Here is a 72,089-nt window from a genome sequence, read left to right as displayed (position 1 = left end):
CTTGGCGTCAAAAAAGAATCTCATCTCCAAAAAACAAGGAACACTCAATTGTAAACTTTTACCGATTTGAGTTGTAAAAAAAAGTTTCCAGAAAAATGATACAAAACGAAAATAAAGGTACCAGAATAAAGTAACTACCAAACATCCAAACTGCCGTATTTGACAAGCACCCGATATTTTACTTAAGTCAATAATAATAAATGAAACTTACTTTCAGTCCTCTCCTTTTGCTGAATATATTGCTGTGATCTCACTGAGAAATATGTGCATCAACTGGCACGCGTCGGATTTCTTCTGTTTCCTTCTCCACATGTACTCAGCCAGATAGGAATCAAACTGTCCTTTTGCCTGACGAGAACCGCGGAAACTTCTTTTGATTGCTGCCCAACTTCTCTCAACACTGTTGGTATGCGCACAAGTCTCCGGATCTTTAAAACACAAGCTATGATTGACTATGATTAACTTTCAGGTGCGCATTTCCTTCGGACTCGAGACAGTCGTAGGCTTTCCAGCAATCCGATATAACAGTCGATCCTGCAGAACATTCTGTTTAATGATTTCCAACAATGATTCGGCGCCTCTGCTTCCAACCACTCTAAACACGCATTTATCCGTCCCTCTCTCACGCAAACCAAAATCCCATCTCCCTTCGACTCTTTTCCTTCTATAATATTTTTGCTTGCCAAACTTACTTTCGTCAATTTCTACAATCACGCCTTCCCCACCCAACATCATATTCTCCTTCAAGCATGACTCCATGAACACTTCCCTACAAAAACGTTTCCAAGTTTTCCGTATTTTTAGCAATACGTAATTCCATTCGTATAAAATCATTCCCGCATTTACCCAACCACATATAGGTAACTCGCAAAACACCACGCATGCTCAATTTGCTCTTCGCAAACTATGAGTGCTTTGGAACAGACCTTGATATTCGATGCTTACATTCGCTTCCATATCTCTACATATCCACTCAAAACTATCTATACGGTTCTTTCGCTCTACTAGTTTCATATCACAAATTGAGCATACAATCTTGGAATCATGGAATGGAAATACGATCTTGCAATCAAACTTTTCTTCATACGCCACTCAATCACGCTTTTTTGACCTTTTTCCTCCAACTGAAAAAAAAAAAAAAAAAAAAAAAAAAAATTCAGATTCAGATACTCATCCATTCTGCAGTAGTCGAATCAGACACACTCATCAGTAACCAAAACATTCTTTAAGCAAAAGAATTAGTTTCTGTATTTTGAGAAGTTACGGTTATAATTTTTAAATCATGCATTCAATGTTTTCAATCATTGGGTAATGACCATTTTCAATCCTTTGGAATCTTAATAATACATTTGTGAGAGATAACTCATTGCGTTAAATGCTAACACTACCACACAACACCAAAAGTAGACTTATAATTAAAAAAAATATCGCGCATAACATTATAAGCCTAACATTTCAAATCAGTTAAAATATAATTTAAGTTTTGTTTAAATATGAAGCTATAGCATACTTATAACTTGTTTTTAAGAAGAGGCGTAACCAATATTACGTCATAAAAAGGCGTGTCCAATCCTAAGATAAGTAAAGTAGTTGAACTGCGGTGCTTAACCACCAGGGTGCCTGGGCGCCATAGCCCTACCCCTCATCGAATAACATGATAAAAGTTTCGAATTATGAGAAATATAACTGAATGTGCTAAATAATTAAATGAGCAAGAGTTTAAATTCATAATTGCTAATAGTTAAATACAAATTTTTTTCCTTAAGTACCTAATTACTAATCCATGCATAATTAACTATTTTTTTAACAACTATTTCACAGAAGAATACATGTACACACAAGAGAAACAAAATACGAAGTGCGACGCCTTAGTGCCACTAGTAAAAACAAAAAGCAATCAGGAGGAAAAAAGAACAATATACAATAAAGAATCTGAGCAACAATTTGCATAACACATATACAAAATTACACATTACTAACATTTAGGATCGCCCTTGGGCGTTTCCTGAAATTGGGGTCCCTAGTATCATAACAATAGTTAACAACCACAGGATTGTCCAGAAGTTCCTGTTTATCATAAAATGCCCTAGATAGGCGGCAATAAAAATTACAAAGATCCTCTATTCTTAACTCTTTGCGAATTTGGCTATTCCGAATGTATCAGGGGGCATTACATATCATACGCAATACCCCGTTTTGGGCAGCTTGTAACTGCCTTCTCAAACTTTTGCACGAGTATGCCCAGACGGGGCATGCATAACTAAGAATTGGACGCAACATGGTTTTGTAAATGAGCAACTTATTATCAATAGATAGAACACTGTTTCGAGCAATTAAGGGGAAGAGTGAAGCTTTACTAGCTCGAAACTTCCTGAGAATATGTGTAACGTGTGGGTTCCATGTAAGAGATTTACTGAGGATCACCCCAAGATAAGGGACCTGCTTGACCCAGGGAATGTCCACACCATACATTTGCAGGTGAGTCGGGAAATTCTTCTTAGTAGTAAACAGTATGGCATGTGTCTTGTCGACATTCACTTTGACTTTCCATTTGGTCAGCCAAGTCTCTAGCGAATGGATGTGGTGTTGTAGCTGTTGTATTGCTGAGCTAACAAATGCACTTTGAGTTAGGATCGCTGTGTCGTCTGCATACATGACAAGTGTTGTGTTGTGTGTAGTGGGGATGTCGTTCACGTAAATATTGAATAGGGTAGGGCCCAGAAGGGATCCCTGTGGAACACCAGCCCGTATAGGCCGGTTTGTGGATAATGAACCAGAAACATGAACGACAAAGTGTCTACCGGTTAGGTAGGATTTAATTATGTTTGTGATGTAGCCTGGGAGTCCCAGGTTGTGTAATTTGTATATGAGGGCATCCAGCCATACTCTATCGAAGGCTTTGGCGACATCTAAGAAAAGTCCACCAGTGACACGATGTTGTTGCATCCCACTGCTTATTAATTCAACAACTCTAACTGATGCAGCCTGTTCTAAGATTGAGCCATTAATTGCTTTAAATAAATTATAAGTAGATAAATTATGAATTAAATAAGCAATAAATTTATTGCAAAATTAAATGTCGTAATGTGATATGAGAAAATTAATAATACGGTAGGTTACAAAGAATAGAAGATTAGTAAATTTAATTTTTTCGTAATTGTCATATATACTTTTAATTCAGTTAATCAATAATGATCTTCATATCTAAATTACAATATTTATCCTAAATAATTTTTCTACAGAAACGCAAAAAGTTGTACTTGCATTTTTAAACAAAATTTTTAATTTTAGTTCTTCACTTCAGCGCCGCCCAGTCGGTATAGTGGTCAGGGAAGCTGATTGCGCTGTCGAAGCTGTATCTTTCAGATTTTACATTACGCCTAAAGTGGCGTTTTTTTAATGTTTTGTGTGTTACTTTTATTTACTAACTATCATGTTCCTCGCACTTAAACCATAAAATTCAGTTCAACAGCAATATCGCAAAATAATTTTAAAATGAGCCTATCTTTAAAATTTCCGATACACAGTCTCGAAGTTTTTTTTTTTTTTTTTTTTTTTTTTTTTTCCCGTACTGTGCTTGTACTGCTCGCTTTGAAATCGTTGAGACTGTTAATCAAAAATTAGTTAAGAGTTAGTTAGTTAGGGCTTTCAGATGCCCATATTCGGGTGGAAACATACGTTATTAAAAATTTGATGGCTTTAGGTACCGTTGTTTTATCACAATGCGAGAAACATGTATACATTTATGTAGGTTCTTCATTATTTAATTTCTTTAAATATAATACAGGGCTCTGATATTTGGTGGCAACAATTTAAAAAAATGATTCGCCGTTTATAGTGAATCAATGCAAAATGCCAAAAAGAAATTAATAGCCCTTCCGGGCAAATTGCCCCTTTAGGCTAAAGAAAACTATCCAAATAAGCTTAGATTTTTAGTAATGACCATTAAATTCTTATATAATTATTCTCGAACCTTACACTTCAAATTACGAGAAAACGAAATACAGCAGATTAATATGTGTTTCTGAAATTTAAGCTTTTTATTAAGAATCGTTGCTAAAAGATAAAATAATGTTTAAGTATTCCATTATCTTATTTCTGCACGAAATTCTCTTGAAAGTTCCTTAAATAATTATATTTCGATGACATTTAAACTGATATATTTAGCATAAAATCTTAGCATAAATATGTAATAAGCAGATTTTTAATTTAAGGAAAAGATATTGTCCGAGGCTGATTTCTTGCATACTTTAATGAGATCGTGTAACATGCATAAAGATTCATATGTTTTATCACTAGTATTAGCAAAAGTATATCTCGGGCAATTTAGAGTTAAGTTTTTATCGACTTCAGTTTTATGATTAGTGACTTGGTTCGTAATGCTACTCATGGTCAGGGTTTAATTTCTAATGTCAGAAGTGTCGGAGCCTTCCGGAAGGCCATCAGAAAAGAAAAAGAAAATAATAATAATAAAAGAATTCACTTAAAAAAAATCTGAAATGTTTCAGATTTTAAACTACGTCCAAAGGGGCGTTTTTTTTAACATTTTGTGTGTTATCTTTATTTATTAAATATAATGTTCTTCGCACATATACCATAAAATTCATTTCAAGAGCAATGTCGAAAAATAATTTTAAAATGAATTAGAATTTATACAGTCTCGCTCGCTGGAGATAATTGTTTTTTTTTTTTTTTTTTTTTTTTTTTTTTTCTGTACAGCATTTCCATTGCTCGCTTCAAAATTGTTGAATTTCTTGATCAAAAACTTCACAGTGATCATAAATACTTGACAGATATGTAATAGATAATAAAAGAAATTCCGAATTCCAAATTTGGGCTTCCAGATGCCCATATTTGCTTGGAGACGTACTTTATTCAAAATTTAATGGCTCTAGGTACCGTTGTTTTATCACAATGCGAGAAACATACACACATTTATGCAGATTCTTCATTTTTTAATTTCTTTAAATATAATATAGGGCGATAATATTTGGGGCAACAATTTGAAAAGTAATTGACTTTTAAAGTTTTTGACGCAAAATGATAAAACGAAATTAATAGCTCTTCTAAGCTAACACTCTTTTGACTAATAAATGGTAGTGACAAAAATAAAAATAATAAATTATTAAAATTAAAATTCAGTAAAATATAACGAGATAAAATTTTTAAAATAAATTATTAAATTTATGATGAAACGTTAAATAACACTACTGTACAGTACACTACTGTACGTACAGTACCGGATCTCACGTTATTGGGGCTGGGGATAGAATTATAATTTTATAAGAAAAACTAGGAAATAACTTAGCCGGTCTGGGGCTGGGGAGAAAAAAAAAAAAAAAAAAAAAAAAAAAAAAAAAAAACATTCATTTTCCAGCACCGCAATGAGAAAAGGTAAAGTGGTTAAAGCGCTACTATAAGAATAGAAAGAATGCTAGAAACAGTAAAAAATGACAAAAAGACATTATTATATTATGGTAAGAAATATGGCTGCTTCCTCCTTTCATCCAGAAACGGCGTATCGCCTAATCTTCTTTTCTCCTGGTCACATGCGGAGAATTGTCTTTTCACCATTTTCCCCATAATAGCAGAATCACGTGCTAGATGAAGCAAGATGAGTTTAGTTTATTTAATTATGGGAAAACACGCTAATTATGGGAAAACACGCTTTCTAAGGAAAACTGACTGCTAACCCCATTACCTATGGGAAAAAACGATGAAAATGCCCGTGCAGCCAGGCCATTTGCTTGAAATCGAACCCAGGTCGAACTACCAGGGCTCAGCTAAATTTCCGCTCGGTCGCTGATGCTGTGTCGGAAGCATAGAAAACGGAGTTTTTCTCTATCTGTGTTTGCCATTTCATTCCTTATCTCTTTAATTTCTTACCTTCCACCAGGGGCGTAGCTAGAGGGGGGCAAGGGGGGCATCTGTACCCGGGCGCAGAATCCAAGGGGCGCCAAACTGATGTTACGACATTTTAGAATTAAATGTTTTCCATCCTTGGCAAGCAGTAGGGGGCGCGAAACCTTCAGTTGTCCCTGGGCGCGAAACCTTCAGTTGTCCCTGGGCGCGAAAAACCCTAGCTACGACTCTGCCTTTCACTTCTATTTATACAGTTCAGTCGTAAACATATGAATGCACAATAATGTGATATATAATACTGTTATTTACGATGTATTGTTATGCAAATATTTTATGCAAAGAAGTTGTGAAAACAAGGGAAGCGCTACTATGGGAGAGAGGCGAAGTTAGAAGTGATTTGGGCGAAGGAGTGCTGGAAGGAGAAAATCACGAGAAATAGGTTGATGAGGAATCTGCAGTGGGTTAGGCTACGGAGCGCAATGGCCCAGGAGAATTTTGTTGCATATGTACAGATGTGAAAACAATGGCGTAGCAAGCATAACTGGCGCCCGGGGCAAAATACCTTTGTGGCGCCCCCCCACAAAAAAAAAACTTTCAGTAATATAATATATAGAATATATTCGTAATAAGAAAATAATGCAAATAATAATAAAATGCTGAATCTGCTATAACATACCAAAAATATATTAAGAATAGTCACTACCTAACTACACTAGGCTTGGATTCGGAAATGCGTCTGTGTCGGCGGAAAAATCAGACATACGTTGGTTTAGAATTAGTTAAAAAGGTTTTACTTATTTTACATATTTATATATGTGTTTTTAAAAAGTACAGTTTTTAAACAATTAAAAGTTTAATATACATTATAGATAAATAGATATGTGGCAACGCCTACTACAACTCAACTCTGCCGGTCTGGTAACCCATAGCAACCAAAAACAAAATAATATTTATTCTATTCAATTGTTATAATTATTTAACGATCTGTCTAAAAAAATTTTACTTCCATAATTGGTGACCCGTATTTATTACGAATAGCAACCTTCAATGTTGCACGAATATGAGTTTATATGTCAAAATTCTGAGTAGCACTAAGTTATCCATTGTGATGAGATGCAAGTGAGACATTTCAAGCGTGGTGCCGCATTCCGGTGAGTCAACATATTTCTGTCATAATTTCAGCGGATATATATGTATCGTCTGCTGCATTTGAGCCTCCAATTTCTCTGATTTCAAGTACCAAGAAACTGTGTCACTATATACATATTGATTATTTTTCTATACATATTATTTTTGTGCATATTTGATTGATCTAAAGTGGTTGACAACGATGCTGCTTCACAATTGACAGAAGTGGTAGTTAAGCCACTGCCCTTTTGTCACCGAGACCCATCGTTATGGTTCATTCAATTGCATGCGCGTTGAGTCACATTACTGCCGACGAAACTCAATTTTATACAGCAATCGCCGCGTTAAGAGGTTATCACATATGGCTACAGTCCCTGCTAGACGGGACATTTCTGAGAAACGAAATTCTGGTAGCACTGGTTTAAATGGGAGGATTCCTAGAAAAAAGAGCCCCGCTGGAAGCGAAGTTCCGCCTAGCTACGGAAAAATGTTGCGGCTACGCAGGATTTTTTTCAAACCTCACCGAACATGTATCGGCTGGACCTCAGTCCCGGGTACAGACAACCAATCAGACGAAAGTTCTGCTTCTGAAGGATCACGTGATCCCAATTTGAGCGATAATCGATTACTGTTTGGCGTTCAAGGTCTTTGTAGTAAGTGAGAATGGTAATCTAGCTACGTGTGTTTCCTGTGCGGTTTTGAGAATCGTGCGGGTTTTGAGAATTGTTCCTTTCGACGTCAAGTCTCGCGTAGCCGAAACATAATATGATTGGGACCTTAGAATCAGAGGTACTGCAATCAGCTCGTGGAATAATTTTGAATCCACCGGCGACGGACAAATACAAATCTTAAAAAAAATTAATTTCTGTTTATGAAGAATCCGAGACAGTTAAAATCAAGCAGTTGTTGCACGATTTACGGTTGGGTGATATGAGGCCTTCTCAATTGCTGTCTAAAATGTCAGACTTAGCTCCCGGTAACCTAACGGATAATATTCTTAAAACATTATGGATGAATAGACTCCCATCTAACATGCAAACCGTTTTAGCGACCAGTAAAACCACTTAAAAATCTTCCCGAAATCGCTAATAAAATTCACGAGCTGGCCATTCCAGCGCAAATACACGCAGTGCAGGCTCCTGATCCAGGTATTGTGGCGTTACAGGGTCAAATTGGGGATTTGCCCAAACAGGTTGCTCAGTTAGTAACCATCCAAGCTGAATCCTTTCAGCGCAACCGCTCCACATCACCTGGTTGAAATACACATCGTAGCCCACTGAGGAAACGTTATGAAAGTCCTCCTACGGGTATTTGTTTTTACCACCAAAACTTTGGAAACAAGGCAAACAGATGCCGCTCAACGTGTCGTTAAAACGACCAGGGAAACGAGAAAGGCCGTTGCTCGAAGTTGTGAATGACAGCGGCCGGAATTTTGCACGCCTTTGCGTCATCGAAATGAATTCGGGCTTAAGGTTTCTTGTAGGCACCAGGGCTGATGTTTCTGTCGTTCCACCACATTTTCGAGAACAAAAGCGCCTTACCAAGTAACAACTTTATGTAGCAAATGGAACTCCTATTAAAACTTTTGGTGAACGCCTGATATCTCTTGATTTAGGATTGCGCCGCAACTTCCAATGGCCATTCATTATTGCTACTGTTTCAAGTCCTATTATTGGCGCTGACGTTTTTCAAAAATTTTCTTTGCTCGTCGATCTTAAGAATCGCCGTTTGATAAATTACACAACCAGCTTAACACATCCGGGAGTAATTCGCAATTGTCAAGATTTGAGCATTAAACTGATTTCGGGTAACACCCCATGGCATCAACTTCTCAGAGAATTCCCTACAAACACGCCCCCAGTTATGGGTATTTCCGAACCCAAGCACAATGTACTACATTATATTGAAACTACCGGACCTCCAATTGCCGCTAAACCAAGACGCTTACTTCCGGACAAGCATAAAGCCGCCAAAGAGGAATTTCAATACATGATGAAACAGGGAATTTGGGGTCCTTCAAAAAGTTCATGGGCCAGTCCGCTCCATCTAGTTCGGAAACGAAATGGTAAGTGGCGATTATTGCTGGTTAAATGCAGCTACAATTCCTGATCGTTACCCAGTCCCGCACATTCAAGACTGTATGCAAGTTTTAGAGGGAAACGCTATATTTACAACCCTTGATCTTGAGCGGGCGTATCATTAAGTTCCCCTTTAACCCAGTTGATATTCCAAAAAGTGCGGTTATTACGCCTTTCGGACTATTTGAGTTTCCGATCATGACTTTCGGCTTATGCAATGCTGCTCAAACGTTCCAACGTTTATGAATCAGGTGTGAAACGGCCTCGAATTTTGGGTATCTTATTTTGATGACGTCTTAATCGCCTTCTCTTCAGAGCAAGAAGACCTATCACATTTGAGAACAGTTTTTGAACGTTTTCAAAAGTACGGTGTCGGTCTTAATCCTTCCAAATGCGTTTTTGGCCAACCAAGAGTATCCTTTCTTGGTCATGAAATTTCCACTGACGGCGTTCGACCCCTTTCAGATAAAGTCCCCGCTATCCGCGATATGCCCGAACCATCTACAGTGAAAGACTTAAGGAGATTTCTTGCTATGCTCAACTTTTATCGACGTTTCTTACCTCATGCAGGAACCATACAAGCACCTCTAAATTCATTTTTGGTTGGAAGCAAGAAAAACGATAAACGTGTTATAACCTGGACCACAGAATCTCGCGAAGCGTTCCAAAAATGCAAAAATGATTTAATTTCGGCAACAAATTTGCAGTATCCTTCCGCATCGAAACCATTATCACTCTACGTTTATAAGGTATTTCTCCCGCTTTCCTAGCGTGCCTTCGTGGTGTAGTGGTTCTGCACGCTGGGCCGGCACTCCAAAGGTCCGCGGTTCGATTCCCGGCTAAGGCGGTCGCTAATTTTTCAATCTCTCTCTTGCTTCCAAATATCCTAATGTCTCTACAGTGGCGCCCGAACTAAAAGGGGTGTTGGATGAGGATTCTCCACACCCAGGATTTGGCGATTGGGTCCCCTAAAAACCACAATCGCCCTTTAAAAAGGGGAGTATATAAGGTATTTCTCCCGCTTCCCTAGCGTGCCTTCGTGGTGGAATGGTTCTGCACGCTGGGCCGGTACTCCAGACGTCCGCTGTTCGATTCCCGGCGAAGGCGTTGCATATTTTTCATCTCTTCTGCTTCCAAAAAAAATAACCTAATGTTTCTACACGTTGACGCATCAAAACTCTCACCAGCGCAAACCAGATACAGCACTTACGATCGCAAATTATTAGGAATTTATGAAGCTGTTAAATATTTTCGACATATGCTATAGGGACGCGTTTTCATGATATTCACAGACCTCAAACCCTTAATCTACGCTTTTCAACAGCGTTCGGATAAAGGTTCTCCTCGTCAAATGAGACACATAGACTTCATAGCGCAATTTTCAACAGATATCCGTTATATTGAGGGTTCGCAGAATATTGTTGTAGACACCTTGTCTCGTATTGAAGAACTAGCCGTTCCTTCGCCAATAAACTTTGCTGCCCTTGCGGACGAACAACATCGGGATTCAGAACTACAAACCCTCTTGAAAAGCAAATCTTCCACCAATCTCAACTTGCAGCCTATGCAGCTGTCATCCGGAAATTCACTTTATTGTGATGTTCAGGATTTAAGATTTCGACCTTATGTTCCCTCCGGGTTTCGCCATGCCATTTTTAGTCAGTCACATCCTGGCATCAAGGCTTCGAGGAAACTGATACAACAACGTTTCGTATGGCCTAGTATGCAAAAGGACATAGCCAACTGGATACGTTCGTGCTTGGAGTGCCAAAAATCGAAAATTGTCAGACACACCACCACCCAACTTAAAAAATTTAATTTGCCCTTATCTCCCTTCAATCACGTGCACCTGGACTTGGTCGGGCACTTATATTTATTAATAATAATATAATACATGAAACACAATTAATTACTATGTATACATTTTTCTTACCTTGGATGAAGCAAATTTATCATTTACTTCATCAAAGTCGAGCCTTTCAAATTTTTCTCTTTCCACACATAAAATGCTAGATGACTTAGGGGATCTTTTCCCATCGTTGATTGTAAATATGTGAAAATTTATTTTAATTTGCTGAACGAAAATTCATAGCTAGCATTTGATAATGAAATAGTAAGTAGTATTTGAAGTGCGACTCTTAGGTTTGGAAAAACATTTTCTCTATAGCTCTGTAGTGGAGTTTTAGGTTCCGTTTCTTTTCTACTACGGAGTAACGTCATGCAGTCACATTCACTGCTCAAAACAATTAGGGGATATTGTGGGTTCGGTATGAAATAACCATATAATCGATAACCTTTTTGAACAAAAGGAAATAGAAGAGATTATAAAGGAAAATTATAACGTTTACAAAGTTGGGAATATGCAAATTTAGTCTGTGACGTCAAAAACTATGCGTTTTAGATAAGGAGTAAGGAGCGACCTGCAGTATTCCTTTTGTAATAGGAGAGTAAAAACAATTGACATGCGTTGAATGCTTCGTAGCAGTGAATATACGATGTCTCAGCAAGATTACTTAGTTGAATCGGTAGCCAGGAAGGCAATCAGTCGTTTACAGGAGAGTCGAACGCAATCCATTGCAGCAGAAGCGTTAGGATTTTCTCAAAATGTCATTTCCAGATTATTGAATCGGATTTTGGAAACTGGATATGTTTGAGAAATTCGGGACAAGGCCGTGTTATCGTTTTAAAATAAAAAGCGGAAGTTATACGTGCATTTCGTTTAAAAAAATACAAATATCTCTACTTTGGAGAAATAAAGTGGTCAGAAAGAACGTTTTGGTTGATGTACTGCAAACATTTTATTACACATTTTATCAGGCAAATCAAGAAAATAAATAATTAATTATATTACAATAGTTATTAATTTTAAATATATTTTCCAGAAGCCGACCAAAATAAAAACTAAAAGTTTCCGGATAATCTTGTTTGGAGACCATCTGGCGCCTCTCTACGAGAGGCCCCCGGGGCATCATGCACCCCCTTGCCCCTCCCTCGCTACGCCACTGTGTGAAAACAAAGAAAAAAAGAGTGCAACATTTTCTGAACATGACCCCTGCCAATGTAATTCTAAAAGTCATGCAAAATGTGACAGGGATAAAAATTATTCTCCGAAGTTCGGGTTGTGAACTGAGAACAAAATTTAGGTTCTGCACATGCGAAATTTTTTCCAATGTATTTAATTACATTCTTCCAAAAGTTTCACTTCTAGTATCTTCGGGAATTAAACCCCATTCGCATAAGTTTATTACCTTCCAGGAGAAAAAGGCCTTTGACATTTGGGTGGAGGCTTTTCTATTCTCTCAACTTGATAATCAAAGAGCTTGTTTCCCATAAAGAAAGCCTTATAATCTTTACTAAATGTCGGTTTATTATTTTTAAAAAATTTAATGTCCAAAGAATTTTCTGCTGAAATTGTACTTCAGAAAAAAAGTCCGCAGTCCTCTTATTTAAGGGTTTCAGGTAGAATTAAGATATATTAAAAAAAAAAAAAAAATTGAGTACCACAGCCTGGATCCCGCGCAATTTTATTTTCTGATTAAAAACGTCACGAGCACAAGGAGACTATTGACCGTGTTTGGGATGTAAACAACAACAAACAAAACTACAGGAAATGTGAATTCTACTTTCGGTATAATGTTTCTCTATAGAGTTTTGCAGTTTTTCGAGCTGTATTTTTTTAACTTTAATTTTATATTTCTGCCCCATATTTTTTCTTTAACTTTTTATTTATAATTAAATCTCTGTTTTTTTAGTAGCGACGACTATTGGTATATTTAGAACAATTTTAACGCAAAATTTGCCAAATCACATAATTAAATCATTAATTGCTTTTCTCTTCGCTTTGATATTTAACTCTGTATTAGGCCTAAAAAGTTCTAAAAAAATGCAAATATGATTCAAAATTCATAAAAATAGAAAAGAATGCCACTTAAAAATGTACTTTCTCCTCCTTATGCTCTCTCAAGCAATGTGGCTCTCTCTAGTCAATGCCAATGATTTGAAAATTACGGAGCTCCTATGGTTCAAAACCATTTACCTCCTCATCAGAATTACTAAAAGCGAGCAGAAATGAGAAAAAATTTTGCATAAGTGAATTACCTGATGCACACTAGAGGGAGCCACTGGCTCAAGAAAGTTTAGGGATAGAGATGAGATAATAAAAACTTAAGAATCATAATATTTTTTAAAAGTTTTTAGGTTTTATAATTTTTTTGTATTTTATGTTTTATACTTTTTTAGGTTTTTATAAATTTTTATACACAATACAACACTAAAGCAGAAAGCGGAGAGGAAAGATTTTAAGATTAATAGGCTCATTGGCATGTGGCTTGTGTAGGATAGTGCAAATAATAAATATGAACGCGTTGAAAATATTCATAGGCAGATTTTAAAAAATCTGCGGGAGATGTGACTCTATGCGAACAGATTGATAACTTTGCTTGAAGATCTTGGTTGCAGGTAGAGATGGTAATAAGCAATTATATGGCAGCTAGCTCGCTGAAGAGACTCTCTCTAGTTTCTAATTTCTGATACTAACATCAAATGTTTGTCCTAAAGGCAAAAAGACTTATCGGAGACAGTAAAGCTTTATCTGCCGTGTCTGCAGTTTGTTGGTTGGAGTTTTGTATGCAACTGTTTAAGATTTACTGAAGTTTTTTTCCAGTGCTATTCTGTGATTGCTGTAAAATTTAAATCGTGCTAATTAATTACTGGGTTGATCTTTACAATATGGTAACTGGTAGTTTGGCGACATTTTGGAGGCGATAAAGGTTACTACCTGGGACTTTGGTAATAATGTGAGCAGTACTCAGTTCTGATTACGCATTATTTTGCGTGAGGGAAATGAGAGATCATCGGATATGTCATGTGATATTAATGGACGAATTACGGTTCTTTAATCGGAAAAGGGGGGGAAATCGGGAAAAAATGTGGAAATTTTGTATTTAGCTTTATTCTGTGTTGTGTAATTTTTGGATCTCATGGCCCTAAGTAAAGTGAATTCGAAATGGGTATTTAGGCATTGTGATAAAGAGAAGTTTGCTTTTTATTTAGCGGAGGAAGTATGGAGGAAAAATTCGCAGAAAACATCTTTCAATAATTTTATTGAATGAATTAGAAAAGTGTATCCGCCACGTAATCAAGATTCTGAAGAAGATTAGGTAAGTTAGTATTTTTAATTATTTGAGGATATTATTTTTATGCATTGTTCTAAATGTAAGGTGGAAAGGAATTTGGTATTATTGGGAAAATTGTTATTAGCAATGATTTAGTTTAAAGTAATTAGGATTATAAGGTAATTTTTATTAATTTAATGTATGTGCTCATTTATATTGTAAGTAGTGTTTTTGAATTTAATTATATTTTAATGAAATGATAGTTATTTTGTGAATTTTATGTTTGTAGGAATTTGGTATACGTTTAAGTTGAAATAAACGTGCATGGAAATAATTTAAATATTTGATACTAAGTACTTGTAATACTTGCGGTATGAATTCGTTGGTGACGTGTATAATGTAATAGATGATTTAGAGGTAAAAGTTTTTGGATATTTTATTTATTTTATATGTGGAAATGTTCATATTTGTAAAGAGTAAATACTTTTTCGCGATCAGGTAATTTCATATATGTTCTTTTTACCGGGTTTAAAGATTGAGAAAATTCTCATGTATTTTCGTGAAATTTTTCTAATTTATGAGAAAAAAGCAGTGTACATGGATATAGTGAAGAGTGTGCGCAATGCCATTTTTGTGCAATTCTGGGATGTTTTTTTAAGTAAAAATAAGTCGGCGTGTACATGGTTTATGTGTATGTGTTATTTTGAAAAACGCGTAAGGAGTATGGTATTTTGCACTTTTTCCCAATTTTGCGGTGAATATTTGTCATGATTAAGCAGTTTTGTTTGATAAAATTTCTAGCATAAGTGTAATTCGGCTAGTAGATTGTTGGAAGAAGTGTTCAGTAGATAAGAAGAAAAGAAACATGTCTTTACTTCGTGAAGACAAAATGGCGGCGGGGAAAAAAAATAGAGGGTTGCTGTAGGAAAGTTGGTTGCCAAATTTTCGCCAAAAAATCGCCAAGTTACCATAATGTAAAGATCAACCAATTACTGACTTGATTAAATTATTACTGATTTAAAAGGTGATGTTTATGTGAACACGTCGTCTTCCTTCTTTCAAGTTCGGAAAAATTAAATCAGTATTAATATTATTGTAATAAATTTTAATATGTATATAATTATATAAATGTATGCAAATTTACATTTAGCCAATCTCTGTGTAGGCAAGAGTATTGATTTAATTTAATGATAGTTTAGGCATTGTTGATTAGCGTTTGTACTTAAACAATAAAACGAATCCAGATTTTTGCATGATTAAAACAAAACAATGCAGTTTTTGAATACTGTTGAATAACAAAATCTTGAAATCAAGGAAAGAATATATTTTAGTATAGTATAATTTCTTTATTCTAAAGCAATGCTCTTTCCCTCTTCCATTAATATTTAGATTTTTTAATGTCCACTTCTTTTATCAGTACGGTAGTTTGTTTATTACATTTATGTATACATCCCTACATCATGCATATGCTTTTGTGTGTAGGGCATATGCTTTTGAGTTATATTCATGCATATGCTACATACAAGTGTATGCTTTTGTAATATTGCTAAGCATATGTCCATATGCTAAATTAATCAAACACTGGTAATTCACCTTTTATACTATTTTAAATATCACTGATTATACTTTTTTAGTATTATTAACATTATTCTTTCAGAATTAAATAATTGAAAATTAGCAGGAAAATAAACCTGAAAATCTCTGGAATACAGCACTCATAAAATTTAATGGCATCCTGGATATGCACTTTACTGTAACCTATTTTCCAATGCTAAGCTCTAAGCACAGCAATAATTATTTCCTGATACAATATTGTAAAATGTTCTTATCATACATTAATGAGGGTTTTTAAAACGGAAGAGGCCCACCAACCAGTGGTAAGTTTGCTGAACACCAGTAATTCAACCATAGTTCAAATCCCAGCAAATGGACTAGCTGGAAGGGAGTTTTCATTGGTTTCCCTAATGTGTAACATAAACATGAACTACTTTCCCTTAAAAAGACTCCAGGAAAGCATTCCTTCCCATAGAACAGATTGCCCTCAAGTCGGCCTTAATTAGTTAACATTTAAATAAAGAATGTGAAAATCTATAACTTAGCTTATATTACCATATTAGTGAACCCACAGTCTTAACAATCTGACAAACACAGTTATGATGTAGCATAGAAATTTTATTTATCTGCTAACTAGATATCTGGATAAATGAATATTTCTAGTATGCATTATAGCATAAATTTTTCCTTCATTTAGAAATATTTTTACACAGAAAATTTGCATGTAAAAATTAAAGTAAAATGTGTATAATGTTAAGAAATATATTATTTTACAAATATGAAAATTCAATTTAAATACACATACAATATGAAATCTTGTTCCCACGTAGGGTTATTACCCTTCACTGAAACCATTAGATTTCAGATTCATTTCCTGGAGTTTCTAATGTAACATAAACATCAAGTTGATCTACAAAGAAAAGAAAATGAACGATTAGGTCACACAGAACGGAATTAAAACAGAAATCTTTTTAGAAGATATATAAATTATTAAAAGTTATCCATAAAAAAGTAAATTTAATTCATCAGATTCATAAACATTAATTTGAATTCCTTTTTATGCTTGTTTGTTAAAAATCAAAAGCACTCCATTAATTGTTCCATAGTATTGCAGTGGCCAAACAAGATATATAAAGTATGTATTTTTTTAATACATCTAGTAGAAAACCATGAAGCAATTCCAATTTTAGACAATGATAAATGACTATTGTCTGAAATACAGCAATCTATATTATTTTTTATAACACTGCATTTATTGTCTGATTTATTGAAGTTACAGAGTTGTGACTTGTATTGCATGTGCACTGCACAAAGTTAAATTTGAATTTTTTTTACATCAGTAATTATTGTAATCACTAAGATGTTTAATGTACATATTCAAAAACACATACATTAGTTTCCAAAGGTAGCAGAGGTTGTTTTGTAGCATGGAATGCCAAGATTGCTACATCTGAGCAATTAAACTGAATCCAGGCATTGTTGGCTGCAGATGAGTATGTAGCTGATATCCAATAATTTCTCAAACATGCTTGATAAGTAAAAAATTAGATGATCTCATTAGCCATATAGCAGGTTAATACATTCAAATACTGTATGGGAATGGACAGTGTCTTATTAAAATAAACCAGTACTTCTTTGTTATAGCGGCCCCAAGATTGAATCTTCTATAAACAGAGATATCTGGCCACATGTTCTTATACCTCACCATGTGATTGTATAATTAGCACAGGCTGCACATTCTTTTACCTTACCATATAATCATATACTAGCATCATGCTACATTTTTCCTCTCACCGCATGTTCTTATATTATTTATTTTTTATGAGGTTTTTGAATTTGCATTCTTTATTTAAAAATGTATTAATTTCTTTTTGTTGTGAATATGGTGTAAACAATCTTAAATTTATGAAATAATGAGGTGGATGCCATATTATTTTCCAACAAAGAGATTTTTTACCTGACGAACGAGTATGCAAAAATGGCCGCAACGTGAAACTTTATATTAATGATGAAACCATTTCGAGGTGCAATGTTAAAAATTTCAAAAAGACGAAAGACCTCCATGTTGGAAATTGGTTTCAGTGGTTCCAGAATATTATTTGTCACTGCTATTAGATTTATGTATTCTTGGGCAGAGGATTTGACATCCGTGAAATGGTGTAACAAAAAGCTTAATATGTGTGAAAGTGTTGCTCTTGACTGGAACAATTACATGAACTAAAATAGTATGAATAAGGATAAGGTTCCTTAAGAATATTCTTAGGAAATGACATCTGAGTACTATTGTTACAATTATGTATTTTGTTGTTTATTTTTACATCTGTGCTTCGTGAGCTTGGCAAAATTATAGCTGAGATCTTGGTGCAAATCTAAAATCACAAAAAATGGTTGGTTGCTGCTGCTGTTCTAACAAAGAAGTATTGAAAAATTATATAACCCTAATTTCTCCACATAGCAAAAGTATTGGATCCTTCTCAGTCTGAAATTAAGTGCATAGATTTTCTTATTAAATCTTGCTATTCAACTGTATTTAATCTGAAGTGGATATTTTTTATTTTTAAAGTAATTAATTTCTTGAGTATATGCTGTGAATTATTGTATTTCATATTCATTCAGTAATTTGTTTATTATTCTGAAAGATCAATTTTATTGCAGGTCATTCATATCTTGAACTATTTGAGAGGTCGATTCATTTCTCTTTTCTTACCAGAGGCAATATTTCCATTATGCAAGCAAATAGTGTATGTATAAAATAATTTTGTTTCAAAAGAATAAATTGAATAAATACAAATTTAATTAATTCTTTGCGCCATTGCTGCAAGGAATGAAATTTAAATTTTAACAAACATGTATATACGTAAAAAAGCAAATTTAAAGTTAAAATAATGTGCAAACATATAAAAGATTTAATTTTCAAACTAATCTACAATATCATTTAAATTCAGATAGCATAAGTAAATCAAGTGCAAAACCAAACCATGAAAATAAATTCACCAATTTAGCTAATTAAAAATTAATCTAATTTTTTTTTTTTTTTAAATGCATAAGTGAATGACTGTTGAGCAGGCAGGAGACAGACTTATCAAAGGGAAGTTGCCTCCAAACCTAACTCTTCAATCATTCAATTCGTGTTTCGTCATTCATGCAAGCAAGGGTAAAAGTCAAAACCAAAAGTAAATACATAGTAAAGAATGTCAAAAAAAAAAAAACTGAGTGGTACCTTGAGTAATTAGCAAGTAAAAATTAAAGGTCTAAAGGAAAATACCAATAATGAAGTATTTTGAGAAATAAACAATGTAAAGTTTAGTATTAAATTAAATTTTTTAAAAAATTAAATTTTCCAGAAAAATTAATTTAGAAACCAATGCATTTTAGAAACCCTTGTCTACAGAAACCTCCCCGACATGAATATGCATATTAATCAAAAAGAAACTAAAAAGGAACTAGACAAAATTAATATAAACCAATAAGAAACTAAAAAGAACTAATTCGTAATTTAAAAAAAAGAAATATATACTTAAAAATATAATTACATATCTAGAAAATACTTAAATACTACTTAAAAAATACTTAAAAGCAAGTAAATAGTAATTTTTAATTCTAACTTACCTACCATATAAGCGTTGGGGTCTGCAAAAGTATTTCCTAAGTGATGGAAGTGTGTTCTGCAAATTATATAGATGGCGCTAATGTAAGTAAAGTTGAGCCAATATGTTTGCACATTATTTTAACTTTAAATTTGCTTTTTTACGTATATACATGTTTGTTAAAATATAAAATAATCTTTATATACTCTTAAGAATAGTCATCATTGAAGCATAATAAATAAAAAAGAGAAAAGACAAATCTGTGCTGAAGCTGCAAGATTATAATAAATTGATAGTAAATTAAAAAGAAATCAGAATGTAAATTAAATATACATTTAGTTCCTAAAATTTTAAAGTTCTACATATTTCTCTCTCCGGAAAAAGGTTACAAAACCCAAGTGAACACGAATGAAGGTAACAATTAAAAGCATTAAACAGAGAAGATGAATTTTTTTGCAACTTTTATTATAATGTCTCGAGTTCTGTAGTTTTTAAAATTTTCTTTTAATGATTTCTTTTAACAATTCTGGAATCCAATGCCAGAATCTTTTAGTAATCAATACTCGGTGCATCATTGAAAATTCTTAAACTCTCTCTTGAATCATCCAAATAATTTTAGACATAGATAATGAAGTTCAGGCACATCGTTGAAAATTCTTGAAAATATATCTCAAATTGTTCAGATAATTTTGGGCATAGATAACGAATTTCATGAGCATCATTGAAAATTCTCAAAACTGTCTCTTGAATAGTTCTGATAATTTTGATCCTGATAATTTTAGACATAGATAACGAAGTTCTTGCATATCATTGAAAATTCTTGAAACTATCTCTTGAATAGTTCTGATAATTTTGGACATAGATAACGAAGTTCATACACAACATTGAAAATTCTCGAAACCACCTTTTGAATTGTTACTATAATTCTAGACATACATAACCTATTGCTAATAAATCTAGTAGTTAATTCCGATGTGTATATATGCTTTAATGAGCATATATTCCATCTGTCTACCAGCCAAACTTATCAACCTAGCTGTATAATTTTGAGCTGTTTTCAAATACATGTCAAATAAAACTAGTGTTAAGAAAGAAAACATACCTGTCACTACTGTAATGAATTTAGTTCACAACATGAATACGTAATTCTTCATATTTCTATGGACATGCACAGATCTTCTGTATGAAGACCTTTTGTAACACATCAGATGTCTGCACAATAGTTTAGTTCCTAAGCTCTTGCCAAATAGGTGTTCGGATCCACCATATTCTAACTGTTGGACCCATAAAGGCGGTCAAATGACTTACCATCTCATTTTGAATTTCTAAGTAAAATAACTCAGAAGAAAGTTTAAAATTATTGTCAGTCTAATGGTTACATAGTACAACTTTCCATTGGGTTATGTAACCTGCGTACAGAAAATAAATCTCAAATGGAGTCTATAGGCAGAGGATACTTTACAAAATAAAAGATCAGACTAAAAATAAATGTTTACAGGAGCAAAATTTCACATTATTGCCTGAAATTTGTGGTGATCAGACAGTGGATCATAGCACAACTTTTTGTTTGGCTACGAAACTCTCATGAAGGACATGTCAGACATACATGTTGATCAAAAACTAGAAAAACAATAAATATCAGCAGATTAAAAGAAGTGTAATGCTGGCATCAGAGCCAGGGGCAGCTGGTGAAGTTGCAGAGCAGCATTGCTAAGGGGTGAAAAATTTTAGATATGCCAGGCACCAAAATGCCTCTAACGTAGTGCAATATTTACTGGCGACTCTAACCTAGTGCAGCAAAATGCCTCGAGCCTAGTGTGAGATAGAAAGAAAGAAGGTCATCAAACCAAAAATAAAAAAGTACGAGAAAATATCGCAAGCTAAAAACATTTTGCCAATATCAGTATGCTGATTTTGACAGAAACTTTGTAGAAGAGAGTCGTTTGTGTTCTGTTGATCCCTCATTGCTTGATCCAACATTACTGATATGAAAATTTAATGATTAAGGTGAAAGATCTGTATCTGGAACAACAGTATTTAATAAAATAGGAATTTAAATTTTGATTAAAATTTAAATTGTTGCCAAGCAAGTGATTCTTCCCACCACTTCATATATTTCAGAATGCGCAACCATTGGTGAAATAAATTATGGTCTCTGTCTACAATTACCAAATATTATTATGAAAGATAAAAGTTTCACATGGAAAAAGCTTTCATTAAGCATATTATCATAATTGGCAGAAAACTGAGACAAGTTTTTGAACCAAGTAAGAGGCTGAAGATGAAGTACATCGAGATGAAATACTACATTTAGTAAGGAATTATAAGCTTCCAGTTCATTGTGCGCGGCGATGCCCCCCCCTCCCGCAGAGCAGCGTGAAATTAATAAACAGATTTCGGAATGGTTAGAGGAACAAAGGATATGTTATCCATTTTTTGCAGCAATTCCACTTTTTGTTTGATGGACATTTAAACATGCTTTCACTTTGTAGATCCTTTGGGCAGCTCCAGAATCATAAATTCTTTTTGACATAATCGAAAGTTCAAGCTTACTTTTATAAAATTGCTCTAACAGTCTGCAAAAAATAATAAGCCGGATCCAATTCGAAGATTAAGGAACAACACAATCTGCAACATTAACTTAAATAGATAATTAGATAGCTTTAGCTTAGCTTTTACTGTCCGTTATGCATTAAACGTGCATGCGTAAAGGTATTATGCACATATGTAAATGCATATGCGCGTGTGTAAAAGTATTATGCGCATACATAAATGCATATGTGCATGCCTAAAGGTATCATGCGCATGCATAAACGCAAATGCATAATGCATTTACGCATGTGCAGAAAGTTTGTAGCTTTGAGGTCCGGATTATGGACGTTCGGATTAAAGACTTTTGACTGTACTGGTTTCGATAGTTTTTTAACTACTTTCTTCAGCTGCTAAGTGCAAATGAACCAAATAAAGTGTGCAGAAAGATAAGATAAGGATAGCGATAAGATTGTAGAGACATTAAGTTAATTGGAGAAGCCAGAGAGATGAAAAATATACAATGCCTTCGCCAGGAATTGAACCGCGAACTTCTGGATACCGGCCAGTGTACTGACCATTACACCATGGAGGCATGCTAGGAAGACAGAAGAAATGCCTTATATACTCTCCCTTTTGAAGGCCTACTGGGGTTTTTAGGGGACACAATCGCCAAATTCTGGGTGGGGAGAAATCATCATCCACCACCCTTTTAGTTTGGGTGCCACTGTAGAGACATTATGTCGATTGGAGAAGCCGGAGAGATGAAAAATATGCAATGCCTTCGCTGGGAATTGAACTGCAGACTTCTGGATACCGGCCAATGTGCTGACCATTACACCATGGAGGCATGCTAGGAAGGTCGGAGAAATACCTTATAAGATAAGAAAAGTTGGACAAAAGCTACTGGTGACATCTATTGATGAAACAAGAAAACTAAAACAGAATTTCTTTAAAGACTGAAGGTAAAGATGGAATGCAATTGGGGTCATTAACTAGAACAGAAATGTTTTTTGGATGTGAAACACGTCTAAAAAATCTAATTCACCATTGGAGGATGTTTTCTGAATGATTTTGGCTGCAGAAAAATGGGAAGTGTGATTTTCATTCCAACAATGCAGAGACACAGCGGATTTCTGTGTTTCCTTTTTCCTAACATTTGCCTCACGTTCTTTAACATGAAATTTTAAGGCTCTTTTTTTTTTGACCAATGCAAATTAAACCACATTGGCGAGGAATCCTGTAAATACCCTAGGAGTTCATATACGGAATAGAGTCCTTAAACATGGAACTAGGAATTTTATTGATAGAAGAGAAAACAATTCAAAAGTTAAATTTCTGCAAAATACCTGCAATTTTATAGCTAATTGACGGAAAGAAAGGAATAACAACAGAATTCTCATAATCGCCTAAACAGGATTGTACCTTTGATGTGTCCTGATGAGAATTTTTTAACTGCTCGGTTAATAATGTTGGGTGAAAAGCCCCTGTCAATAGCGACTGCTTTTAAATAATTTAGTTCTTGATCAAGAGCTAATTTGGAGGAACAAACTTGAAGTGCACAGAAAACAATAAAATAAAATGAAGCTAACTTCTGTTTCATCAGATGACATGATTTGAAGTGTGGTGGAAGGCAAACCGATGAAAGTTTACAGTAAACAGTAGTACTGAAGTCAGATATGTTACGTGTGACTAAAATGTCGAGAAACGGAAGAGAATTGGATGTCTCGAGTTCAAAGGTGGTGAACTGAATAGCAGGAACAGTGGAGTTCATTATTGAAAGAACATTATTTAAATCATTTTCATTACCATCAAGCAGGGTAAATATATTGTCTATGTAGTGGAACCAAACTGGGAATTTTAAAGTTTTAAATAATTTTGATTCAAAATAATGCATGTAGATATCAGCAAGGATTGGATTAAGAGGGCTTCCCATGACTAATCCTTCAGTTTGCTTATAATACAGTACAGTACAAAGTGACCAGACTCGTCGGGACTTCGGCGATTCCAGATTAGGGTTTTTTCCGGATTATAGATCATCAATTTAAATCTGGTAAGATGGCATGCAGAAATTATAAAATTAAAAATATGAAACCATAATTTATGAAATAAAAAGCAATTATGATCTAAAGGGTATCAAAATTTACAAAAAAAAAAAAAAAGCTTAATATTTATTTGCTTACTTTATTAAGCATTTCTTTCAATGTAAGTTGTTTAAGTTGCTTCGTTTTATGTGCTAATACTTTCTCTTTAATTCTATAAACAGACATAATTTCTTGTTCAGTTACAAAGTTCTGCTGTTCAAGTCCTGTAATTGCTGTGCCGAGAATACCGACTAACTTGTCAATCGAAATTTTTTTCATTTTCACTAACCTCTCTGTCACTTTCTTCATGCCTTTATCCATTTTATTTGCAGCAATTCCACTTTTTGTTTGATGGACATCGAAACGTGCTTTCGCTTTCATGAAACTCTTTTTGACATAATCGAAAGTTCAAGCTTACTTTTTATAAAATTGCTCTAATAGTCTGCAAAAAATAATAAGCCGGATCCAATTAGAAGATTAAGGAACAACACAATCTGCAACATTAACTGAAATAGATAATTATATCATTTTAGCCTAGCTTATATCATCCGCTATACATTAAATGCGCTTGCGTAAATGTTACATTTATAGCTTTGAGGTCGTTTATAGCTTTTACGTTTATAGCAGAAAGTTTATAGCTTTGAGGTCTGGATTACAGATCATTCCAGATTATGGACATCCGGATTAAAGACTCTGTACTGTACTTATTTTGGAAAACAAAATGTGTTTCTTTCGTACAGAGTTGAGTAAGTGAAATTAGTTTAGCAATTTCGATGCAGGAGAAATGAAATTCACAAAGTCTAGTTTTTAGACATCTTAATGCACCTTCCACTGTAACATAAGAAAATAACGATTTAACATCAAAAGAAACCATGAGGAAATTTTGGGGAGAAATGCTTTTAACTTTTTTTACAAACTCTATTGAATTGTCTGTGGTGTAAATGTTATTATCCAATAAAGTTGAAAATCTAGAAACTAAATATTTAGCTAACAGGTACAAAGCAGTGCCTAAATTTGATACCATAGGGCGAAAGGAATACCACTTTTATGACTTTTGCGAAGAGTGTATAATCTGGCACAATTCGCAACAGATGGGATAAGCGATCGTTTTAAGTGAGTTGGGACGATTTGTGAAGATTTGATAGCAGTTTTTATTTTTGAGAGGTCCAAAGGTGAAGGGTCTTTTGGGATCGGAATATATGGTCCTTTTTTTAAGAGTTTAGTGACACCATCAATGTGAGTGTTCTAAGCTAAGAATGTAGTTAAAAAACTATCGAAACTAGTACTGCAAAAAGAATTCTAAAATTTTACACTGATTCTTAATGTTAGACTTTATTTTTGGAACGTTTTGGGTGCTTACTTTATTTATTGAATATCACATTTTTGGCGGTTATGTCATATAAAATTTGATTCAACAACAAAATCAGAAAATATTTAAAAATGACTTATGTTTAAAATTTATGATAGACAGTCTCGTGCACTGGAGATAATTTTTTTTCCATACACTGTTTCCATGGCTTGCTCTGAAATTGTCAAGTTTGTTAATAAAAAAATCCACTGAGGTCCAAACTTCAGGCTTCCAGGTGCCCATGTTCGAGTAGAGGATTACGTTATTCAAAATTTGATGGCTCTAGATATGGTTGTTTTTTCACAAAGAAAGAATTGTGCATATATTCATGCAGATTCTTCATGATTTTATTTCTTTAAATGTAATGCAGGGCAATAATATTTGTTAACAATAATTTGAAAAGTGATACGCCGCTTATAGTAATTCATCGCAAAATGCCATTTCAAGTCTAATATCTCATTCAGGACTAATACCTGTTTTGGGCTTTAAAAAAAAGTTGTAGTTAAACTACTATTAAACAGCCGGATAAATACTATAATTCAGAGAAATGGCACTTGTATCTGCAATCTACATAGCTCCTTCAAAATTGTTTATTGCATTATATATGCATTACTTCTATTTGTATTCAATGCTCTAAAGAAAGAGACACATTTTGGTGTATTTTCAATCCCCAACAGATTTTTTTAAATTTAATGTGTACAAGTTCAAAATTAGTAAATATTCTTTCAGTTTAAGCTGATGAAGCTCTTGCTATACTTAACATGTGAATATCCAGTTCTTTTTAACCTATGCATTCTTTCAGAGCTGTTGATTTTCACAATTGAAGTGTAGTAATTGACTAAACTGTTTTACTTTCAGAGAGAATTTTCCAGAAAGGTTGAGCATGAATTATAAATTTTAGTGTAATACTGAATAAAGTGTTGTCTGTATATTTTGCTTCTACTAATTCTGGTGCTTATTTTTTTTTTTTTCACTTCTTTAGTGGATTCAGCTTTATGTTTTAGTGATAAAATATATGCTAGAAAAGTGTGCTGATGTTATTGCTTGTTCATATTGTGTTTTGAGCCATTCTATCCATACTTTATCAAGATTTTTTTTAAGCTGTTTTCAAGATGTTTCTTAACAGCTTCAGCAATGCAGTAAATGCTGTAAATATCCTTTTGAGTGTTATCCAAATCAACTAACAGGCTTCAAACAAGTGAGAGATTTCTACATTTTGTGTGACTGCCATATTAAGAACTTTTGATTGAATATTCTTGTCTGCTGCATCTCAATTCTCTTCTACCAATCTTCCACAGTAATGAGTTTCTGTGTATTTCAGATTCTATATTTAAACCACTTCCAATCTGTTCTTTAAATTTGTCTGAGGAAGACTGGTGATTTTGAAAATATTTTATGATTTGCTCAGTAACATTTGAGAACATGCTCAGTGTCATTTGATAAATTTTAATCTTTAGCTAATTAATTAAGTACATATATTGAATAACTATAAAGCTGAAAATTAATTTTCAGTCTTTTCACATTTCGCTAAATTATTGGTTTGACACTCATGTCAAAGGGAAAAAAAAAAAAAAAAAACATGGATAATTATTAACAATATTTATTAATTCAAAGTAGCATCATAGTTAGATATATAGCCTGACAAAAGTAATAATAATGAGTCTTCAGTGTGGGAATCAGTTAGGATAGAACATTGTTTAGTCTTCGTTAGTTTCAAGTTTGGAAATACCGATTCGCATGGGTATGTAGATCCAAAACAAGAATAGATCGCTACATTTGGTGATACTGGGATATTTTTCTCTGTTGACATAGTTTCAAAAATCTTCTTCAAATTTTTGGGCTTGTAAGTTTAAGTCAGTTTGTAAAAATTATAATATTGTTTTCTAATGCCTTTTGATCCATATAAAACATGTCTAAAATGTTTTGGATACTGCATTCCACACTTAAGTCTTTTTTAAAAGGAAAAATACAAATTCCACAATTGCTTTTATTTCTTCAAAATCTTCAATTACTTTTTGGATTTCTGCGACATATTTGTTGATCTTATAATTAATATTTTTATGTTTTTGTAGGTTATTTGCCATATTTGGAAAATGATTCAGATTACTTTGTGGCAGATCTTCTATTAGCAAAATAAATTTTGTTTTACATGCATCTATGCAGCTGATTACTGTTTTATTTTATTCTGAATTTAAATGACCTAATATTGAAGTAAAATCAGTAAGAAATGCGAAGTCACTAAGCTAAGTTTTATCATTTAAATTTTCACAGTTTCCGTCTTGTTTGTGAAGAAAATTTATAATTTCAGGCAATAAATCATGAAATCGTTGCAAAAATTTACCTCTGCTTAGCCATCTGACATCGTTATGTAGTAAATAATTCAGGGCCTTCATCGAGCTGCAGTTGGAAGAGACGCTGTTTGAAGGAATTTCCTCGAATTGAATTAACAATTTTAAATGCTATGTCCATTACCTCTTTTGTGTTTAGTCTCTTGCTAGCTAACACTTGCTGGTTAATTATGCAGTGATAGCCCAAAAAGGCATGAAATTCATCTTCCTTTTGACATAGGATTATAAATCCATTTATGCTACCTATCATTGAAGTTGCACCATCTGTTGTTATTGAGACTAATTTAAAAAGTGGTACTTTCAAATCATTGAGGAAGTTTTTAAAGGCTTTGAATATGTCTACACCTCTAGTCCTTTCCTTGAAAGAAATCATACCCAGCAATTCTTCTTTAGATGTAAAATCCTTAAAAACCGTATGAACGAAAACAAGTAATTGTGCCATATCACTTATATCTGTCGATTCATCACACTGACAGGAAAAACAAGAGCATCTATTAATAACATTATATAATTGCTCTTATACATTTCCACTCATCCTTTCACTTTGTCGCAAGACTGCGTTTCGAGACAATTGTAGACCTTGAATTGCAGTAACAATTTCACTCTTGTTCTTAAAATTGTTAAAAAGTGAACCTGACATTTCTAAAAAAAATTTTGTTTACAAATTCACCGTCAGAAAATGGCTTACATATTTTTGCTAAGAGATGGCTTACTTTGAATGATGCAGCAGTTACTGCTTCTGACTTCAACCTTGGCTTTTTAAAAATGCTTTGTTGATTTGTTAATTAAGTTTTAAGATCCCTAACTTTATGTTTTCTCAGTTCAGAATTTGGTAGATAATCTGTTTGATACTTGTTATGTAAAGCTAAAAAATGTCTCTCCATAATACCCTTTTTAGCAATGGCTACTGAGGTAAAGGCATATTAAACAACAAAGTAATCAAGTTCCCATTCTTCACTGAAGTCATAAGTTTTCAATTTCTTCGGTTTACTACTCGTGTTCATGGGTATACTAGAATGCAAAGAAATATGAGAATTTAAAGAATAAATATTGAATTAAATATTTTTCTAGAAAATTAAAAAGTCATGAACTGCGGCTATTATCTCCGTTACATTGAGAGAAATGATAACAATACTGCATACTACGATTGTAGCAATACAAGTGTATTAAAATCAAATAAAGGTATATTCAAATTTACAAGAAGTATGTTAAAGTTACAATATATTTATTACGGTTTAAATACTGAAATCTTAATTTAAATATATTTATTGTTATTCCTAATATATTTGTAATACTGTTCCTTATTTTTCTCTCAGTGTAATATTCACTGCAGTTTAAAGATCTCTTGCTGAGAATGCTCACTTATCAAGTAAATAGATATGTAAGAAAAGCAATTTGATTTAAAACAAAGAAAGGGTACTTACATTTTAAACAGAAGAAAATTGAAACCCAAAGTGGTCACTGAGGATAAATAATATTGATTAATAGTAATACTGTTAATACAAAAGAAAAGAAGCTACCGTATGACACTACCAAATATTCAAGCTAACTGACTGCGTTCTTTGATGTGTCGAGCCCTAAAGCTGCATTCCCACTGAGGTTTATCTGAGCTAACGAACACAATTGACATAGCCGACCCATCTCCAAAACCAGTTTTTTTCCCATAGGGTGGCAAGTTGAAAAATCTGAACTGCAGGCACAGTGGAGCTAGTCAACACATAGAACTGACTCCGTTAGCTCAGATAAACCCCAGTGAGAACGGGCCTTAACAGTTGCGTTCATGCATTGCCTCTGCTGACAAGTGTAAAACAGAAGTTAAAATGGTGGATGGGAGGAGATTATAATGTCAGGCTATCAGAATTCTAGGAATTTATGACCTTGGCAAATTCCCAGAATGCATTAAACTATTGCTAAAAGGTTCTGTCTTCTACAATCGCTTCAAAGTGCACAGAATTCCACTCCAGTTATTGCAAGCGATCGACCTAAATTAGCCTGGTCGATCGTGATCAACTTGTGGCCACCCCTGCTCTAGAGGATTGTGAGCATTGTGACACAATGCTCTAGTGGCGCAGTGGTCGCGCCCTGAAACCACAAAGCAAATGCCATAAATATAAATAGGTTTTTTTATATATATGCCGTTTAATTATTGCAATTTTTTATTGTTCACAATAGAAATCATGATGTGCGATGAATAACTTTTGAAGTTGTTTATATTAATAAAAGGAAGTTATTTTGTCTCATTAAAAGGCAGCCGATTTGAAGTGCTAAGACTTAAAACATGTATGATTCTGCTGTTATTTTGTGTTAGTTAGAGGTAAAAGATCAGTAATCAACTGATTTTCACTCTAAAATTTCGGAAAGAAGAGAAAAAAATTCTAAAATTGGTGGTTTCAGGGCGCGACCACCACACGTCAAAGGGTTAACTAGAAAGCAATTTTTTTTGGAGGGGGAAATTTGAATGTTAAATTATTTCCGATGTATTGCTATATTTTGTAATATGCATTTAGTTATTATGTGATTATTATTTTTTTCATATTTTTCTTGCAGGAATCAGAACGAGAATTCTTTAAACGTATTGTGTCATATATAAAACTTGTTAAATCATTTGAAAACTCAGATTTATGGAATGAAGCTCAAGAATTAATTCCGATTGAAGAGTTAAATATTAAAGCTGCAATAAATTCATCTGTATTAGAAAGTAAAGGAATTGATGTTGACTTAGCTGATCTTTTACTTAAAGAATTACTTCATTGGTTCAAATCTGAATTTTTTACCTGGGTAGATAAACCAAAATGCGAGAATTGTGGTAAATTACCAGAAGATAGAGGCTATGTACCACCTGATGATTCTGAAGAAATATGGGGTGCTGATAGAGTAGAACAGTATTTTTGTTCATCTTGCAATATATTTGTTCGATTTCCTAGGTATAAACATCCTAAGAAGTTAATGGAGACCCGCCGTGGTCGATGTGGTGAATGGGCTATATGTTTCACATTCATATGTCGGGTAATGGGATATGATGCTCGATTTGTATGTGATTGGAATGATCATGTGTGGACAGAAATTTTCTCTGCTACTCAGAATCGGTGGCTACATTGTGATTCTTGTGAAAACATTTGTGATCAACCCCTTATTTATGAAAAGGGTTGGAAGAAACAAAATAATTATATAATTGCTTTTTCAAGGGATGAAATTCAAGATGTTACATGGCGATACACTTGTGATTTTAATGAAGTTTTAAAACGACGTACTTTATGCAGAGAAGTATGGCTGTGTAATATTATTGTGTTACTAAATGATAAACTACAGAAGAATGCTCCAGCAGAATACAAGAAAATGCTATATCACAGGAGAGCACTGGAGTTAGCAGAATTTTTAACTCCACCAAAATATGATGGAGAACATTACAGTGGTAGAAATTCTGGTTCGTTGGAATGGAGGTTAACAAGAAAAGAGACTGAAGTTCCTGAAGAAAATGCATATGAGTTTAAACTATGCTGTCAAGAAATTGACCATCAACATTTTCACATTAAATATGACTGTGCCTCTGATAAATATGTTCGAATTTCAGATAATTTAGCTGAGACTGGAAATTGGGCAACGTATGTTTTTAGTTATAATAATGTTTTTCGTAAAGTAGAACATGATTGGAATACGGCATATTTGTGTCGCACTGAAGGTTCATCAAAAGGCTTAATAACATGGAAATTTAACTTCAAAGACAGTGGTCTCATTATTAGGACGTTAAGAGCAACTCTTAACAGTACAACATTTGAAAATGGAAAAGTTAAATGGTTTATAAGTACAGATTCTGAGTTGAAGTTTTCAAAAATTTATGAAGCAAAAGGTGAGTTTCTTAAGATAAGCATGCTTTTTATTATTACACTGCTGGCTACCGTAAATGCAACACCCTGAAGGAAGCATGCAACTAACATGAAATTTACTACATGCATTAGCGGAGGTGAGATATGCAAATGATTAGGATTTCAGTGCAGACGCACTTCAAAGCGTTATTTAAGGCTTGGAGTTTTTGATGATTTCAAGTTTGGCAATTGTGTTTTTCTTGTTAAAAAAAAAAAAAAGAAAGAAAGAAAGAAAACGATTAATTATGCTTTGTAGTAAACAGCTATCATTGTTTGATCAAGTATCCGAGTTCGACAGAGGAAGGATAGTGGCCTACCAAGAGTGTGGATTATCTTTCTGGGAAATCGGTAGTCGTGTTGGACGAAGCCAAACAACTGTAATGCGGATATGTGACCGTTGGATGCAGGTAGGTACGATGGACTGATGTGTTCGATCGCATTCACCTCAATGCACCACTTCACGTGATGACAGGAACATTGTGCGCATAACAGTGACAGATCGCTCAGTCACATCACGAACCATAGCACAGCATATTCAGTCTGTAATGCATCATCCAGTGTCTGCACGTACCATTCGATGCCGTTTACAGCAGAGTGGTCTGTCTGCAAGACGTCCATTGCTTCGTCTACCCTTGACACAGAACCACAGATGTCTCCGCCAATGGTGCAATGAAAGAAGGATGTGGATGGCAGAATGGAATGTAATTGTCTTTACTGACGAGTCACGCTTCTGTCTGCAACACCACGATGGTTGGATTCGAGTCTGGAGACACCATGGAGAGAGGATAATTTAGCTGAGACTGGAAATTGGGCAACGTAATACATGGAGAGAGGATGCTGAACGCCGCCAGACTGGTCCTGCACCAAGTATTATGGTATGGGGCAGTATTTGATATCACTCTCGCACTCCCCAGTACGCATTGCCGGTACTTTAAACAGCCAGCGCTACATATCCGAGGCGTTGGAGCCAGATGTCCTTCCTTACCTTTAGGGCTTGCCCACAGCCATATTTCTACAGGATAATGTGCGACCACACGTGGCACACATTGTCCAGAGGTTCTTCGTCAATTGCCAGATTGAATTGCTTCCCTGGCTGGCTTGCTCTCCGGTTCTTTCACTGATAGTAAACATGTGGTGCATGGTTACTGAACGATCAACCCAGATTACATCCCAAGCTGCCACACCAGATCAACTTTGGCAACGTGTGGAAGCTGCTTGGTCTGCTGTACCCCAAAAACACATCCAAAGTCTCTTTGAATCAATGCCGAGGCGTGTAACAGCGGTGATCTCCAACAATGGGTGGCTACTCTGGCTACTGATTTTGGAAGCACACGTCACAGAAGTATATAAATTTAATCATTTGATACTTGGTCAACATGTTATCTACTAAATAAATTTTGTTGTGATATCTCTTGTCTTTCTTGGTGTTGCAATTTGGGTGGCCAGCAATGTATTATTATTATTATTATTATCTAAATTTAAAGAGGCATGATGAAGTACAGTTTAGTAAAGAAAAAGAGTGAAGAGAAAGACATTAGGTAGCTAAAACTCTTAAACATGAGAGCAAGTGTGTCAGAGCATTAAGCTACATAATAATGTTTCTGACAAGTTATCAAAATAAAGATAGTCAATTTTGGTGAGGAATATGTTAACAAGTCATTTCTAGACCTTATGAGATGTATAAAGATTAAGAGCTGCAACCTTACTGTGAATTACTTCTTTCCTTGTTTGTATGATCAATAATTTGTCATTCCATTAAGTCCGAGATGTTACGTGAGGATGTATAGTTAATTTATATGCTTTGTTTAACAGAGGAATACTCTTAAGAGTCAGAAATACTCTTAAAAGGGTACAGAGTTTTTGGAATGACTGGTTCACTCTATATAAAGTAGCATGCAATAAAACAGAGAGATTAACAATCACACTGCTTTATTATATGTTATTTTGTAACTAGAGAGCTAGTTGCTAGTAATGTACACTCTGTCACCAAAAATATATAAAGTACAAAGTCCGAAATCCGGATGTCCATTATCTGGAATGATCTAAAAATCCGGACCTCAAAACCACCACCAGTGGTTTTTATTGTAGGCTTTACGCTTGTGCATTTGATCCCCCCCCCTCCACGCATAATAAAATATCTGGAGAGTCCAGATTCTTAATTTCATTTCGATACTAAATAAAATACCTTGTTATTGAAGAAATAATCATTTTAGCATAAATTACAATCTAGGTTTTGGTTTTTGGTTCTAGATCCAAAAAATACTGCTACCGATAGTGAAGAAAGTGACAGAGAAGTTACTGAAAATGAGAAAATTTCGATTGACAAGTTAGTCTGAATTCTCGAAACAGCAGTTACAAGACTTCAAGATTATGTCTGTCTACAGAATTAAAGAGAAAGTATTAGCACAAAAAATGAAGCAACTGAAACAACTTACATTGAAAGAAATGCTTAATAAGGTAAACAAATAAATATTAAGCTTTTTTTTTTTTGTAAATTTTGATACCCTTTAGATCATAAATACTTCATTATTTCATAAATCACGATGTCATATTTTTAGTTTTATAATTTCTACATGCCATCTTACTAGATTTAAGCTGATGATCTAATATCTGGAAAAATCCCAAATCTGGAATTGCCGAAGTCCCAATGAGTCCGGATTTCAGACTTAGTATTGTATGCACCCAGAAAGAAACGAACTACTATTACAAAACTTAACATGCATGTAGTGTTAATATGCATGAGGAGATAAACGAATAATTACAAATTCATACCAAAAAGTCATTTTATTAAGAAGTTATGGCATGAAAAATGTTACAAATTAGTAAGTAGTATAGCCACCTATGGCAGCTATACAAGTTGAAAGACGGCATAGCATCGAATGAAGTAAGTCATCTATGACCCCCAATGGAAGATTATGCCATAATATTTACAATTGGACAGTTAATTCGCCAACATTCTGGGATGGCTTCATTTGCCTTCCAAGCATGTTCCAAATGTGCTCGATTAGTGAGAAGTCTGGTGATCTGAAAGGCCAGGGGAGTATGTTATATCCTTGAAGACATTGTTGGGAGAGTCATGCAATATGTGGATGAGCATTGTCTTGCTGATAAATGGCACACACGCAATTTGAAAACATAGACAGTACAATCAGCATTAAAATGTTGTTCATCATAATGCCTTGAAGGATGACTAGAGGTGATTGTGTGCCCCAACAAATTGCTCCCCCACATTGTCACACCTTGTGTAATCACCGTATACAACTAACACAACAAATGCCAGATCACACCGCTGGCCTGGCTGCTTCCACATGCGTGTGCATTGGTCATTGACATTCACTGCTGAAGATATCACACCTCCAGTCGTCACACTCCAGCTTGCCCGCATTTGGTAAAAATCTAGTTGACACTGCCTATGATGTGGGGTCAGTGGTAAGCATCTTAATGAACATTTACAGCATAACCCAGCGTCGGCCAGTTGTCTCCAAATGATTTCTATTGATACCACTGGATGCATTGAATGTGGTTAATGGCATCAAATCGATGTTAGCCACGTTGTTGGTGTGGAAATGGTCACTCTTATGATTGTGAGATATTCATGCTCATTTGTGTTCCCAGGATGTCCTGACCCTTCACAAGGGTAGATTATACCTTCTGTGATCCATTGTCGACTACTATCACATTGAGCAACTACTATCAGTAGCGTAGCTACAGTTTTCAGCACCCGGGGAAAACTGAAGATTTTGCGCCCCTTTCTCTGTGCCAAGAACGGAAAACATTTCATTCTAAAATTTCATAACATCAATTTGGCACCCCCTGAATGCTGCGCCCGGGGACAGATGTCCCCCCTTGCCCCACCCTAGCTACGCCACTGACTACTATATCGCTTCCACCGAGGCAGCGTCCGATAGGCCTGTTCGACCAACTTGCTTCTCTGAGGCCTACTATACATCCCTTCTCAGTCTCACAATTGTTCATACTGCCCTTATTACAATTTAGAGGCCTCTCTAGTCACAGTACTGTCTATCCACTAACTAACAGATTCAATTCATGTCAAAATACTGCAGACAATTGTAGCTTATCTGGCTCGATGGAGATGGGAAAATACATCACAGGAAGCTGTCGAAACATGGAACTCCAAGGAGGGTCAGAGGAAGGCAGAGAGAACTGCCGCCAACATCACAGGCAAAGTACAAGTCCTAAAGAAGAATCGATAACATGTAGAAAGTCCATAACTTGGCGCCATCTTCTGGGGCCCAGATCAACTAAAAGGGAAAAATTTTAGTTAGTCATAAAACAAAGTCCTAGCAGAATTACCATTCCATCTTAATCCTTTCTTCCGCAATTTCCAGGAATTCCAATTAGTAGAATTTTTTCCTGGGGGGAGGAATTCAGCTTCTTACGTTTTTCCATAAATTTGATGAATTTGTAGAGCATCATTTTCATATTTTTACCCAAGTTAAAATCTGGTGCTTCTTCTTTAACGCGGCAGAGTTGCATTTCACTGGCGGTCTTCTGATATGGGAGGCTGGCTTCTCTGTTAAAGGCTTGCTGGTTGGCATATCGGAACTTTAAGGCCAATTGCTTGCTTCTTCGGAGCATTTCTATTGCGAATTTGGGAATGAGATTCCAAATCTTAGCTGAGGCTACATGATCTGACTTACAATGTATGCAAGTTGGCTTGTCTTCTCTCTAATATACAAGTATAGGTCAGATGATTCTACCCACACTTGATACATCGTGGCTGGTTATTGCAGAAATCTGCCCATGTCCAAAGCGCTGGCATCGGAAACACATCGTCTTATCTTTTTGTTGATTTATCTGTGTGCTGAAGCGAAACAAAAAATACAGGTGGCTTAACTTCAGTACCATCTGATTCCATAGTGAACTGTGATACTTTTGTCACTGGGATTACTTCCTTGCTCAATTCATCTTTGATCTCATCAGCCGACGATTCGTCCGTAAGTCCACGCACCACTACTTCTAGTGGAGACTCCTTTTTTGTGTGGAAAGTACTAAACTGTACTTCAAGTACTCAGTCTCTGCAGTCCTTGGAATTGAAAAGAATCATGATTCTTTCTCTGCTCAATATTCCAGTGTAATTCTGAACTCCAATATCCATCCAAGTTGACAGATTCGTTTAAATATCCCTACATCATGAGCAATCATGCTTTTAAACTCTCCCAGCTGTGCATCTCGTATGCACACAGCTCACTTACCCTTGTTTCATTAGCGTCCAAATTTAAATCATTTTGCATGGCTCTTACCAGATTATATTTCTGCTGGGATTCGTGATTCCGGCTCGATTTCATCTGGGTGCATATATATATATAATTTGTGACAGTGTGTTATTATATGCTATCTTCCAAAAGGTAAACTCATGACAGTGCAATCAATAAAAATAGAAAAGTAACATTTTGATTAAAAACAGATTGTGCATGTAGTTAGCAGATGTATTAATGCTTGAAAGAAAACAAGCATTATGTACAAGCAGGGCTCTCACACATGAGTTTTTCACACATGAGTGAGAGCTACAGTTGTTAATAACATAACTACTGTAGCTAGCTAAAATAAAGTTATTTGATTTCAAGAGTCGATGTAGAACTGTGTAGTGATTTTTTGCTGAGTTCTGTCGAATTTAAAACTCAGAGGAAGGTTTAAAATACCCTATTATTTTAACTCAAGTATATCCGCAGATGGCCCTGCTTGGGCGTATAAAATACCAGCACTTATGGCTTTAACTTAAAAATAGAAAATGTAAAACTAAAGCTAATCTTTAGGTCAGTAATTAACCAAAGCTGCACATAGATAATGTTTAGTTGTCTCTTGGCTAGTACTATCGGCCTAGACTAACAAGCAAGCAATATGCATGGTCATAAAATAGCAAGCTTTAACTAGCAACGACTATCGGCCTAGACTAACAAGCAAGCAATATGCATGGTCATAAAATAGCAAGCTTTAACTAGCAACGAACAATATTGCCTAAAGGCAGAACATGCTTTCTGAAGTAGCTGACACCTCAGCTTAATTAGTAGTTTCTACCCTCATTTGCATGAAGCATGAAACTGAATACTCATTCTGGCAGAAAAATGTAGGTAGGAAATTAAAGGAGTGAAAGAAAGCTGTTTTCAACTAAAAATTAACTGAAACCTGTCAGTTTTCCCCACCAGGAATTAAATGATCAAATACTAAGGTCTTCAAATAGCCTTGTTGAGATTTTAACTTCTGAGTTTGCTATTCTCAGTTTAAGATTTGAACTTTAAGATTCGAAGTTTAAGAGCCAACTTCTACAATAACAAGCAAAATCTAAATTATTATTTAAGGTGTTTTACAATTACAGTCTTCTTTACTGGGATAATACATAAAGTGTTAAATATCTTTATCTCCTTCCAAAAAATCTGGAAGGAAAATACATTAATTTTTCCATTCAACAGTGCTTCTTTAGTCATATTTTTTGAAAAATATTAATTTAACTTTTCATAACATATACTTTATTTTCATACAATTTTTATTTACTCATCATTAAATTTAACTTCCCCCCCCCCAATGCTCTCTAAAAGCTTGTTCTGTAAAAATATTTAAATGTGTTTCTGGAATGTAGTATATTGCACAAACTACCTCCTGAATTTTAAGCATCTGAACTCACTATATCTCATTAACTAACCTTACATTCAAATCTACACCTAATGTGCTAAAAGTCATTTAAACTTTATGTGTAGTCTGGAAAGCCTAACTTGTACTTTTCACCTGCTTGCAAGTAAATCATTTAAGATAGTTTACTATACTTCTAAATATCTCTCATTCATTCATTTACAGCTAACTTTAAACTTTTTACTTTTAATATGTAAAACATTCATTTTTGAGACATAGTAACATTGCAATATTTAATGCATATTTACACTACTAAGAAACTACTATTGATGTAAAGTGTAACTACTTCAAAGTTCAGTTACACTTTACATCAATAGAACATAGTTTCTTTAAGCTTTTCACAAAATTTTGCCAACACTTAAGTTTCATTCTTCCAAAATCTGAGCCTTTTCGCCTAAAATCAGAAATACTTAAACTACCATGAACTTGCAAAAACAAGCTCAAAGCTTCTTGCTCATCATAATTTAGCAAAAATGTCCTTGCTTGAGGTAAAACTAAAATTACATAGCAGCTTTTTCACATGATATAAAATCAACCTGAGTGTTCAAATAGAAAGAGGAAAAAAGCAATTCGCTTATCATTTTCTCATTTGAAGTCTGACATCCAATTTGTTATGAATTTGTCCCAAATTTGGTATGTGATGAGTAGTTGAATTCTGATCCTCCTTAGTGGCCGACTTTCAGGGTGCAGTGGAGGATCGTTTCTATTGGTGCCTCTTTCGGTGAAATGTTTACACTTCCTCTTGCGTCTGTGAAAATTGGAATTTTGGCCTCCTCTTCTTAGCCTGAGGACTCCTTCCCAAATGTCTAAATGATCCTAAAAAATTTGTTTTAGCATCATTTAGAAAATGTGTGACTTAACACAGTATTTCAGGCTAACTGTTTGAAAATAATTAATATTAATTTCTAGTGACTTTCATCTTCAAGAAATATAAGTTTGATTTATCAAAAGGTTTTTTTTTTTTTTTTTTTAAGTAAAAGTTGAACAGAGTGGGCCTAAAAACCATTCCCATTGTAATTCCCTGAGATTATTCTTTGGTTTAATTTGTTTCAGAAATACAGTGTGACATCAGAAAGGATCTCTTTCTCTGTTTTTAATACCAGTGTCTAGTGAAATCAAATGTTGCTTGTAAATAGTAATGGCTGTTAATTTAGTACATGTTTTTGTGCTTTTATATATAATGTCACTGAATATATGTCATCACTTCAGAAATAAGAAATGAAATGTGTACAAATATGTACTGAGATGGCATAAAGCCGCTACAATGCAAAATTGACACATTTATAATTTGTTTACTAGACTAAGTCATATTTTATCTTTGATAGCTATCTGTCTCTGGAAAATTAAATACATTATGTTCAGAAAAAGTTTTTTATATCTATTATTTTGAGTCTGAATAAAGCAAAATAATAGATATGAAAAACTTTTCTGAATAATGAATTTTCTTATTCTGAATAAATCATCAAAATTTAAAAATTTTTCCAAGTGTAAATGGTGTGTTATATATGTTTCTTTGCTACATAAGCAATAACTCATTGACAGATATATAAATATTTCCATTTTCTATAAAGATGATGATGTCATAAAAACTGGCTGTTTATAATTAGGCATGATTGTATTGTTAAATTCTTGAGTCCTGTCAACAGTTGGTTGGTTTATCATTTATTCATGATTGAGACTAGTTCACGTTTGAGGTATTCATTATAATGCGAACAAATTAACTCATTTCACTGGAAGTCTTTCTGCTTTGACTAGGTGCGAAAACATACTACTTGCAAACCAGTTGTTAACCCCAGTGCACACAAGTATGGTGACCCCTATTCTTGAAAATAATCTGGTTATTTTTTAGTAACATTTTGAGAATGGAGTTTAGTTAGCATAGATACTGCATAATTAAGGAGAATATTAGTTTGTGTAGGACAGGAGAAATTAAAAGTAGGTATCTGTAGCTTTAGACAATTCATAACATCACAAAAATTTCTTTACATAGTGCTTATAAATAGAATTTCTTGCAGATTTCCAGCATGCTGTCAAAGAATTTTTACTTAGTCAGAATTGTTCTTCTATGTGGGAACTCGGAGAGCAACAATGGCAATGTCATCGCTGCAGCTTCCTGTCGAATGATCCTGTTTAACAGATACGTAGTCATCAACACCAAGATGGTTTAGTAACAGTAATTGACCAGAGGTAGGGACCCATGGCATTGAAGGATCATATAGAAACCAAAAGCGCTGAAGAATTGACCAGAGTAGGGACCAAAGGCATTGAAGTATCATATAGAAATCAAAAGCGCTGAAGAAGCACCTGCCCCCCCCGAAAAAAACGCTTTTCTTATGGTCAGTCCAGTTTAAACAGTAATTTCATGACATTTTCAACACTGCGGCAAGTAGGAAGTACAGTTTTCCAACAGTTTGCATCTAGCCTTTAAGTTTGTCCTAACTAATGACTGCTATTCTGGAAAAGAGGATTTTTAGCAATTGATTCTGAATGATTAAATTTTAGAAACAATTCAGAAGAAAGAATGAGTTAAAATTGTTTTAGCAGCAATTTGAGGTAACTCCAACTATCTAGCATTCAACTAACCGAAAAGCTAAAATAACCAAAATATTTTAGAAAAAAATCTCCCGCACCCTAATTTAATAAAAGCGATTCGAGATATAGAGCTCATAATACTATTAACATGTATATCTTTATGGCCAAACAATGTGATTTAGAGCGTATAGTAGCTAAGCATTTTTATTGCGTGCTTGTTTAGTATTTATTTATTATTTTAATATGAGCACACAATTTGTGAATGGCAACGATGTTTAATTTCAGTTTATTGTTGTTCTAAAAAGAATATTCTTTAAATTTATGTATTATTATGCGGGATTCTCTCAATTTGCTTGGTAGAATTTTAAATAAATAAATAAAAACATCCATACACGAGAATCTTTGATAGGCAGTATTTCTTTATTTAAGCCTTTGTGGAGCCTGGGGCTCAAAGGTAAATAGTTTAACAGCAGAAAATTCGGTAAAGTTTCGGACTTCATTCTTACACTTGGCATCTATGACAGGACTTTGTAAAATTAACCAACATTTATTAATCGAGCTTTAAATGATGTTTTTATGAGTGAAATATGTCAAGATAAAAGATTTAAAACTTCTGGTAGATGGAATTGGCAAAGTAGTGCCACTATCAGCAAAAGTCTTCGATTTAAAGAATATTGTTCTAAATCTCAGTTCTTATAAAAGTGTCTGAGTTTGGTAAAGGAATTTTTGAGAATGTTGTTGATGATAGAATCAGGAATTTAAGTCGGAGAAGATTGATAGAAAGAATGATACACTAAGCAATGAAGCAGAATTGGTGAGAATTCAATCTCAATCTCAAAACCAAGTACAATTTCTCTGCCAATTTTAGGAACTAGTCGTTCCAAGGAAAAATTTGCCTAAATTACAGTTTAGACTATTTGACCATGATTTAAAAGAATGGCTGCCCTTTTGTAGCTAGTTTGAACATATTGATAAAGATGATACTAGCTGTCGAAATGAAATTCCAATATTTAGTGCAAGCAGCTATTTGTCTCTCTCTTTCGTTGGTTCCAGAACAAAAGAGGTAGTTTCCTCCCAACGGGAGTGAAGTATACAAAGGATCGTTTAAAGGCTTCTTTGGGTAGACAAGACAGTTTAGTGGAAGTATATGTCAGGAATTTGTTAAAATTGATAATATCTATACAATCCAACCAATTTTGAAATTCTTGAATCAAGATATTATAAGTGTACTGCCAGTAAGTAAAGGCCCTTGTTGGGAGGAACTGAAAGACTTGAGTGTTGTTTTAACTGATACTAATTGCTGTTATAAACTTATTTAAATCTTCATTGGAGCAGCTATTTTCAGTTGGCTTTTGACGGGCGGGAAAAAAAATATTAGCCCAGGTTTAGTTGCAATCGAAACCCATCTCGGATGGACATTAATGAGTAAAGTCCTACAAGTGGATACTACTTGTAGAATAGAAAACTTTGCAATAACTGAAACACCACTGTTTGTGAAGGAAATAAAAATTGCTGATCTCTGGAGATTAAATGTAATTGGAATCAAGGATCTCATGGAGAAAACGTCAAAGCTGGAGATACTTAAAACTTAAGAACACTTCCAGATAGTGAAATTTAATCGAGGTAATCGTTACAAGGTTTGTTTGCCATAGGTTGATGATAGCTCTCCTTTTCATGACAACTTTAGACTCGCCCAGAAAAAACTTGAAGTGACAGCTTCAAAACTCTTGTCTAGCAACGTGTATGGCAAATATCAAAATGTTTTTCTGGAATAGCTTGATGAAGGAATCACTAAAGAGGTCGCACCAAACGAAGTATCCAAACTGTACAGTATGGAACCTACTTCCGTCTTTGACCTGCCATAAGGAACCAGCATTCAACTCCCATTTGACCAGTATTTTGATGCATCAGGAAAATTTGAAAATCAGCCTTCCTTAAACCACTGTTTGCAATGTGGGCCACATTTCATTGAACTAGTTCCAGATATTTTGCTGCAATGTAGAGAAAAGAAGTTTGACATTACAGCAAATATTAGAAAAGACTTCTTGCGCTCCAGTTTAAAAGAGAAGAAACTTAAAATGTTTCGACATACAAGAGTTATTTTTGGAGTAGTCCTTTCCTTCTTGTCTCTGTTAAAAAATATCATATAGAAAATAGTCAAGATTGTGACTCTTAAGATAATCCTACAATAAAGTTTTATGTTGACAGCGTTGTAGCTAGTATTGACAATTACACTGATTTAAAAGATTTTATTTACAAATCTAGTTTGCTAATATTAACAGGGTTGCCAGGCTACCTAGAAAACCAGGTAAAGTCAGGGAATTTCATACTGCGATCCCCCCAAAAGTGATTTTCGTGCCAATGTCGGAAGCGATCACCTGTCTTGGCAAATCATATCGCTTGAGCATCATTTGGACAGCTGGCGTACAGCTAATTTTCGCAGCGCCAAGCAGATTGTCTTTTGGAAAGGCAAAGGAAGTTTCCAGTAACCTCGAGAATCCAGAGATTCCCATGCGCATGTGCAGTGCATGTTGAAACGAAATTAAATTTCCCACCCCCATTCTCGTATAAAACAAAATCTTTGAAACTTCTTTCTTAAATGCCTTATTTTTCATTTTGCAATAAAAAAAATAATAATCAGGCATCTAGGCTAACCATGTAATATATCTATATTCCGCCAGAATACCGTCGATTTTTGTAGTTCAGTTTTTAATCAAGTAATTACTTTAATGTTATTCGTATCATTTAATGTCTTCTTCCTTCTAAATTTGTTTATTATTAGTTAATACTTAAAAATTTTAGGCAGTTTTCTCTGGCATACTTGTGAAACTAATTCTAGCAGTAATACGACATACCATCACGAAATTTAGTGCACATACTTTTTACTTATGTATGCTGCTAAATAAATACAAAATACTTGAATTTATTTAAAAATATCATTAAATAGAAAAGACATTTTTAATTCACGATTGGCCGATTCTAATCTCAATCCTCAGTAGAGAAAACAACTCCTATTATAGTTATGAAAGGAATTCTTTGTAGATTTTGTGTATATATAAAGTCATTTGTAATTGGAAACTTTTTGTGTTTTCAAATGGTACCATAATTAATTTACCCTGAACACAGCCAACGCGCACTATGTGGATAGCCTGGAATTTTCTTCAAAAGGCGGGTTTGATCTCAGACATTGGAAATATACAAGACACAAAGCTGAAAAAGATTGAAAAACACCTCAGTCCTCATCTGGAATCGTCAGTTGACTTAATAATATGAGCTGGGTGAAAGAATTAAATTTTGAGACGATAACTAAGCGAATTATGTTATCAGTAGCTCATAATGTTATTTTTGGAGCTGAATATACAACTCCAGCTATGCTTTGCCCCGAGATAATGTTACAAAATACTTGGAACATAGCTCTGAAATGGAACACAGAAATCATTGGTAATTGCAGTGGTTTCAAGAATTAAAAATTCTGGAAGAAATTTATATTTGCCGATGAATTCATGTTACTGCAGAAAATTTGAAGCGCTTCACAATCGACACTTTCTGTAATGCTAACAAAAATGCTGTGTGGTATTACTGAGATCAAAAGAGGAAAGTTCGGTCAAACTATCACTGCTAAAGCTGTGAATTGGAAGGATATCAAATGTTACCCCTGGAGCAATTCAATTACTGTACTGGCACGGATAGTTAGAGAGGTACTACTTTGGTAGACGGTTGCACGGATTTTTGGCGATTTACGTTGGCGCAATTGTTGGCGCCATTTTTATAATCGTCAGCCATCTTGAAAACCGCTGTTTTTACGCATAGTAGAGTATTCGAAACTTAAAAAAATAAATAAATAAATAAATATCGTTAAAAGTAATGGCGAAGTAGTGCCACTATCAGCAAAAGTCTTCGATTTAAAGAATATTGTTCTAAATATGAGTTCTTATAAAAGTGTCTCAGAGTTTGTTAAAGGAATTTTGGAGAGTGTTGTTGACGATAGAATCAGCAATTTAAGTCGGAGAAGATTGATAGAAAGAATGATACACTAAACAATGAAGCAGAATTGGTGAGAATTCAAGCTTAATCTCAAAACCAAATACAATTTCTCTGCCAATTTTAGGAACTAGTCATTCCAAGAAAAAATTTGCCTAAATTACAGTTTAGACTATTTGACCATGATTTAAAAGAGATTTTTTAAGATGGCAGGCAAGTGTAAATAAATACATTTACTATGAGTATAAAATACTAAAGTACGATTATTATTACTCTCATATAGCAAAGAAGAGAATAAAAACATTGTGCCAACGTTTAATTAGTTTAAAATATTACTGAAATTGAATATCGAATTAAAAACCATCATACCAACATTTAAAAGAACTAGAATATTATTAAATTCAAATACTTTAAAATACGCTGTATAGAATATAAATATAGAATATAATTAACATTAAAACATATGTGACTATAATTATCTCAGCAGTTTTTGAAAATAGTGCATTAATTTTTTTAACAAAAATTGAAGTATACAATTATAAAATAACAGAAAAATATGTACTTACATTTTTTTGAGTCATTTAACCTGTCATTTATTGATAAGTACCACAAAAAAAAACCGGAATCATAATTTAGATATCAATGAAAAAATTTGAAAAATGTAATATCAAGGGCAAGAATAAAAAAAAAAAAATAAAAAAATTATAAATCGATAAAGCAATTTAGAGCCAAATTAATGGATCATAAAAATTAAAAATAACAAAAAAAAAAAAAACAATAATGGGTATTGTTTTTAAGATTTCGAAGATCCTTTAATCGCCCCTCCCTGAAGTGCAAAGGACAATTTTTTGATTCCGATACCAATAATTCTTGGTACTTACCAATAACAACATTTATCTTTGAAGGAATTCCAAGATATGAATTAAATTTTAAAATGGCGCGGTAATGCACAAATTTTCAGTTACCAATCAGGGAGCTGATTACAGCTCGTAAATGCACAAATATTCTATAACCAATCAGAGAGCTGATTACATCACGCCTAGAATTAAAATTATTTAAATAATCATACATAATAAAATCATTTAAAAAAAATGCAAAATTAAATTGTATTTTAATATTTAACAGCCATAAATAATGTTTAAACATTAAATTTATAGATATTAAAACTAATTACTTTTAAAGTTAGGTGACGTCATTGATTACATCATCCACAACATAAAATATCATAAACAATAAAATTTTTATTCCAAATAAAAATGCAAAATTAAATTGATTTTTAATAGTTAGAAGCCATAAATAACATTTAAAACACGGAATTTATGCATAATAAAACGCACTATTTTTTAAATAAAATGACAACAAAGTATCGGGTACCATAAATAACTTATCCAGCAATGGGTTTACCATAAGTCGTATTACTCGCCAAAATCCGTGCAACCGTCTACCAAAGTAGCACAGTTAGAGAGGAGGACTGGTCAGTGTTTGTGCGAAATTAAGTAAAAAAACTTAACTTCTCTTTTCACATAAAATCATGTAGGTGGTGAACTGAATCCCACTAACTTACTACCTTTGGACTGTACAACAAACATAGCTTTTGCCACTCAGATGGTGGGATGGTCCACATTGGTTGAATGAACCTACTAGATTTTGCAAACATCTTCAATGAAGATGTTGTTCAGAGGCCCATATTTAGAGTAAAGAAATATGACGGATGTGTCGAGAGAAGAGACAACTGCGCCACCATAATTAATACGCATGCGCATAAGGAAAAAAAATTGGCTGGCCTCTACCCAACAGAAGACATTAATGAAAAAGAGGTAGAAAAATATAAGTTAAAATTTACAACATCTTTGACTAACATTGAAAATATTGACTAGTATCTATTCATACACTATCTACCAATAAGTATTTGGACACTCATTCAAAATGCCGACATCTGCGGTCCTGACATACAATGAATATCGTGCAGGAAAAAAAAAGCTTTGGCGTTAGTGGCATGCAAGATGCCACCAAGTGCAGAGTTATTTGATTTCAATAAAGCTGTAATACCGAGTATCACAAAAATGGCCGATTTTAAAGGGCATATCGAGTGAGTGGAATTACCCAAACTCGACAGTGGCCTATGTGATTCAGAAGTGGAAGGTGAGGGGTGATTATCGGAATGTGCTTCAAGTCGGCAGACGAGTGAAACTGGGAGTTAGGGACCAACGGGTGCTGTCCAGAGAAATTCGGAAGAACCGATGGTCCACATATTCGAAGAGTTTCAACAGGCAACCGGGAGTATTATTTCGATGAATACCATCTGTAAGAAAGCAAATCTGCTTGGTTTTCATGGTCGAGCTGTTGCCCGTAAAGCCTTTGATCACGCTGCTCGGTTAATGTGGTGCAAAGCACGCCGGCAGTGGACCATTGATCAATGAAAACGAGTTCTCTGGAGCAATAAGTCAAGGTTCACCTTCTAATATTCAGATGGCAGGTCTGGCTCTGGCATCTGCCTGGAGAACGCCTCCTGCCAGAATGCATTGTACCCATGGTAAAGTTCGGTGGAGGAGGAGGTGGAATTATAATCTAGGGTTGTTTCACCTGGTATGGACTGAACCCTTGGTCCATATTCATGGTAAACTCAACACCGATGCCTAATACACTAATTTGGATGACAGTGTGCTTCTTTCATTACGACAGTTTTACGGGTTGGATCCATGTTACTTTCAGGATGACATCACCAGCTGTCACGTTGCGAGGTCCACCATGGATTGATGTAATGACAATGAGGTTAACCGAATGGACTGAGCTGTCCAAAGCTATTGAGAACATTTAGAACAAATTGAATCACCTAATTAGGGTGCAAAAACCGTCCAGCATCGATGAAAAGAACTTTGGCTTGGAGATGTCTGCTCCAAACCGAGTGGAAAAAAATTCCAATATGCTGACAAGGACTTCTGGAAAGCATACCCCGGGGGGGTGTTGAGGCTGTAATTGCCGCTCGTGGAGGTTCTACCAGCTACTACATGTAAATAAATATCGTTTTTCTTTTCTATCACACATATTTAAATACTTATTGGCAAATAGTGTATTTCTGTAAATATTCACAAATAGTTCATTTCGTGGGTTGAATTTCAAGACTTAGAAATAATTGTCTCTGCAAAAAAGAACGAAAAATCGCAGAACTCACTTCATCCGAATTTCAAAAAGCAGAGCTGAAATTAGTATAGATAATTAAGAGTCATTCAAAGAAGAAGATGAAAGTTTGGCTCCTTACCTAGATGAAAACTGTACGCATCAAGCGGCCGGGCAGTGTCGTCGAGTAGGGTCCAGTTGCTTTGCTTGAGGTGCTGGGGATGTAGTCGCTTGATCCGTTGCAGCAGATATTTCAGGGTAGGAATTCTAAATGTATGAGACCTTCAGAGTCGAAGAACACCACTAGCATTGCCTTGATGCGGGATCTCTCATTTCTCACCTTGCTTTTCGATCACCCTGGACCTCCGTCACTCCATACTCTGAATCTGATACTTCAGGGTCGTGCCTCAGGTATCAGGTCTCGTCACCCGTGACGATGGCTTTCAGGAAGTCTGGGTTCCGATCCGCCATGTCGATGAGGTCTCCATAGACATCAAGCCGAAGTTGCATTTGTTCTCTCGTCAAAGTATGAGGCACGAGTCGGGAGCTAAGCTTGCATTTACCCAAATGTGGATCAGTATGAGTTGGGCCGTCTCACGACCAATTCCCACTTTTTCCATTGACACTCGAACTGTCAAATGACGATTAATGAGGACCTGGGATGGAGGTCCTTCGTCCGGTGTGTCAGTGTCTGTCAAATGACGATCCTGAACCAAAAGTTCCTTCACTACCTGTACCTTGTCCGGGGTGCATGTAGTTGCAGACCAACCATTTCGGTGAGAGTCTTCAGTGGTGCCCCGACCTTCCTGGAAGCGTTTAAAACACTCATGCACGCACTTCAAGGTGACACACATTCAAACTGTTGTCAACATTTCATGAGTCTTTTTCGCTGATTTTCCAGGTTTGAAACAAAACAACGTATTTGTTTGCTGATCCATTTTGAGTTTTGACCGAACGCTCAATATCTTCACTCTACAATGAGCTTTTTCCACCCTCCGCCACTCGGGAACTGCCTCAGGACCTATCTGGCGTGGACGATCATCAGCAGCATGGCGTCATTCACGGACCTTTTCTGGACAGAGGTCGTAGCAGCAAATTTGGTGAATTTTTGTATTGCATCTTACAAACATGCTGTCACTACACAAACATAAAAAGTTTGTTATGGTTTAATGGAAACTCGATCCGTAAAGGAGGATGTAAGTTCTATTTTTTCCTCTCATGTTGAGAAAATGATTAATAGGACAGCAGAAAGTGGAGTTTCAAAGTTACAGGATCCAAACATAAAAAATAGTTATGATATACAACTTTAAACTTTCGTTTCAAACTATTTATATCAGAAACAGAAATATATGAAAATGAGTCACTTAGATTCTGTGCTTGGATTCTTGCCAATTTCAGTTTCATGACCCATTTTCGTTTTTTGAAGCTTAAGAGTCATTCTAATTTTTTGAAGATCATAATCCAGGCTATCCTTTTCAATTTGTCTTTGCCCTTTTCGATCCGCATTAGCAGTTGTTAAAAACTCTTGAACAAATTCAGGATCCTTTCTGTATTCTGTCACGGACTCCAGAAAATATAGTCTTGCCAAGGATTGCACAAATCTTAAAGCTTACAAGAAGAAAAAGTCACCAACTTTTCTAGCTTTCATTATTTACAAACATAAATCACATTTCAGCATGAAGTAGCATTTAATTAAAGCATGAAGTAGCATTTAATTCACATCATGCTTTTAAAATAGTCATTAGAATAAAAAAAACTATGCCTGCGGTGATTATTCACAGAATAAAATCAGTTTCAATGAAAAAAGGTCTTTATTATCACGAACGAAAATAATAATGCTTTTACATATTTCTAGAATTTGTATATCTGTCTCTGTTGCCATGCGCAAATTACTAAACTGTACTAATAGATTCTAAGTGAGGCTTGCTTATGAGCCAGGAAATATACAAAAATATAAACATTAAAATTATTAATATATTCTTAGCAATTAGTATATAGCTTCCCTATTAAAAAATCAATTTTTTTTTTTTTTTTTTTTTTTGCAAATGTCTCCGAAATCAATGCCATTGATAAGAAAAACCATCTAAAAATAAATGCTATTTTTGGTTATTCCAGCTGTAGTATATTGGAGATTTTGATAATTGTCAAAGAGGTATTTAATAATTCTTTCATGTAATGAGAAATTAATTTTCAACTTGTGCATGGAATGTTTCTTTAAATTTTCTTTATTTGTAAACTGAATGAAAATTTTTATATATCTTATGAGTGGTTTCAAGTTTTTAATGATTTATATCTATCTTCTAGATGTTGTTCCTCTCAAGACTGATGAATTTAGGGGATCAACTAATTTGACAATAACTGCTGAACTTGTAGAAGGTAGTGGAAATCAAGCATGGCAACACGCTCAGCTTTTCAGACAAACTTTAAATTCATCTGAATTTCCTTTTGAGGTGGAGATATTTCTGGATAAGCAATAGAGTATTTTCAAACTGCATTTTTCACATGAAATTAGGTTATTAAAGGTATTGTTTAAAATCATGCGAATATTTTTTATAAATTTATGTAAATTGCTCAAATTATGTTTATAAGCCTCATTAAATTTTTTATGAATTTTCTGTGAGTTGTTTTGACTTGCTTGAAGATCTTCTGCTCGCGAAAACAGAAAGATTAAATATTAGAATATATAAAATTTCTCATGCTAAGAACCGTAATTGTCATCGGTATTGCTCCCAGCGGAATTGTAGTGCTGAAAAACAAAGTTCGATCAGGGTTGGTATCATCATAAATTTGACCTTAATACAAAAAGTAAGAATGGCCAAGTGTTGTGACAGTGACTGCTTTGCTGAAAAATTCTGTTGTTACCAATCTTTCTTGTCTGACAAAGGTCAGCACAAGCCCATGACATTCATTGTAGCCAGGAGCCAAATGTGCTTATCGTTGGCGAGAGCCTTGAGCACCATACAGGTGACATTCTGACTTAAGCTCAGCTACGCCCTTAATTTTGAGAACGCGCACCCCAGGGTGGGGACAGGTCTGAAGGTCTCCCCCTTCTTTCCTTACCACAGCCTCTCGAGAGGACTTTTGGCTCGCCCCATACTTAGAGTGCCCCTATGACATTTACAAACATCCATGCCTTCTCCAGCATTCGAACCCAGACCCTTCGGTATGGCAGTCAGCATCGCTAACCACTGTCCCGTTTGAGCGGGCTGAAAAATTATTGTCGCCTATTTATCTGCTGCAGACAATCGAATGTAAATTTTTTTTGGTAGACACTATTTCTGATGTATCAAGTGTTCCAGCTTCTAAGTTGAAATGGCTGTTATTTTAGCAAGTTTTTGAGCTTGCTAGAGGATGAATTGTGATCTTTAAAATTTGAATGCATTATAAATGATGTTTCATTATAATGTTATGAAGTCAAGATACCTTCCTTGCTAAGTATGTACAACTGAAATCTTGTTTGGATCTTGTTCCGAGAAAAAAAAAAAAAATTAAATGAACATATTTTCATCGGTAATATTTTTACCTCTATAAGTAGGAACTGATTTTTTATTTAACTTTAATTTAATGCTTGATTTAGCCAAACAAAAAAGTAATTGATTTTCAGATTAATACAAAATCTCGTATTTTAAGAAACAGTAAATTTTATTCTGTTAAAACTGAGTGAATTTTGTTAATTGATGGTAATACAAAAAAAAAAAAAACCTTCCTTAACATGAATTCACTTAAGGCAAACACTTGGTTAACATGAACAAAAGTTTGGTACTGGCAGCGATGCATATGATCTTAAGGAAGTTTTATCGGTTAATGCGAATTTCAGTTAGCACGAATTACGGACTGTTTTCTAGTCCACTACGTCATTAGATTTTTACCATTTAACACAAACTTTCAAGTTTTTTTTTTTTTTTTTTTTTTTTGTTAGTGTTATTTCTTTGCTAGTGCTGTGTTCAGAAATGTTCCGTTCCGTTTTGAGTCGTTTGTTAGTGCAGATGACGGCAGTATTATATCTGAGGTGCCAAAATGCCATCAGAAGAAAGTAAGAAGGATAGTGTCATTCCGCTTACCTGCCAAGAAATGTTACATGCTTTGGACGTTGTAGAATGTTTGGCTAGAACATCCGTGTTCACCACTAGTTTTACAGAAGACATGCATACAGTTGACCGTGATGTTACTAGGCATTTTCGTTCCCGTCTGCTATAGCGCAATATCTAGGAATGTTTAACCCAAAAATTATCTGTAAGTACATTTTTCTCAAGTAACAGTGCAATAATTAATTACAGTGGTACTGTAGTGTTTTCTGTGACAACATACGTACTATATTGTACCATAACAAAGTTTGGATTACCATATAATGTAACTATATACTGTAAATGAGGGGTGGGCAGACTCTTGCAGGGTACGGGCTACTTCTAATTTTTCAAGGTGTTGCGGTCTAAAAAAAATGTTTACAGTATGTATTATAACTTGATAATAAATACGGAATATGTATTTACCTAGTTAAAAAACTTACTCTTTCAAAACCGTGTCTAAAGCAAAACGCAAGATACAACATAATAATAATAGTCACAAATAATTTCAAATGATGCATTTCTTATCAAACAGTTTTGAATTTCTGGGCATATAACTACTAACTGCTAATCTTGCACTGTATTCTAAACGGTCATCTGTGAGATAGGGACGATATGTTGTCTTAATTATATTCGTCGTTGAAAATGCAGATTCACACAGGTAGGTAAAGCCAAAGAACGATGTTAAATGAAATGCAGCTTTTTTTAAATTAGGATACTTTACTTCGTCCATTAGATTTCAAAAGTTACTCTTAGGTTCTGAACTACATGCTTTTAAAATTATATCATCCTGAAGCAGATAAACTTCGTTTTCCTCAAAAGAGGAAGAGACTTCTTTAGTGATTGTTTTTTTAGAATTCTTTCTTGAAATTTAGTTCATTCTTCATCAACTAAGAAGATATTAATTAGTTTTAATTTCTTTATGAAAGTATTAACAAATCCAATCAATTCTACTGTTGTTTAAGTTTATTTTCTTTGCAGTTGTAAGTTTAGTTCATTAAGATGGCTTGTCAGGGTTGCCACGCTACCTGGAAAACCGGGAGAACCGGAAAGTGCCAGGGAATTCGAAAATTGACCAAACAATTCAGGGAAAAATCAGGGAATTTAAGTATTTTTGTCGAAATCTGGAAACGTCAGGGAAGTTCATACAACGATCCCGCCAAAAAAAAAAAAAAAAAGCGATTTTTGCGCCGACGTCGGAAGAGAGAACTTTTTTGTCGAATTGTGTATCACGTGAGTGTCGCAACTTTTGGTTTCCAGTATTCTCGAGAATCGCATGTGCAGTGCATGAACTAAAGAAAATACCTGTTCTCGTATAAAATAAAATGGGTTTAATCCTAGTATACGGTACCATGGAGGTTAGAATCAAAGCATATGTATTGTAAAGAAGGAAAACCTCTCTGCAACAGACGTGGCTCCGTTCCATCATAGAGGGAAACAGCTGTGCATGCGTGATATATCTGTCGCCAAAGCTCGAAACTGGTGTCGAAGTTCGAAGGTCACGTTATCAAGAGTTCATAAAATGAATATCGTTTAAAATTTCTTTAACCACTTGCGCTAAAAAGACGTGCCACGCACGTCGAGATGCTTTTGTCTCAAACCGCGAGCGACGTGAACACCACGTCGATAAGCATTTATCGCAAAAATGAAAATAACGTGGTGCACACGTCGCCTAACAACGAGATTGTTTATTTCTCGAGTTACAGCTCTGGATTGCACTCGCAGATGCGGAGCGGCGTAAATGAGACACTTTACAGCTTGTTATATTGTAGCGCACGGCACCGTAACCGTGAAGTTTAGTCTTAGCGCAAGTGGTTAAACTAAAGGAAAAGAAAATATTTTTTGGCGCAAGTAAATTAATTCATGGATTAGTTATTTTCAGGGAAAAATAAAACTACGAAAATCCGTTTTTAAAATTATTTGCAAAAAATCCAAGAAGAAACGTCCTTTGATAAAACGTTTCTTCTTGGATTTTTCGTAGCTTTCTTTTTGTCAAAGAACGTTTCTTCTTAACACGTGTTTCTCAATTTCCGGTACACATCGCGGAGAGAGAAATTCTGGCCGCCAGATTCCGTCGCCAAATCCCTTGGCAAATTTTCCCTCCGCATTCTAGCGGCGTAATAACATTTTACTTGTATGGAACCTTTTCTTCTTTACATAGACGTTCTTTGGTTAGAATAATCTCCATGTATGGTACAATGGGATTTGGCGACATGATGGTGCGCAGTAAACGGGTCATTTTGGTCTTGGCGACAAGTTTCAAAATCGTGCCAACGCCTTACCGTATACTAGAATTTTACCGCAAAACCTTTTTTTTTTTTTTTTTTTTTTTTTTTTTTTTTTTTTTTTTTTAATAAATACCTTGCCATTTTGCAGTAAAGTAAAAAAATAGTAATCAGTCATCTAGGCTAACCATTATTCGCTAAAATATCGTTGATTATTCTAATTCAATTTTTAAGTAATTATTTTTATTTTTATGTTATTCATATAATTTAATGTTGCTTCTTCCCTCTAAATTTATTATTAGTAAATAATATTTCCAAATTTCAGGAAATTTTCTCTGGCATAATCCTGAAATTAATTCTAGCAGTATGATGACATACTATCACGAAATTTAATGCACATATTCCTTATGTATGCTGCGAAATAAATATAAAATACCTCAATTTATTAAAATAGATTTCTTTCTTTCGTTTAGATGCAGAATGTCTGCAAAAAAAGCCTTATTTTATTCCAGATTGCGAAGATTCTAATCTCAATCTTCAGTGGAGAAAACAGCAACTATTATATTTGTGTTTTCAAGTGTTAGGTGCCTTTTAAGAACATACCTCACACAAATTAAATTTACCTAAAATCTAACCTAAATATTTAGCATTGCATTGTGATTTATAACAAACGGATTAGCCTCGTCTTGAACTGGTGATGATCATGAGTAATAATTAAATAAAACATACATTTGTTATCCAATGTATATATCTTAAATTTTATTAAGTTTCTTAAGTGGTGTGTATGTGTGTATTTAATTATGGCAAAGCACACTAGGGCTATCTGCCTAAGAGGAGGGATGCCTTTCGTGGAGGACTTTCTAAGGGAAACTGGCTCGTATACACGTTACACATGGGGAAAACCACGAAAACACCCATGCAGCCAGCCCGTTCGCGGGATTCGAACCTCGGACCGAACTACCAGTGTTCAGCGACTTTACCGCTCGGCCGCTGGTGGGCGTTTCTTAAGTGGAAAAGTAAACAAAATTATCAAACAAAGTATACCAAGAATAATTAAGAATAAATGTCCTCTGGGATTTATTGAATAATTAAGTGAATTTGCCACACAATAAAAGTAAATACCATAATTAATTTACCTCTTAGCACAGCCAACGTACATTACGCGAATAGACTGGAATTTTCTTGAAACACACCTGGAAAACCTGGAAATGTCAGGGAATTTCATTCTCCCGTTTGAGTGGCAACCCTGGCTTGTTATATCAACAACAAAAGCTAAATCTATCAACCGAACGTCATCACTAAGTTCAACGTACGCTTTATCATTTGATTATAAAAAATCTTTTACCTCTTTTAGAAGTCCGTGAATCTTTGTAAAAATATTTTCCGACTTAACCAACGAACATTTTCATGATATAACAATTCCCCATAACCAGATTCGGTGTCTTCTAGTTGGGCCCGAAACATTCTTCTCTAAAGATTTCTTCCTTCAACTGAGTTCACAATTTTCATGCAGATTTCCATAACATGACGCATATTTAGAATTTTACGATAGAAGCTCTGTTAGTGAATAATACAATGATAAGAAAGGAAATGCGGTATGTCGTCGTCTCTGATTTCATAGCCCAAAATCCATTGACTGCATCGGTCATTTTTGGGGCCCCATCAGTTGTCATCGATTCAACTTTATAAATTGGAATTTTTTTCTCGTCTGTGTACTTTTTGAAAACATTGTAAACATCTTCACCTCGTGTTTTCTTTTCTAGAGGTAATATTGTTAATAATTCTTTTGTAATCATATCCTTAAAAACCGTTCTTATAAAAATTTAACCATGCCCGAAAATCGTCAAACTGCTAGGAAAAGTAAATAAACAGTAATATCTTCGATTAGCTGATCAGCCAGATTAGACGCGCGTGATAGTTCTACTCGAAAGTTATACGTCTTTAATTGCGTACAACTTTCGAGTAGTAATTTAAAATGCGTACAATTTTCGAGTAATCTTTAATTGCGTACAACTTTTTCTAAAATAATTTCATTTTTGCTCTTGAATGAATCGAATAATGAATCACTGGCTTCCAGAAACGCTTTTTTTAGCATTTCTCCATCTGCGAAAGGTTTCTTATGTTTTGCCTAACGCATGACTTACACAAAAAGATGCAAATGTTGCAGCTTTAGGTAAAGTATTGGATTTAATAAAATAAATGACTGTTGACCAGTTCATTGCGATTTGAATTCTTTTAACTTTTGTTTACGCAATTCGCTTTTTAACGGAAAATCTGTATCAAAACTTCCATGCATGCATTTGAAATGGCTTTCAACGGTTTTTTTTTTTTTTTTTTTTTTTTTTTTTTTTACAAAGTGCCACACTTGCAGGACATATATAGCACATACATTTTGCATTCACCATTGTAAAGAAAAACTATTCTTCCCATTCTGTATTAAAATTGTATGTTTTTTTTTTCCCCTTAACACTTATTTTCCACATTGTGCCACTCTTTTAAAATATGACAGATTACTATTTATACAACAAAAACACAAGTAACACAAAATTGCCAAGTTGCAAGTTTGAAGAACTTTAGCGACTGTTAGACTGTAGAACGTGGACGTATTTAATGCAGTGAGCAGCGAACATTACGTGCACCGACGTATGTACTACTTAAGCGTCATCGTGCGCTTCCAGTGAAAGTACATGGGTCGTCTATGCATTCATCGAATCGTTTACTTAAGTAAACACAGTCGCATCAATTGTAAAAAGCCGGTTCTCCAGTCTAGCTGGCATCGGTGTTCCATAAATATGTTTCTTTTAGTATACGCGTCTTAGGTCTTAGCAAAGGCTGTCACCCCAAATGTCATGGTGGTCAACCGGTCGATCGTGATCGACTTAATGCCCACTCCTGCTGTAAATGATTCATGTCTAGAAAAAATTATTAGAAAAATTTGAGTCGCAAGTTAAAGAATTCCCAGAGATTGCTGAGCCTTCTCTCCCAGATCAAGAAATAAAACACCCATCATATACAAATTATTGGTTTTTCTGCTGCTGCCAAAGTTCGAGAATTGCACTTGACCGTTTACGAATTGCCAAAGGGAAAATGGAAAACATGACTGATATTGGTCACATGCGCCTTTCCAAGCTTAGTTACACTTCATCTTTGCACATAGGCCTGACCCATCCCCCGACAAAAAGGCAAAGCACAGAATGGCGACCTGTTTTAATAACTAACAACCGCCTTTTTTTTTTTTTTTTTTTTCTTTTTCTGTAATATGCTTCTTGAATATTACATTGGTGACCATCAAAAGTGCAACACAATGAAGAAAGCATTCAGTAGATTTGAAATTCGCATCTTACAAAGATCTTGATGATTAGCACTGCAGCGCATATGCAAATTATATTCATCAGTAACACCATCTAAAATCACTATGATAGAGAGAACAGTAGGCTGCTTTAAATACTGGAATTGTGTCTTTTGCCGAGAAAATGCAATACGTTAAAAAAAAAAAAAAAAACACTGATGTGGACACCACATGAGTTTCTTGTACGGTCTATTAAATTATATATATATTGCTGTATTTCATTTCAACTTATTTCTTTGAATTTCATTATAGATGAATTTCTCATTCAATTAATTCAGTTCTCACTTCACGGCAAGGCAAAAGTGCATAAAAACTCAAATCATCTTCATTAAGATTTGAAAAATATGAAACATCAAATACAAGTTAAAAACAAATTATTTTTACAATTAAAATTAGAGTTTCTGAGCAAAAGCAAGCAATTCGGCCAGCGGGCAAGAAGGCAGATGTTTCGGTGCACAAAACTGAAAGTTTACTTTTGGTCCTACTCGGCGAAAAGACACTGAAGGTGCAGAAACTGACTTAATTCATTGCTCTGCTAAGTTTCAAATGTAAACAAATATAGCTTCTCTTTTAGGCTTAGTGGCACTTAAACAGCTTTTAAATTGTTGATAATTCTACAACTACTCCATGCAGATTAACTAAAGGCATAAAAACCGTAACCGGAACATAAGAACAACATAATTCAATCACTTTTAAAGGAAAAAAACGCACAATTTACCAACATATAAGATTGAAAAAGCTGAGCTCACAACGGCAGCTAACAGAGTGGGCATGTGTGTGTATATATATATATATGTAAATCTGTAAGTGCAACGCAGCCACCAGAGGGCCTCACCTATGCGCCAGCAGCGAGAGCGAGGTGAAAGAGGAGTATGACAGACAGACAGTCTTCTATCCCACACGAAGGTGCTAAGATGTCTCCACGAGAAGGGGGAAAGACGTAGGTCTACAAGTGAAGGTGTGAAATAATGAACTGCATGTTTCCACGAGGAGGTGGTAAATTGAACTGCATAATACGACAGCAAGTGCGAGTAGGCACTAAGCTGCTATGTTATAAGATTGGTAAAACCTATCCAGAATCCTGTTTATATCAAACGGATTCTGTGTCTCGATTTAATGTACCTTCTTCTGTTATTTTTATTAAATATTCTGTGGTGGAATTGTTATTTAGCATCTTCAACTCCCCTTCCACAGAAAATCTGGAGGCTCAGCCGGGATACTTCAGAGAAGGTACTGTGAAAACTTTGCTTTATTTCTTTCTTGAAGATAGTGATACTTCTGTTTCCTTTTTAAAATGAGTTTCATGAATAATTTAAAGAAAAGTGATTTAAAAGTAATTGCGGAACAAATCGGAGAGACTGTTCCAGAAAATGCTAAAAAGGCTGACATTAAAAAAAAAAAAAAAAATTATCCAAAATTCGGATGTCTTCAAAACGAACATTGAATTTGTTCGTGGCCTCGTTAAATCGGTCGCCGAGGATCGGACGCCAACAACAAGTAATGAACACTATCTGTTAGAGATCGAACGTCTTAAATTAGCTCAAATTGAGAAGCTGATTGAGCTAGAAAATTTAAAATCACAATCATTATTGGGTGATAGAAGAAACGCGCAGACTAGTGTTGAAGATATCATTAAAAGCGTCAAAACACTAAATGTCACATTCTTGCCACTAGGTGGCGGGCATCTCTTCCTTTACTTTTGCTGTAATTAAGTTCCGAGAACTAGTCGAGATTAGAACCGCTCTGAGGAGCGTAAAGACTTAGAACTAAAAATGTACTGTTTTAAAATAATTATCACCTACCTTGTAAATAGTGTATATTAGCTTTTTATTTCAATAAATAATTAAAAGACAAGATGGCCTGCTAATTGTAATAGAAACTCTTACTGGAAAACGTGATTATTAGAAGCCTGGCGTCGAGAACACTGAAGATGCAGCAGGTAAGGAATTTTACATTAATTTTATTGTAAATAGAAGAACCTGATGCAACATTTTTATGGCGCCCGAACAGGGACGCCAGGTTTTTTGAAAAGTTCTAATAAAGTGAATTCAAAAGCTGATCTTGAAGTATTCAGGAGAAGAATAATTTTGTTTTCTAAGTAAGAGTTAAATATTTGTTTTTCATGAGACGTATATTTTTTGTGTAAGTGTTTGAATCTAAGAAAGATAATGGCTGAAGTAGATAAATTAAAAAAGAAAAGAAGTATCTTAAGAACTGCCGTTACAAAACTATTTAAGAAAATCGAAAGTGAATTAAATAAATCTGAATGTAGTATTAATGAGCTCGAAGAATTGTTAGAACAGCTTAATGCTAAAACCGAAACGCTATCTAATGCCGATGTGGAAGTTGAACCAATTCTGAGTGTAGATGAATTCGAAATTACAGAACAATATCGCGAGAAGATAACATTATGGAAATTCAGGCTTAAGAAACGGATTAAGGAACTTAATCATGACTTAAATGCACCTAACACACAGCAAAATATAAAAGATACACCTAATGTTAAATTACCAAAACTTTCGATTCCCGTATTTTATGGGAACAGTAGTCAATGGCTTACTTTTTGGAATAGTTTTGAGTCCTCAATACATAATAACGAATCATTGAACAAAGTAGACAAATTTAATTACCTGAAAGCATATTTAGGAGGAACAGCTGCTAGCTGCGTTCAAGGATTTCCGTTATCGCCAAAACATTATGATTCAGCAATTCAAATCTTACACGACCGTTTTGAAAGGAGAGACACTCTTATTAATGCGCACATGAATAATTTGCTGAATATTGAATCATTAAAAAATGCGAATGACATAAAAACATTTCGTAACCTGTATGATAAGGTACAAACACAGATTAGATGTCTCGAAGCGTTAGATGTTGTATCGGAATCTTACAGCGCTTTGCTGTGTCCGATGATTTTGAAGTTATTGCCTTCAGAATTAACGCTTGAATTTCATAGAACACAAAATGTTGGCACAGATTATAACATAAAAGATTTAATGTCATTTTTACACGCAGAACTTTCATCCCGCGAACGCACAAGGTCAACGGTTTCGCAACAGCAAAAAGTATCCGATCGGCGACAGTCTTCTTTCCCCCCTGCAACGAAAAGCGCATATGGTTTCTCAAATAGACATAATAAACCAAAGATTCCGACCGCAAGATTCATGACTGTAGTTTCGTTTCCGGCTTATCATTACAAGAAAAAAGGGACATTTTAAAAAGAAAATGTGCTTGCTATAAATGCCTAAAATTACACCATTTGGCTCAAAACTGCAGAACAAAAATAACTTGTTCTATTTGTAAAAAACAACATGTAACTATTATGTGTAATAAACAAAATCCTTCTGTCGAAGTTTCGGAAATTAAAAAAGACAAACAGATAGAAAATAAAGTACTTTCAAATCAAGCAGGATGTTCAGAAGTATATTTGCAAACTTTAATTGTTCGCATATATGGAAGAGGGAATAACCAATTTGTTCGAGCGATAATTGACACCGGAAGTCAAAACTCATACATAAGCAGGTATGCAGCAGAAAGGTTACAATTAAGAAGCTTAGGTGAACAAAGTGTAACCCACGGACTTTTCGGTGGCATAGAAGTTTCGGAAAAACATAAACGTTATAGAATAAAATTGGGTAGCGTAGATAAACGGTATAATTGCGAAATCAATGTATTGGATGAAAGAAAAATATGTTCTTCGATCCCTAAAATCAAAAATATACACTGGATTAGGGAACTTAGAAGAAGAGGAATTTACGTCAGTGATGTTTTTGAAAATTGCAGATTATTTCAGGAGAATCCCCAAGAGATTCATTTGTTGTTAGGGGCAGATGTTGCTGCAAATTTATTTACAGGTAAAATCGAAGTTCTTCCTTGGGGAAGATTAGTTGCTGTAAGCACAAGACTTGGGTGGACAGTCATGGGGAAAGCGAACACTGACAATTACGAAATAGAAAATTCCTTTTCCACGCTTTCGTTATCTTTACATATTTCTGATGCCACGCTGTCAGAACTGTGGAGGCTTGATGTTATCGGAATAACAGATCCAGTTACAAAAAAGGCTAGAGAGGAAAGGGATTTGCAAGCAAAATTGCAATTCGAAAATTCTGTATCTCTAAACGAAGAAGGGCGTTATGAAGTCGCACTTCCGTGGGCGGAGAATCATGTACCACTCTCCACCCACAAGGATTTAGCGTTGAAACGTCTACAATCTACCACCCAGAAACTTTTATCTCAAAATTTATTTTCTTCATACAATGCAGTTTTTAATGACTGGTGTAACTTAGGAGTGATCGAAGAAGTTAAAGAAAATATTGCGGTTGACTATGGACATTATTTGCCACATAGACCCGTGATCAAAGAAAATAGCTCAACACCAATTCGACCGGTGTTTGATGCGTCTGCGAGGAAACAATCGTCTCCTTCTCTAAATCAGTGTTTGGAGTGTGGACCAAATTTGATAGAACTAATTCCATCTCTTTTGTTGAGATTTCGGGAAGGCAAGTTTGCTGCTATAGCAGACATTGAAAAGGCTTTCTTACAGATCAGTGTAAGGCCTCAAGATAGAGACTGGCTTCGGTTTTTCTGGTGGAATGATGTGGAAGAAAGGAAAACGAAAATATTTCGTCATACTAGAGTAGTATTTGGGGTTAAGAGTAGTCCTTTCCTTTTGGCAGCTGTTATAGAATTCCATCTACAAAAGTACATGAAAAATTCTTCATATGATACGGAGATGGTAGCTAAACTCTTGCGTAGCTTCTACGTAGATAACGTTGTTGCCAGTTTTGACAAAGAATCCGAGATGATCCAGTTCATCGAAAAATCTCGAGAAATAATGTATGAAGGAAAGTTTAATCTTCGAGGTTGGTTACATAACGGAGATAACTTGAAACATGAAACTATTTCACCCGTATTGGGTCTGTTATGGAACTCTCAGAAAGATAATTTAACTTTGAATCTGAATTGGCTAGAAGATTTTGAAATGGGTATAATAACGAAGAGAACAATTCTCGCTGTAACACACAAAATATTTGATCCTATTGGTATTGTGAGTCCTGTTCTCTTGTATCCTAAAGTATTGTTGCAGAACCTATGGAAAACAAGAATTTCTTGGGATACTGAAGTCGACGAGAGTACAAAACAAAATTTTGTGAATTGGTATAAAAGCCTTTTTCTCTTAAAAGAAATATCCCTCCTACGTTGGATACATTCCAGCAAGGACAATAGGAAGTTCTGCAGCATTCACACATTCTGTGATGCCAGTAGTAATGCGTATGCTGCTGCAGTTTTCTTGAGAACTGTGACGAATTCTGGAGTTGAAGTTCATCTGTTGGCATCGAAGTCAAGGGTAGCTCCCGTGAAATATATTACGATCCCTCGTCTGGAATTGATAGCTGCCACGATAGGTGCCAGACTATGCTCTTCTGTTTTAAATGGTTTACAATGGCAAAATGTGGAAACGCATTTTTGGACGGATTCTACAACAGTTTTGACATGGATTCAAAGGGAAGAGATTGTCTGGGCTGTCTTTGTGGAAAACAGAGTCAGGGAGATTAGAAAACTCACAGATCCAAAAACGTGGAAACATATTGCTGGAACAAAAAATCCAGCTGACCTCCCATCAAGAGGTTGCACCGCTAAACAACTTTTAGCAGTTAGATGGTGGGAGGGCCCCGACTGGCTGAAGAAAAATCAGGAAGAATGGCCTAGACAAAGGAAAATACCGGACATGGAAATAGTGAATTCAGAAAAAAGGAAATCAGTCATTTCTGCACTAAATACGCAAAGGGTAGAACATTTTTTTGAGAAATATTCATCTTACCATAAAATGTTCAGAATAACTGCTTGGATATGCAGATTTATCAACAACTGCAGAAGACCAGATTCTAAACAATCAGGAGAACTCACGGTCCCTGAAATAGAAACTGTAGAAAAGAAAATATGCAAGATAATACAGATAGAAGCATTTGGCAAAGAACTTAAAGTTAGCAACCTTTGTACCTTTTTTGACTCAGATGGCCTTATTCGGTTAAAGACCAAGATTACTAGAAGAGAGGAAGAAGAAAATTTTCTCTGTCCAATTGTATTGCCCTCAAATCATGACTTAGTTCATAGGTTAATTTTAGATTACCATTTGCGACTATCCCACGCTGGTGTGCAATTCGTACTAGCCAATATTCGACAGAAATTCTGGGTCCTGAGAGGAAGAAAAACAGTACGTAAAGTTCTTATGAAGTGTGTTCGCTGTAGAAGATATAGCGCAAAGAATATAGAGACTGTTCCAGCACCTCTTCCTGAAGATCGAGTTAGAGATGCTCTGGTGTTTGAAGTGACCGGAGTCGATGTAGCCGGTCCTCTTTATTTACGAAAAGGAAAAAAGGCATGGATCTTGCTCTTTACTTGCGCGGTCTATCGCGCGATACATCTTGAACTGATAGAAAGTTTATCAACAAATGCGTTCATCTTGGGATTAAGGAGATTTATTGCCAGAAGAGGTCGTCCAAGTATTATTTACAGCGACAATGGCACTAATTTCGTTGGAACTGAAAATCTTTTAAGATCGATAGATTGGAAAGAAATAGAATGTAATTCAACTAGTATGAGAATACAGTGGAAGTTTAATCCCCCAACTGCTTCATGGTGGGGCGGTTGGTGGGAGAGGTTGGTACAAACAGTGAAGAAGATGTTGAGAAATGTTCTCGGCAAGTCCTGTGTCTCTTATGAGGAAATGTTGACTATACTTTGTGATATCGAATCAGTAATCAACTCAAGACCCCTTACGTACCTTTCAGAAGATCCAAATGATCTTACGGCACTAACTCCTTCAATGTTTCTACAAGATGTGCACGACGTCGGAGTACCAGACTTAGACTACCTGGATACCATCAATCTGACAAAAAGATACAAGTTCTTGCAGAACTTAAGAGAACATTTTCGCAAAAGATTTCGTGATGAATATTTAGCTATCCTAGTGCAAAAACCATGTAAACGATCTACTCGGACTATCAACAAAAATGACTTGGTGTTTGTCGGCAGCGACAACAAGAAGAGAATAAATTGGCCAATAGGTCGTGTTGTAGAACTATATCCTGGGAAAGACAACGAAGTACGTGTTGTCAAAGTGAAAACTGCAACGGCTGAACTCCTAAGACCTGTGAAACGTATTTATCCTCTCGAACTTGATAGACCTAACTTGTTTAGTGACTTCACCATAACCAGAAAAAACTCTGCCGATAAGTGTGACAGTGATATGAACTATCAAACTAGATATGGACGTAAAACTGTAAACCCTGTTACATATTTTTAAATTGCTATACTAATTTTTGTTTCTTTTCAGTATTTTAGAAATTTAATTGTCCTAACAGTAGTCAATTGGAACATGTTATCTGGATATGGTATGAATGTAATGCAGAAAATGTTTAGATGTGTAATCCTTCTTTGTAAGTATTAATTTTAGAGCATTAGTTACTTTTCATATTTGTGAAAGTTGTACTTGAATTTTTGTTTGATTATTGATAAATTTTGTTTTGATTTTCCCATTTTATCGAGGTAAAATCAAAAGGTGGGAGGATGTCACATTCTTGCCACTAGGTGGCGGGCATCTCTTCCTTTACTTTTGCTGTAATTAAGTTCCGAGAACTAGTCGAGATTAGAACCGCTCTGAGGAGCGTAAAGACTCAGAACTAAAAATGTACTGTTTTAAAATAATTATCACCTACCTTGTAAATAGTGTATATTAGCTTTTTATTTCAATAAATAATTAAAAGACAAGATGGCCTGCTAATTGTAATAGAAACTCTTACTGGAAAACGTGATTATTAGAAGCCTGGCGTCGAGAACACTAAAGATGCAGCAGGTAAGGAATTTTACATTAATTTTATTGTAAATAGAAGAACCTGATGCAACACTAACTATAGCTGTACTCCAGAAACCGGAAGCTCTCCATTTGTTTTTTCAGTCATTTGAGAAAGCTTTTACTACTAAAAGCGTACCAGTGGAGTTAAAATCAGAAATGTTGATTAATTTATTATGTGATAAATGTAATAATGTTTTAACGTTTGTTTCTGAACAAGAGATAGCGGATTATGATAAATTAAAAGCTCTAATCTTGAAAGAATTTCATCCAACACCGCGTGAATGTATGAACAATTTTAGAAATGCGCAGAGACATTCATCTGAATCGCATGTTCAGTTTGCGTCTTGACTCAGTGCAACTTTGAATTATTATTGTTAAGTTAAGAGAGGTAGATGATTTTAAGAAATTGTGTGATCTTATTATATCTGATAAGTTATATGAAACTCCGGATTCTAAAACAAAGGAACATATTAGTGTTCGGGAGGGCCAAAGTTGGTTCCAACCTAATCAATTGGGCAGAGAATGTGATTTCTTTTATTCATCCAGGGGTAAATCTTTAGCTGATACCAGTAACACGCGAATTGAAACTTCGGAAAATAAAATGCTTAATTTTTCAAAAAAAAAAAAAAAAAAAAAAAAAAAAAAATAGAAAAGCTCAGAACAATTTCAAGGATTCAGGGAAGCTTGTAAATCAGAATAGTAGTTAAACAGAGCGTATATCTGCTATGCATGTGGGAGTAAAGATGAAGTATTTCATTTTGCGAGAAATTGTACCAAACGGTTAGTAAAGGAGGAAAGTTTGTCTCAAAAAAGGGTATCTTGGTTAAAGATTGAGTCAGATAATGCAGCTAGAAATAAGTTAGAATTTATTGAACTGTTGATTGATGGTAAAAGAATAAAATGTTTAATAGATTCTGAAAGTGAACTGATAGTTGTAAAGAAATCACTTTTTGTGGATGTACAGAACTCAAAAGTTCGTTTGGTCACGTGGTTAAAGCGGAAACGGCTAAGTTTATTTTTACTTCCTTGTACGAAGTAAAAAGGAAGTATTGTAATCGCGAAAAGTTTCAGGCAGCATATTTCAACGAAAATATCCTTTTTGACCGCTATCGAATGCAATTTAACAATGTTTTTGCGTGATATCTGTACGTAAGGACAGAATAAAATACTCGTTTCCTCCAAAGAAATGATAAAACTGCTTTAAAATAAATTCTGAAGAGAATTTTTCGTGGCGTCTGTACGAACGTATGTACGTACGTACGTATCTCGCATAACTCGAAAACGAGTAGCCCCAGAACATTGAAATTTTGTATATAGGACTGCTATAAAATGTAGATATGCACCTCGTATGTTGGTTGCAATCGTCCGCGCCAAACGTATATAAATATATTTATATATATATCCACTCTGTTACCCGGCTCAGTGATTTCAGTTTCTTTACTCTGATATGTTTGTAAATTGTACATTTTTTGCTTTAAAAATGATTAAATTATGTTGTTCTTATCTTCCGTTTAAGGTTTTTATGCCTTTAGTAAATCTGTATGCAGTATTTTTAGAATTATCAACAATTTTAAAGTTGTTTAAGTGCCGCTAAGCCTAATAATTTTTTTGATGGCGGCCATTGCTTGTTTACATTTGAAACAGCAGAGTAGTGGATTTATTGCCAATCTAGAGAAACTTAGCTTCGCAACAACAAAGATAACGCATTCATTTATTATTGCGAATTAAATCATGTTTAATCCTTTCTGGAATTTTTTCGAGGAAATAAGTGTTTAAGATTTACTTCGTAATTTTTAATATAGATATTTTGAGTTTTTATGTATTTTTGCCTTGTCGCGAAGTGAGAACTGAATTAACTGAATGAGAAATAATAAATCGTCTGTGAAAAACTGTTCCTTTTCTGTTTTGTTTGCTTAATTTCTTTCATACATCGTTCTAGCTTTATTATAGTATTTGAATAGAACATGTGGCAACGATAAGATAATTCTTCAAATGATATAAATTTTTTGCATTCAGAGTGTCGTTATAGTAAACAAATGTAGTGAATTTTAAAGAGTGCATTTATTCTATTGTGTTTTATGCGCTGTCGACGAAGTAGATTTAATTCAATCCAATCAATTTAAATAAAATTCAAGAAAAAAATGCGTATAATTTAATATTCCAATCAATTTAATTCAATCCAATCAATTTAAAAAGAGATAGAACCAGCGAAGTAGATTTAATTCAATCCAATCAATTTAAATAAAATTCAAGAAAAAATGCGTATAATTTAATATTCCGTACAAGGAAGTCATGTGGTGTCCACGTCAGATTTTTTCTTTATGCGAAAGAGAAAAAGAGATAGAATGAAAAGAGATAGAAGCAGCAATGGTAGATTTAATTCAATCCAATCAATTCAAAAAGAGATAGAAGCAGCGAAGTAGATTTAATTCAATCCAATCAATTTAAATAAAATTCAAGAAAAAATGCGTATAATTTAATATTCCGTACAAGGAAATCACGTGGTGTCCACATCAGATTTTTTCTTTATGCGAAAGCAAAAAATAAAAAGAGATAGAAGCAGCAATGGTTAATGACCTAATTACAGAATGCGTTATGCCACGTTCGAGTCTAGTTGACATCTGTTCTGATGAGGTGATGAGTGCGCAATATGAAAATGATTCCTTCTCGTCGGAAAGGAATTTTTTGTCTTTTATTTCTGCAGCCACTGAGGGAGCCAGCGAAACAGACTTATGGCACATTAAAGAGAAAGTATTACGCAATACTGTTTCCACTCTTATTAATGAGTATAAACCGTTAGAAAAGCCGCGTAGTACAGATTTAAAAATGAAAGTAATATTGAAAGATGAAATTCCAGTTTCTCAGCGTTCGAGGAGAATTCCTTTTGCTGACCAAAAAATTGTTGATGATCAAATAGATGAATGGTTAAAGGATGGAATTATAAAGCCATCGTCTTCAGAATAGGCTTTGATAATTGTTTTGTGTAGGAAAAAAAAAAATGGGCAAGACACGAATTTGTGTTGATTTCAGACAATTAAATAAAAAAATAGTTAAGGATTCTTTCCCCGTGGCACAAGTAGAAGATGTTTCAGATCGTTTGGGTGAAGCAAAAGTTTTTTCGACATTAGACTTAAAAAATCTGATGTGTACACCACATGACTTCCTTGTACGGAATATTAAATTATACGCATTTTTTCTTACATTTCATTTAAACTTATTGAATTAAATCTACTTCGCCGTCAGCGCATAAACCACAATAGAATAAATGCATTCTTTAAAATTCACTCTAGTATTTATTTACCATAGCGACACTCTGGCGCTATATTCACTTAACAGTATTATATTTCGTTCATATTATAACTCATAATGCACAAAATTTATATCATTTAAAGAATAGAATTAACTAATCGTTGACACATGTTCTATTAAAATACTATAATAAAGCTAAAAAAATTAAGCAAACAAAACAAAAAAGAAACAGTTTTTCACAGACGATTGAGTATTTCTCATTCAATTAATTCAGTTTTCACTTCGCGACAAGGCAAAAATACATAAAAACTCAAAATATCTGTATTAAAAATTACGAAGTAAATGCTAAACGCTTAATTCCTCGAAAAAATTCCAGAAAGGATTAAGCATGATTTAATTCGCAATAATAAATGAAGGCGTTATCTTTGTTGTTACGAAGCTAAGTTTCTCTAGATTGGCAACAAATCCGCTATCCTGCTGTTTCAAATGTAACAAGAGCAATGGCCGCCATCAAAAAAATTATTAGGCTTAGCGGCACCTAAACAACTTTAAAATTGTTGATAATTCTAAAAATATTGCATACAGATTTACTAAAGGCATAAAAACCTTAAACGGAAGATAAGAACAACATAATTTAATCATTTTTAAAGCAAAAAATGTACAATTTACAAACATATCAGAGTAAAGAAACTGAAATCACTGAGCCGGGTAACAGAGTGGATATATATATAAATATATTTATATACGTTTGGCGCGGACGATTGCAACCAACATACGAGGCGCACATCTGCATCTTATAGTAGTCCTATATACAAAATTTCAACGTTCTGAGGCTACTCGTTTTTCAGTTATGCGAGATACGTACGATCGTACGCACGTACGTACATACTGTTGCGTGCGTACGGGTTCGTTATGAAATGAATGCACAAGTCCGATGTAAAATGAACAAAAATTTATTATTATCACAACAAAAATGCTTAAATCTTCTCAAATTATCATGCAGTATTACAATACCTCACAGTAGTTATCTTTTAACTACTCAAATGTCCAATAGAACGTAATTCAAAACAGCTAAAGAACACTAATCCGCGAATTTGCTATAATCGACAAGAGCAGTTTTCTAAACAACAACAAACTAAGCAACTATTACAAACTGAGATGTTTTCCTCCTTTTATAAGATTTTAAAATCACGCGCTAGAATTTTCCAGTACTTTCTCGAAATCAAAAAGAGATATTTATTTATTTAATGCACGCGCTCTTGTATTTTCAATTTTCCGGCTTAGCTTTCTTTTAATATTCGTCACGCGCTGCACTGCGCGAGAAATAAAACCATTTAATTTATAATTGAACTAACATTAGCTTTTTAAATACCAAATTCGTAACACTGCCCCCTTCCCAAGGACTGCACGTCCCGGGCAGTACAATCCCTGGACAGGAAGCTAAACTTACAACTGTGGCATAAATGCAATAATAAGCATTACATTACAATACTAAACAACATGAATAATAAATGCAATAACTAACTTAAACAAATCAAATGCTATCAAATACTAAATACAAAACAGATACTAAATACAAATCAAATAAAATACACATTTAAAAACAAAAAGGACCATGGTCTGATACTATTTACAATTATTTACATTATGTACTATGGCCATAGTAATAAGCTAACCTGTCGTAAGAGTTCGAAGACTCACGGATCCGAACCACGACGTCATTCGTGTTCAGCACTGTATATGGACCATCCGAAGGTGACTGTAATTTAGGACTCAGTCTTTTTCGTTGAATCGGGTTCCACAACCACACCTTGTCTCCTTTGTTGGATCTATGTCTAGTAGCTCTTGTGTCGCATCTGGTCTTCATTTTCTCCGTCGCCAAGTTGACTCGCTTTCGTGCAGAACGGTGCATCCCCTCAAACCGGGCCTGGGCATCTTGGATGTGTTCCTCAGGCGATGAAGGCGCATCCGTAGGCCGACTAAACAGGCGGTCACAAGGCAGACGAAGGTCTCGACCGAAGAGCTTCTGGGATGGAGAATAGCTGGTAGTCTTGCGTTTCTTTTCGACCCTGGTATGATTTCGACAGCTTCCCGAGCTCGATCTTTCGGACAAGGCGTCGACATTTCCAGGCGAGGATCCCTTTTGAGGATGGATAGTCATGCCATCCGATGCTGAAAGCAGCTTATTGTTTTTGAAATCTAAGGAAAAATTGTATTTCCTTAAAAAGTCCAATCCGAGTATGCATGGATCTGTAATATCCGCCACATATGCCCTGTGATGGTAGGCGGCACTTCCAAACGTGATGTTTACGTTTAACTTCCCAGTTATGTCGATCTTGTCACCAGACGCAGTCTGAAGGGTAACACAGGATGGCGTCCAAATAAGTTTATCTTTAAACTGTTCAGCTAAATCTTTCCTAATGGTGGTAACATTAGCTCCTGTGTCAATCAATGATCATACTGCAAGGAACTCCATCGATATTCCCATTGATGGACAGTCCGTTATTGTTGCCACTCACTATAGAGATCTTAAGCGCTTTAAAACAGGGTATTTCATTACCTGGCAACCTCCGTTCCTTGATATGGTCATTAATTTGTTTCCTGCGTCATTGCTCAGAAATTGTCTCAATTTTCGTACCCTGGGGTGTTCTGCAATTCTTTCGTACGTGGCCTTCAGCTCCACAGTTCCAGCACTTTGGTTTCTTGTCAGTCCTTTTCCTTCCCGTGGCATTTAATTGTCTGTTTAAATCGTATGCCTTATTTTCCGTGCTCTGGGGAGTTCTGCAGTTCCTTCGTAGGTGGCCTTCAGCACCGCAATTCCAGCACTTTAGGGTCGGTTTCGTTTCACCACTATTCCGTCTTAAAGCATTAACTGGTCTTGTCAACTCATCCGTTTTATTATCCGTGCCCTGGGGTGTTCTGCAATGCCGTCGTAGGTGACCTTCAGAACCACATCTCCAACATCTTACAGCCACTTTGTTCTCACTGCTACTCCGTATCAAAGCATCGACTTGTCTGGATAAATCATCTAAACGAGCCATCAATTGGTCCCCTGGGTCGTGGACTCGCACAGCTCTGACTGGGTAGCGATCTCTAAGAGTTGATTGCTGGGCTGCCTCCAATTTCACGTCGTACAGCAGAGCGCTTTTTACATCCTTTACATCTGCCATTAGAAGAGCTTTCTGTATTTCAGGATCCCGGATGCCATCGATGAAATATTGCAGCGACAGAATTTCCCTCGTTTCTCTCGGGCACTCCGTAAAGGCGAGGTGGGACAGCCTTTCAACATCCGCGGCGAGTTCCTGGAGTGATTCGGTGGGCTTCTGTTGACGGGATTTTAATTGAAGCCTGCTGTAGTCTTTTAAACATTTCTCGCCAAAGTGCAGCTCCAATGCGCCGGATAGAGCTTCGAAGTCAAGTCTGTGGTTTTCAGGAAGCGTCTGCAGGATATCCGCTGCGTCTGCTCTCAGCGAAGCGGCGAGATGACAGGCCTCAGTTTGGGAATCCCATCCATTCGCATCCGCCACTATAGAAAATTGTGTTTTATACACTTGCCAGGAGGTCTTCCCATCAT

At 34.9% G+C, this 72,089-nt stretch overlaps 1 protein-coding gene across 9 annotated transcripts; it reads left to right on the top strand.

Annotated features, from left to right (window-relative positions):
* Positions 1-13,557: 13,557 nt before the first annotated feature.
* Pngl (N-glycanase Pngl) lies at positions 13,558-50,388 on the top strand. Of its 9 annotated transcripts, XR_015042006.1 has the most exons (5): positions 13,558-13,692; positions 18,392-18,477; positions 30,180-31,479; positions 33,746-33,952; positions 50,078-50,226. XR_015042006.1 is itself a non-coding variant. In XM_085820233.1 (4 exons), exons 2-4 carry the CDS (start codon positions 18,463-18,465, stop codon positions 50,248-50,250), a joined length of 1,488 nt encoding a protein of 495 aa, XP_085676359.1. In that variant the 5' UTR covers positions 13,624-13,692; positions 18,392-18,462; the 3' UTR covers positions 50,251-50,388. The 9 variants fall into 9 exon arrangements, 8 of the variants coding, with proteins under 8 accessions (XP_085676359.1, XP_085676360.1, XP_085676362.1 ...); XM_085820233.1 differs by lacking the exon at positions 33,746-33,952 and having other exon boundaries at positions 13,624-13,692; positions 50,078-50,388; XM_085820234.1 differs by lacking the exons at positions 13,558-13,692; positions 33,746-33,952 and adding an exon at positions 13,699-14,227 and having other exon boundaries at positions 50,078-50,388.
* The last annotated feature ends 21,701 nt before the right edge of the window (positions 50,389-72,089 follow it).

This window comes from Stegodyphus dumicola, chromosome 7 (genome assembly GCF_044657685.1).
Source record: "Stegodyphus dumicola isolate Sdum_Otavi_A_Nest chromosome 7, ASM4465768v1".
NCBI classification, from domain to species: domain Eukaryota; kingdom Metazoa; phylum Arthropoda; class Arachnida; order Araneae; family Eresidae; genus Stegodyphus; species Stegodyphus dumicola.
Note: the sequence above shows the minus strand (reverse complement) of the source record. Positions and strands in the feature narration are given on the sequence as shown.

What these genes read in the sequence shown, in the direction of transcription:
- Pngl (XM_085820233.1), top strand. An exon ending in AAAAATTTATGAAGCAAAAG is followed by an intron (nt 31,480 to 50,077) that starts GTGAGTTTCTTA and finishes TCTATCTTCTAG; the next exon opens with ATGTTGTTCCTCTCAAGACT.